This window comes from Strigops habroptila, chromosome Z, assembly GCF_004027225.2.
Source record: "Strigops habroptila isolate Jane chromosome Z, bStrHab1.2.pri, whole genome shotgun sequence".
In the NCBI taxonomy this organism is placed as follows: Eukaryota; Metazoa; Chordata; class Aves; order Psittaciformes; family Psittacidae; genus Strigops; species Strigops habroptila.
This window is the reverse complement of record NC_044302.2, coordinates 19,839,302-19,896,724: the sequence shown is the minus strand read 5'-3', so window position 1 is coordinate 19,896,724 and position 57,423 is coordinate 19,839,302. Positions and strand designations below refer to the sequence as shown.

Genomic DNA, 57,423 nt, shown 5'->3' with positions numbered 1-57,423 from the left:
TGGTTAAAAGTGACTGCTGGGGTATCCTTCATGTCCTTTTAAATAGGTGGGATATGCAAGATTTTTAGATAGGTATTTGTTCTCTTAAGTGCATGCCTCATGGATATCGTGCTATATATATATACACATGTATATAAATACATGCTGTAGTCGGAGCGCCGCAGGTGGCTCATGATGAAAGATCAGCCCATGCTCCTGGGAGAGGAAAGGCTGCTTTCTCTTTTTGAGCCATCAAGGATGTGTCAGAGGGCTGGGAGGAAGGGGAAAAGTTGGCAGCACCTCTGTGCTTTTCAGCATATTGAGATGTCACCGTGCTCGGATTTAAAAAAGGACATGAATAACAAATAGAGCAACGTGCAGCTGGCTTCAAGGGAAGCTGATTTCCCCAGGGCTCGCCCCACGCTGCACACATTGAAATCTCGCCTGCTTCAACAGCTCTGTCACCTGAACAGAGGTGCTGAGAAACGCAGTGTTTAGACCAGAGCCTGGCCGAGGTCCTGCTCCCAGATGGGACTGGGATTTCTTTCTTAACGCTTTGGTTCCCCCTGACAGTGATGCCCATGGGAAGTGGAAAACCTAGCTGAAATTTTCTGGTACTAAATATCAGAAACCCACAGTTCTGCGGTAAACTGCGTGAAAGGTTTTTCTTAACCGGTGTTTTCTGTCTCACTGCAGCATATTCCATGGGATGGATAGTCTGTGTGATGGTCCTGGCCTGCTGCAGACCTCCACTGGGATGTGGTGGGCACGTGGGATGCAGCCAGGCCAGGACTGAGCATCACCACCCCAAGGGATGCAGCAGAGGAGAGCAGACAGCAGAGAGGTATCACACAAAGATAAGCTTTTCTTCAACCACACTCAAATAAATGTGGAGAAAAGGTCTGATCCCCACTCAACCTGCCAACAGAAGGAATTACAGCCACTTCCAAACCCTCTGGACCCTCTTCACTTTCCAGCCCTACTTCAGTGGATGCTCACATCCCAAAGGCAAGTCTTGCCTTTTCTCGCTTACTTTTAATTCTCTTCTTATATTGGGCAACACTTGGCCTGGTGCCATTCATCTTGGGTCAAGTTGCTGCTGTGAAATGGGTGATGGTCTGACGTGGGGTGTCCAGGGTTGCATCAGTATCTCCATGTTTTGGGAGAGCTTTATTATCCTCGTTAGCTGTGTGGATGCTGCCGGCTTGCACGTGGTGTCTTCTGGGTCTGAGTAAAGCAGGTTCATGTGTGGTGACCACCACCCCAGGGGAAACATGGGTTTCTCTACGGACAAAGCACTGGGGTCGCAGTACCACTGTTCTCTCAAATAGCATTGCAAAGCCAATGACCTCCTTACGACTTTCTTCCTCACTGAGTCATTCCTGAGCTTGTTCTGGTAACTTTGCTCGTGTCACTGACTAATTTCTCCTTAGCTCTTTTTAACTCCACCCTGGCCTTTCAACTGGAAAAACTGGATGCAACTGGGTTGGTTTGGGTTTGGTGGTTTGTTTTAGGGTATTTTTTTTTTTTCTTTTAATCCTGAGTTTATGGTGGCGGGCTGTGGCACGATGTAATTAGGGCTGGTGGTGTAGCTCTGGCCGCAAGGACAGGGGGCGGCAGTGGGGCTGCACCCAGGACAGGCCTAAGTCTCCCTGGGCGGGACTCGAACCGCCAGCCTCCCCTTCTCCAAGCCGACACCTTCTCCTCCTCAACCACGGCCGGTGGGCGGAGCGTACCCTCTCTTGGCCACGCCCCCTCCCCGCCCCACGCGCGGGCTCGCCTGACGACAGCTGCAAAGCAGATTTTCAGCAGCCGCAAGTGAGGTGAGCCGCGGCCCCGCAGCGCGGTGGGGGGGGGTGGGTGGGTTGTACCCCGCACTCCCCTCGGCCGGCCCCGCCGGGGCGGGCGGCGGGACGGGGGGGGGTAGCGGTTCCGTTCCGCGGCGGGGCGGGCGGGGGCCGCGGCTCCTTCCCCCGGGGGGGCGGCGGCTGCCCGCGCGCGGTGCCCGGCCGAGCGGAGCCGTAAGGCGGTGTGTGGGGGGGTGGTGCTGGTGGCTGTGGCAGCCGTGCCCGCGCTCCCCGCTCCGCCCGGCGCCGGGGGCTCCGCTGTGTGCTCGGCGCTGCCCCCCGGGTGTCCGTCGGGGTCGGGGCACGGGCTGCCATCGAGCTTCGTTCCGTCCCGCTTCCTCAGAGGTCCGGCGCCGCGACCGGGTGACGTGCCGTGCCAGCCCGCGGCCTCCGCGCTACCTGAGCCAATGCTAGATCTGGAGGTGGTGCCCGAGCGGTCTCTGGGGAACGAGCAATGGGAGTTCACCTTGGGTAAGTGTGTGCCCCCACGTCCCCTGGGCATGAGCCGGTGGTTCGGGTCCCCCCGTGACCTCTGGGGTTTCTCCCAGCGCTGTCAGGGAGTTGCGGGAGTGAAAGGGAGGGAGAGAGTTAAAGCTCACCTTTTTCCGTCACTAAAAACACTAATTTATAAGCCCTGAGGATTTTAAGTCTCATTCTCAGGTTTTGCACGGTGTGCTGTGCTTTGTTCATCACCCTGTGTGCTCTCTTCTTTGTTTTCTTCTTTGTTTACCTTGTTTTGTCTTGCCTTGCTATCTTGGACTAGCAATGTTTTAAATGACTGCTAAAAGAGGAGGCACGTGTGTGCTGACTGTCACCTGAATATGTCAGGTGATTCCAGGCATCTTCAGCTGTGCTAATGTTTAACATAAATGCTGTGCTTTTTCTACACAAACCCTTCATAAATGAGTCGAGTTTCACAATTTCTTTCTGTCGTTGCTGAATTGCATCATTACAGTGGGCAGAGTAAACTCTAGAGAGCTTTTCTCTAGGTTAGATAACCAGTATTTCTCCCCACCAGTATTTTGTGTTTTTCACAGCTGCAAGAGGTCCTTCCCTACCAGTCATTGCTCTGTTTACTGCGGTGAGAAGGAACTTTTCCCCAGCTGTTGGAAATCTGTCTGGTGCTCAGCCCAGGGCACTTAAATGTGCAGTTGAAACTCAGTGTAGATTCATCAGATAACCTGTGTTTTTAAGCTGATACTGGTAGCCCTTAGCACTCTAGAAAATACTGTAGCTGTGACATTTTCAGAGTGATTGAGATACCAGTGTTGGTCTCTTGGTTTTCCGTCTTTGCTGTTGCTTTGTCTAGAGCACAGTTAATGGTAGTAGTAACAGCTAATGCAAATGGGGCTCTGCGTGGCAGCTGCCTGTATCTGCCAGAACTTGAATTATGCTGCTATTGCTGTTGTCACCTGTGACAGCAGCGGGGACAGAGTGTTCCCTAAAAACACTCTTACACTGCTGCCACAAGGTTGGGTTGCACTGAAGGAAGGGTGATGTGACCTGGAGTTGTTTACATGGAACCCATCGAACACAAAGCGCTGTTTATGCTGCTGTTAATGTTCATGCTGTACTTCAGAGTGAAGTACAACTTGATGGTTTCAGGGAGCATTAGAAATGCTTTTGGAGACTAATTATAGTACCTCATGTCCCACCCTTTGAAATATCGGTGGTCTCCTGATACTGCTAACATGTTACTGTGCTCTTTCAGATCTCTGAGACTTTCTATGGTCCTTTAGTGCCTCTATTACCTGAAAAGAAATGCCATCACAAATTATATGCCCTGACAATCTTCATAATATCATCTTCTCCCCATTCTCCTTATAAAAACCAAAAAAGGGAAGAGAGAAAACGATCTTGGTTTTCCCAGGAACCTCCAAAGAGCCCGTTAGTGCAATCTCATGGTTAAAATTATACACTGTGTCTCTGTCTGTGTGAACACACACAGACACATGCATAGATGTGGAGAGGGAGGAAACTCAGCTGTAATTCTTGGAGTAAACATAGCCACCATGTGATGTGTCTAATATATAATTAGCCTGACCTGCTGGTACAGAGCAGGAGGCTGACTAGGTATTAAGATACTTAACTTTGTCCTGTGATGTTGTATGAAAATTGTCCCTGCTGATAAAGCTGGTTGAGCTGTGTTGGTGGTAATGAGTCTGGAAGTGCTGGTGTAAATGAGGCTGTGGCTGCCAGCCGTATTTCACTCATGGTTTATTTAGGTCTGCTCTTAGCAGAACTAATGGCAGTATTCCTGAACTGCTGCTGACTCTGGCTTCCAGTATTGTGTCCACAATGGAGATGACTGAGGGGAAATGCCAGGAAAATTTTTTACATGAGTTTTTGGATTCTGTTTTTGGCTCTGGTGTTGACTCACTATGTGACCAGAGCATAAAAAATTCAAGCAAGGCTGAGTTTTGTGTTCAATTAGATACCTGTGTCACTGCACCTCTCGGGCTACATTCCTACTGTTTTAAACGAGAACAATTAAATACTTGTACTGTAGTGCCTATAGCTGTATTATTAGTGTTTGAGATGTATGGTTTCTAAAGCATACTTGCATGTTTCTTGCTTTTTATACTTTCTTTTCCTACTAAGTTTCGCTTCTTTTTATTTAATGCATTATGACTCATCTTCTCTTTTATTCTTTATTCACTCCTTTACCCCCATCCCCTTTAAGACGTAGCTTTACTACAGGCTAACACTTTGAGCCTTGTTATTCATGACCAGTGCATGTGAGAGGGGTGTCTTGTGCTGCTTGTATCGCTCCAGCGTTTAGAAAAGGGAAAAGTCTCCAATGAGAGAGTCCTAGCGCTGATCTTTGTGGGTGTTATTTGCCATGGCTCAGTTTGGTTGACTGTCCGATATGCTGGATACTGTTTGCTTCCCTGTTCCCCTGCCTGGTGAGCAGGGGAAAAAGAATTCTTTGTTTTCCTCCTTGACTGCAAAGGCTGATGAATGTTGAGGAAAAGGGGGTGGGGTGTGTATGTGTGTGTGTGTGCGTGAGAAGAGTGGAGAAAAATAACCCAGTTTCTTTACTCTTCCTTTGGCTCTCTGCTGATGGAGGCAAAGAGAGGATACTGGCTCCTCTGCATATGTTTTAGGTTCTGCAAACTGTTCTTGGAGAACTGAAGCTCCTCATTGCAGCTTTGCTGAGCAGCTGCGTGGCAAAATCTGCTCAATTCTCAGTCGTCGAATGCTGAACAAAATCAGTACATGTCCATTTGCTTGCAGCTTGAGAAAGCTCTGAGTGAGAGAGTCACATGAGCCATCTGTTTGCACACTTACCAACCCAAGATTGCATCAGTTTACATCGGACTACAGACTGGACTTCATGTTTGTGTGCACTTTTTTTAACTGCATGCTTTTTTACTGAAGCATTACCTGCTTCTGACACTGGGTCATTCGCTGGCTTTGCTTGAGCCTTTACCACTTGTTTGTTTTTTGAAAGAGCTCATGGTCTCACAAGTCTCCTAGAAATGCTGACTTTGAGAATTATTTTTATCCTTCTAAATAATCTTTACTTTTTTTTTAATCATAGCTTTTACTAGATTAAGAAATGTGAAACTTTTACAACAGCATCTTTGATCTAAGCTTCCTGCTGTTATTTACGTTTCTGTTCCATTTTGAAAATATTATCTAATACATAATAGGTGTCTCTTTAAAACTGAGCTGCTTAGGTTACAAGGCAACTGCTATTTCTTAGATAATACGAAGCAGTGCTGCTTTATTGTGTGTCTTTGTGCATTTTAATTTTATTACTGTTATTAAGCTAATAACTATTCTTTTTGATATTATGTAATCTTCTGGTGTATAATTTCTAGCTGCAAAAAAAAAAAAAAAGAATTGTTTTTCCAGGCTACTGTGACAAACAATCTCACAGAAACAGTTGTATATCGTATTTACAAATTTAATTAGTGTAGCGCTTATCTACAAGCCTGTTTTGCTAAAATTTGATTTCATAACTGCAGAAAAGCTGCAAGGTATAGGTGTGACAGGCTTGTAGTTTAGTGTGACAGTGAAAATATTGGTTTTTTTAGTGTTCTGCTAGAATTGCATTAAAGCAGTACCTACGGTGAGATTGGGGTGGGTATGTGATATATGGAGAGAGATATGGAGTTTTCTCACTTTGGTACTGTAGATAATGTCTAAAAGGTGTTTTGGAACATGATGTACAGTCTGAGTTTGAGAGGTGTAGCTGGTAACTAAAAATTTGAAGGCCTGAATTGTTACCTCAAGAAAAGTGTAAGTCCCATGGTAAATTTTTCCTAATCAAGGCAACTTTCTTGAGGTTTAAAAACTAGAAATAAAGAAGAATGGGGAAAGGAATGTAAATAAAATGTCAGATAACTAATCTAAATTGACTTGCAGTAATTAGTAGGGAAATAAAACTTCACAATTATGAGCTCATAACCTCTCTTTATAAAGGCTTGCTTTGAATCCAGGGACACGCTCACGTTTCATTTGGAAAGGCAACAAAGGGTTTAAGTGTGATAAAGGATGAGATGGTCTGGAGCTATTCTTCCTGCGGAATCAGCTGTTTCATTCCACTTTCAAAAATTTATAGCTGCAAAGATAAGATACACACTGAAGAAAAAAAAATGCAACAAAAAGGAGCCCTTGAAATCGTGTTAGAAAGCGAATGACTATTAAGCCTATTACTTCAACTGAACCAAATGGTTTAGTAAACTGAGAAGATAAAAGTTCCCTCCATGACACAAATGTAGCTGTATCAGCAGCTAATGTGGCCTGTTAGGTTGAAGGGAAATCATTTCCCCGCTTCCCTATTTTTATCTATTCTGCAGGACTGCTGAGTACTTTATCAAGCTTAATAGAGGGTGTGCCATAAAATGTGGTCTGGGAGCCTACTGAATGTGTAACAGAGTGCTCTAGTTGGCTCTAGTGCAGTTTGAAATAGGTTGTTGTATCAGTAACTGGATTGTTGACCCCCAAAAGTAGAAAATTTTGTGCATGGATTGTAGAAAGATCTGTGCTTTTTCTACCTAAACTTTGCTGTTTGATTTTGTTGCTAGAGGTACTTTTATATATGCCTAACAAATTGGGACATAAATAAGGACACTTCTGTTTCAGAAAAACAGGTTTGTGCTGATACTGTGAGTCAAGTAGGCTTATTTGTTGATTGCATACCTTTCTGTTGTAATGTCCTGTTTGCTGATGGCAGCTGTTACCTCATCTGTAACCTTTCTGTTAAAAAGCACTGTTAGCTGGTCTAGAACTGAGAAATCCAACTGTTTTTATTCACAGGAATGCCGTTGGCTCAGGCTGTAGCAATCCTTCAGAAACACTGTCGCATTGTCAAAAACGTCCAGGTTCTCTACAGTGAGCAGGTGAGTAGTGCATGGTCCGGCCGGGTCACTCACCTCCTTGTGTTGCAGAATTAAGGCGTAGGGGTGTATGCTGATATGGTGTCATGCTAACATACATATCATATGAAATGTGGAGCTATGTGAAATTGAATTACCCAATTAGCGCCACCACATCAGAGGTGTAGCTTTTAGAAGTTTCATGTCAAGTGTAATAATCCTCAGCACAGTGCAGTGATTTAACAGGTACCATTTTTGTATATACAGTGGTGGGGTAGTATTGTTTTTCCTTTAAGAAGGAAAATGTTCTGTAACTAGCTGGATAATTTAATTCTAGTCTTTTTATATTACCGTTGTCAAGAATTGCAGTATTTTTGAAGTACTGAAACCCTCACTACTTTACACTTTTGGTTCAGTGGTGATGAATCCCCTGAAAAGGCTTCCATACTTTGGATCTGCAGAAAGTGGATGCAGTAATTTCAACCAGCTATAGATGTGTTGATCTTTCTTCATAACTAGCATTAAGTTCCTAGTGCGTTTGACTTCCAGCAAAAAGGGGACTAGAAGTGAAACCTTTCTGCTAGATCAAATAAAATTAAGGAAGTGGAAGGGAAGAGGAGATTGGGCAAAGGAGGATTGTGACTCTCCAAATGTGTATTATGTGAAATGCATGTTAATCAGAAGATGGTATTCATGTGTCATAGATTATAGATCTTTGCATCAGGAAAAAAGCAAAGTGCTAGAATGTCAGCTTGTATCAAAATACTGATTGAGGCAATCAATGCTGAGTGGCTAAGGAACAAGCTAGACTCTGACGTTTAATGCTGGATGCATAGTTGACATAACCGACTTATCTTTTTTTGTTTCATATTATGTAGATTTATGGGGTTTATGATGACTGAATTGCAAATTGAAAACCTAGCTCCATGTACTTAATGCATGGGAGCATCTGTCTGGCAGCGAACGCATTCCTTGGTATTTGTATGCTTTGGGGTTTTTCTTACCATGGTGCATTCCAGAATTATTTTTTGATTGGCTTAGATAAATGGTGGCATTACTGATTCCTCTCAGGTGTGTAGAATCACAGAAAGATTAGTGGTCCAGTGCTAGAAAGCAATGGCTTTTTAAGCGTCTTGGAAAGCTGCATTGTGCTTGACCATGTACACTGCATTTGTATTCTGTTTGGGGGGTGTTAGAGGTTTTCTTCCCAGACGGTAATAACTGTAATGGTGTTTTGAACATCTGCGTAGTCTAACAAAATAGTAGTTCTCAACTTTGTGGAATAGTTGTGCTGATGACATTTTTTTCCCCTATAATTCCAATTCAGTTTCTGATACTGGTGCAATTTTTTTCCACATGCCACTCCATGTCTGGCTATATCCTCACCTGCATACAGAACATCATGCACTTCATTAGCAGCCAAGCACAAAAAGCTGCTGCTGCAGATTAAAAACGTTAAAAAACTTTGCCATGCACAGCTTTTGTGTAGCTAAGCTAATACCTGAGCAGCTTTCATGTCTTTCATATTTGTATTCTAAAAGAATGTCTTTGAGTGTAGTGATCAAATGTTATTTAATGTTGTTGCATGTAAAGCACTGAATTTCTGATCCTGGAACTCCAGCAGCAAGTACTTCCTTTCAAAACTTTATATGACAATTAAATGCAATTAGATTTGCCCATGGCGCTCTTTTAAACTTGACATAAATGGGATGCCCAAACTGTGCCAAAAAAGCTTGATGAACCCTTTTCTGTGACTAAAGAATTTCAACTCCTTTTTGGTCCGTTTAAGTAGGGTACTTAATTGCCTTTGTATGTTTTCCTAAGCCTCTTCCTCTGGATTTGTGTGATGGGATTGTTCAGTGATAACAGTTTTGCCTGCAGCTTTATGTAGATTAGCAGTGTAACCATGCATCTGTGTTCCTTCCTTCAGGAAGGACTCTCCTGTTGCTTCCTGGCATCATCTTTTGTACTTGAGGTTCTGTTTTGTGTATGAAGTCACACAAACTAAATTTGTGCCCTTGAAACTCTTCTTCTGTTAGAAAATATGCCAGCATAGAACAGAAGCGATTTGCTGTACCAATTACCAAGCTCTTCCTCAGATGGTGGTGGTGATGGGTTTTTTTCCCCACCACTCAAAAGTACTTGTAATGCCCTCATTAATTTTGGAATAACACTAAGAAAGTTCTGCATAGAACCCAATGAAATGCAGAGCATATCCCATATCAGAAGAACTCTGTTGGTGTATTTAAATGCCATATGACACATAGGGTTTTTGCTCTATCTGTAGCCTTTCTAAATTAGATTTATAAGGGATTTAAAAAAAGACCATCAGGATCGACATTAGACCTTTTTATCTCAGGATCATGGCTATATTGCAATGCTGCTTCAATTCCACACAGTATAATAAAGGTTTGCCAGCAGTAGTGAAGTGTCAATGCCACTGTGCAGGGGGCTGTGAAGATTTCATTTAGAAGACAGCCTATATACCAGATCTCTGGTGTTCAGTTCAAGATGAGCTTAAACTGAACTTGCTTCAGGAAAAGCTACTGGGGTGACCAAGGGGAATGGGAAATCTGCATCACAGGGGGTTGAAAGCCCATGGCTTGTTTTGAGCTAGCAGTGTGAGGTCTAGGATCTGATTACTTCAATATATGGTTTGGGAAGGGGCAGAGAATGCATGTGAGAATGCCTAAGAAGTATTCAGGCTAGAAGACAGTGGTCACGTGAGAATAAAGAGGTGAGAGAATGTAGGGTGAAAATTAGACTTCTGACAACCAAAACACAGACATTCTCCCAGTGGAGCAAACGGGAGAATACAGTTTTTAAGATGGCTTATACTTAATTCATAAAAAGGGCTGTATGGTGTGTCTGCCTGCATTAGAAGCCTGTATATGCCCTAGATGTCCCATCCCCATTCTGTCTTTTGCTAGGTAACTGCTAGGCGTGATTCCTTTTCTTTTCTCCGCTGGGAGACAGTCGTGGAGGGTAGAGCTTTTTGAAGGAAATGTGCTTTAGGTGGCACACGATCACATTGCTGAATTAGGGCCAACCGACTGTGTACACGTGGATTGTACTGGTACAGGAGTGAGCAGCTTCCGCAGTGTTGCAGCAGACTGAGATGGTGCAGATGCTATAGAGACACCAGTGAAGCTGGTGGAATGTCTTCTATAGACTCCAGCAGACTGCAAATTAAGCTTTTAGTTGTTATGATTCACAGTAACTAAGGAAACCTGAATTCCCAACAGAAGAGTGTGAAGGCTTCCTTTTGAAAAAGGCTGTGACAGTATTTCAGTTGTGAAGTGGAAAGCCCTCTCACCATCCTTTTGTTAAGTGTATGTTTGGTTCTGCTGTGAGACTTGGTGAGATGGGCTGTTATTTTTGTGCACCAAGAATACAACACTGTCCCTGCATGATGTCTCTGATGCTGAACTTTGAATGCTAATTTTCAAGGTGGGTTTGGTGTTGTCCCCCCTACCTCCAGTTAAAGTAATGGACAACCACCCTTTTGGGAGTTCTTGTGTATCTTATGCAGGCACTTTGTTGTCTTTTCATAAGGGAACTGAGGGGGTGAGAGGTTTGTCCAGATATATTTTTGTTATGCTCATTCATTGAACAGTGGTTGTTTTCTGAGGACATTTTTGTTTTTTCAAAGTAACCAGTTTATACTTCTACAATGATGTATATCTTAACAAAGGAGCCTTGAAATTAAAAGCCTAACAGCTGTTTTTTGTTTGTTTGTTTTACAGTCACCTCTTAGCCATGACCTCATCCTTAACCTGACTCAGGATGGAATCAAACTGCTGTTTGATGCTTTCAATCAGAGACTTAAGGTAATAAAACACCATTCCTGCAAACCAAACAATGCAAGCCAAAACCCTAGGATATGTTGATGCTTAACAGAGCATAAGTATATGGTTCCTTCAGGCATTTAATTTGCTATATATAGTGCTCTCTTGTGTTAATGAACTGCATTTTGTCAGTTTGGAGGTTACATCTTTGTTTATAGGATTAAGATGCTTACATTGTACTGGGGCCTGTAAGTATGCCATAGTCTCACTTGTCCATCTTGTCTGAAGTTGTAGCAGAAGCTGCTTCCTCCTATTCTTAGTTTTCAGTTGAGTTAGGTTCACAGAGTACTCCCGTGGCCGCAAGTGCATGCTTTCTCTCAGAAAGCCCCATTCAGGCCTGTTGTGAGCAACTGCCTCCTGCTCTGACTTTGGTTTGTTCTGGATGAGTTTTTATTCTTGTGATCAAAGTCCTCAGCTCAGCGATTCTGCTTCATAGAATCATAGAATGGTTTGTGTCGGAAAGGACCTTAAGATCATCCAGTTCCAACCCCTTTGTCATGGGCAGGGACACCTCCCACTAGACCAGGTTGCTCAAGGCCTTGTCCAACCTGATCTGCTTCTGTGCTTTTAGGTGACCACATGTTCTGCTTCTCTCTAAGGTGTTTTCTGTAGTTACAATGTAAAATGAAGGGCAGGCTGGTCACTAATCTCGCATGGCATATATGTTGACAAGAAGCTTGTTATGAAAGCGGTATGTTTCGTCCATACAAAATGAGAGACTGACATTTTGAAATAATTTCTTAACTGAAACACTTAAAATACCTATATGTAATATCTTAGTTACTCAGGGTGGTCCCTGAGTAGGACCAGCTGTGCTGAACAATTGTCACTGTGGTTCTCATTGGTGTGCATAAATTACTCTGTGACCAAGGTGTTGATTTGGCTAATTGGGTGAGAGTATCCTGCTCTAACAGCCACACTATTTAACATCTGAAAGCAGAAGTGTGGGGTTGAATGTGATGCTAAAAAATGGAATGCTTACCCTTTGGGTAACTCTGCAATATGGTGCTTGCATCTATACTTCCAAGCTTTGGAACAGTGCTAAGTGTAGCTGTTTTCCCGTTACTCATGTCTCCAATAAAACCAGCAGCAAAATGTCAGCCCTGTGCTTTATCCCCAGAATGACTGTATGAGCGTAGCAGTATGCTATCAGCTGAAACTTGAGCTCTTCCTGTGCTTTAAATGTATCTATAAAATTGTTGAATAGCAACCCAAATGAGTAAATGTTGGAAGTACGTATTTCTCCATTAATAACCTGTAACACTGTGGTATGTTTGTATTTTTCTGTTTCAAAATCTGTTTTATATTAACTATAAAAATATACATTTTTGAAGAAGAAATTTCAGTTCAAATTGAGTTCAGATGGGGGGCAACTGTGTGCTTTTTTACCAGATTTCAGTTTGGAATTGCCTGATGGTAGTTTCTCTTCATTAAGTCATCCTGTAACAATGAGAATTTATTTTTTTTTTTTTATCAGATGGGCTTTATCAGTGTAAGCTACACCTGCTGTACAAAACTTTTCCAAAATATATTTAATTCTTAAGGAAACGGAACTCAAAACTGACATAACACTTCAGGTGCCTGGCTTGCTTACTGGTGATTTTTGAAGTGGTGCAATCTTGTAGTGTTTTTGACATGCTCTAACTAGTGTATGCCATATCTCTTCAGCTCCAGTGCCTGAGGGTTTGACTTTGTCATTTCAATGCCCAGTGTTCTAAGAACTGTGCTAGAGCTTTTCCTTCTCCACAATGTGTTTTAAAATTTGTTTTAAAGAAAGAAAAAACAACTGCTTCTGGTATGTGTTTTTAGGTTTTTTAAAAAACAAAACAACCAAACCAATCTTTCCTGGTATGTTGTGGCTCAGTGGTCTAGTGATACCTCTGTTTAACTATGAGGAGTAAAGCTCTGCAAATGCATACAATGCTATGATAATTTTGTCGTTTTCAGATAACCTTATGGAAGAAATTCTATGGGCTCAGTTCAGAATTGAGCAACAGGACCAGTTAAAGAACAATGTAGCTGTAGAATAAGTAAAATGCCTGTTTTCAAGTTTGTATGACTGTTTTCAGTGTTGCTCTGCAGCACTGGAAAAATCAGGATGCTTTTTTTCTTTGCTTTGTGTGGTGTTTGGTGTTTTTATTTAATACACACTTGCTATTACATTTAGTTGTGAAAAAGAGGTTGAAATACTGGCTACTAAAGTGGGAAATCTTGACAAACCCAAAGAAGCTGGTGCAGGAATAAAACCATAGCAATATTCCTAAAAAGTTTCTGCCCCTTTTTTTCAGGGAGGGAAGGTTTGTGTATAGTCTCTGTACTCCCTTTCAGCAGAGTGCTCACCAGAGCACAGCAGGAGATGTGAGCTAACGGGAAGGAGCAGATCCAGGATCAGGTTCTGAAAACATTGTTATGAATTTTAGCAACAAGGTCTCTCGCGCACATTCCTTCTGGGGTGGAAAAAGAGTTAGACTTCACAGTGTTTGTCTGTTATTGCTCGTTAGTAGTAACCTGAACATTTGTTTATGAGTCTTACGTGGTAGTAATTATCAACACAGAGAGTGTGACAAAGCATCAGGTTTTACTCATTTAAACCACCTGCCTTCTGGCTGTGTAGTAAACCCATTGCTGAATAATCCTTAGTCTTCTCAGGTTTTGTTCCTCTGCCCATAGAATCACATCAACCCTTTTGTCAGTGTAGCTTCTGTAGTTTAAAAGATAAATCCTTTTCTAGTGCTATGTCCCATTGCAATTTCTTCAATACTTCTCACTCCAGTAATGCCCAGGACAGGGATGGGGAATTCTGGGGGCTGGGAGTGGTGTGCACTGTGACTCTATTTTCAAAAACATTTTTGGGGGGGTGGGCGGGAAGATGATGTGCAGGGTCACATAAAAATACAAAATCATTTCTAGCTTTTCATAATAGTAGCCTTTGTTTTTAACAAGCTGTTCAGTAAAGAAAACCTGGACATGTCAAACTGCATTTGTATGAAAATACTGGATAACCATTTTTTTCCAAGAAGCATAATTCAAAGTATATTTATTGAGAAGAAATATTTGTTTGCTGCTTTTTATGTTATGCCAGAATGTTCATTTGTTACTTGCTTTGTACTTTGCTTGTTGCTAATATCCTGAAATATGTGGGCTTCTGAGAAAACAGTGCTTCAGAGAACTCTTCCAACTTTTTATGAGTAAACAGCGTACTGCTAAATGTTGATTTTTTTTTTTTTTTTTTTTTTTTTTTTTTAAGTATATATGGTGGTTTAAACATGGTGAGTTGTTTTATTTAGGGTTACTTGCTGGGCATCTCCCCAGACCAGGACTTCCTTCTTAGCTGGTGATATTTTTAGGCTTTAAAGTCACATTTGGTAGCAAGCTCCCTAGGGAATTCTTTTTATTCTAGCTGAAGAGTGAGTCCTTTCTAAATCTGCCAGTGATCTGTTGGAGGATTATACAAAGCAATAAAAAGTGCTCTACCTTTTCTTTACAGCAGTTACGATGTACTCTTACGTGTCTTCATTTTCCTGCTGACACAGCAACACATATGTAGGGTGGAACAAGTTTGTGTTTAACCACAGTTACTTGCCAAAAATGATCTGCCTAAAGCCCAGTCGAGCCTCAAGATCCAGCAGCAGTCACATGAAAATCATAGGAAATCAATCTCAGATGCATGTTTGCAGTAATGTATTCAGAATGAAGAATCAATATTTAATATCTGCAGAGAGAGGAGCTCCTCAGAATATTCAATAAGGTCTAAAATATTTAATAAATATCGGAACTAGGTATTATGGCTTGCTCTGATTATTTGTGGGTTGCTCCTCTGATTATCTTCCGTAATGCTTGGAGGGATTGTTAGGTACCTCTATATAGTATTCACATGGAATACTACTTAGTTTTGCCATGTTCATCTTTTGCTTCAGAAGGAGTTGAAAGGTTAGAACAGTGCAGTCAGTAATAGGACCTGCCCAGGCGTTCTTCAGGGTAGTAAGAGCAACCCAAGGAATGGCCTACTGATTAACATTCATTAGAGGATTCCCTAATTAACTAACCTTTGCTATTAGCTTCCTTTAAACTTACTTGCAGAAATAAGATGCTAATGCATTAGTGTAGAGATTACTTTGTACAGGTCAGTGCTGATTTACACAGGATCTGGAGGTGCTGTACTGAACCCACAGTTGTTCTTCAGTACTTGTTTCCATTGCTGAGTCAGTTTTTGGAGTTCCAGGTGTCTCAGTGTGATTTATGCTAGCAGAATTCTGTTAAGGATGGGAGTGAGCAGCACTAACTAGTCTTGCCTGTTGACAGGAATTTGCCTCTATAATGATTCGCAGATGTGTGAAATATGGTCATGTTTGTTTGCTGTGTTTCAGGTGATTGAAGTTTATGACTTGACTAAGGTGAAGTTAAAATATTGGTAAGTGATCTAAGACCTCCCTTGGTTACAGTGACTGGTTTCTGTCATTTTATTAATCCTGAATTAATTTTTTCAATCATTCTTGTTAAAAAACAAAAACAAAAAAAAAGCCAAACAAAACCAAACGATGACAAAAAAAAAACAGTCAAAAAGGAACGTAGATAATCATCCTTTCTTGAATGCAGCACTTGGTTAAATCACCACTTTACTTTTCCCTTCTGTCTTGGAGACTTCTTCCAATTTAGATGTGGTTAATTTACTAATTGCCATTAGTAAATGTTTGTAACATCCATTCAGTATTCTTAAGGCAGATTAATTTTGTTTTCTTTTCCAGTGGTGTCCATTTTAACTCTCAGGCAATTGCTCCAACCATAGAACAAATTGATCAGTCGTTTGGAGCAACACATCCAGGAGGTAAGCCAAAGTATTTGAGAAGCTCACCTAGACTGACAGGCTTCTTTCTAGGAAGTCTTTCCTGTATGTCTGCTTAGAGAAATGTGTAGACACTGTTGTCAAATGATGTGAAGTTGTGTTCCAAAATGTTTGTATTCTTATAGCTGGGATATTATGTAATACGTACTGTAAATTTAATTGTGACTTTCTGGAAGTGCAGAAGTGAGGCAGAGAGTCATTGGCACAGAATGGTGTGTTCAGATATCGTTAATGATCTGTTTTGAACTGCCAGTACCAGAAAACATTGAGCTTTGTTGTTGCTGCTGCTGTTTTCCTCCATTCTTATGCATGGTCAGCTCCAAGTGTCCTTAGGGATTAAGGATACCATGGATGTACATTTGCGCTGATCTCTGCTCGGAGTCAGCCAGGGCTCAGGCTCAAAGCTTTGAGAATATGGTTGAACTACTGCTAAGGCAGGATCAAGTCTGAGCCTGTGTATAACTGGCTTGCATTTCCCTGCACCTCCTTCCTGTTACTGGGAGCAGTGGGAAGGTGTGAAGCCAGCCTACGTGCAACATGACCAGCACCAGGACAAGTTTAATTAACCTGACTGAACCCACTCTGACTCTTTCACAGCTACATGGCTGTTCACAAGCTCTGAAGCAGGAAAAAGACTACCTTTAAGCTCCTTGTTTACATACGAAAATGAAAAGTGTATTTCAGGGGTTTATTAGGTGATGAAAATAAGCTAGTGGTGAAACTTTGAAGAGGATAGTTAGAGTTAAAACTACTCAGGAACCCTCAAGAACTGGAGCCACAAACTGGCATAACAAGAAAGAACATTAACTCCATATAGGCAAGATGCCCTTTTTAGAGCATCACTTTCTATTTTTAGCTGAACCCCAAGTCCATTTGCAGTAGTTAGGCTGATGCCAAATAAGCTGGTGTTCTTTGTGATTAATGGTGGCTGCATATCCAGTCTTTGTCCCTGTTCTCTGCAGACAATCTCTTGCACATTACAGAACAGGATTTATTAACTGTGGAGGGTCATGTGGCTGAAGTAATATCATTACATAAAAGCCTGCTGTAGTAGATGAATATCAGATGGAGATAAATGAAGCTTGGAGGATTTCTAGTCATAATATTCCAAGGACCAGACCTGGCCTTTTGAAACTTCACTTCGGTCATTTCCTCTTAGGCAGAAACTCTGAGGTCTGTAGCTAGATCTGTTATGGAACTAGTCCATGCAAGAAAGTATGTAGTATTTAGGAAGGGTGAAAGTGGTTCCATATCCTTGGCAGTTTATAAGCGACGATGGTTTACTTGCAAATATTCACAGGTTAAGTGCTTGCAAAATTGTGATCTTATGAATGATAAAAAGACCTACTCAGCTGTAAGCATTGCTTATGATAGGAATAGCATGGTTTATTACTACATAAAATTGTATATAAGCACTTAAAACATAGATTGGCACCACATGTCCTCATGCTCAATTTGCCAGATTTTGTGTGCCTGTCATACTCAATTAAGAAAACTTGTACACTTTACTTCATCTGATGATAGTTTTTCATAACATCTTTTCATCCAGTGGCATGTAGATATGAAAATGTATTTATTAAAATGTTGCCTCTATTATCACTTCACTAGTGCATTTACCTATTCAGTTTTCTCACTGGAAGTTCAGTATCTTCCATTAGCAGCCTACTTAGCAGAAGTAAATGCTGTGTTTTAAGCTGCCTGTCATAATATGATACAGTTTGGACTGTATCATGCAATGCAAGTTTTTGATAAGTCTTTTTTTTTTCTTTGAGTTTTCTGAAACAGAAAAGGCAGAAAACAGAATGGTTTTCAGCATGTGCAAGGGATGATGGCTGTGCTTTCATGTCCCATAAAAATTTGAGCTAGGGTGAGGATAGAAAGGTGGGAAGAGAAACCTTCCTCTTAATGTGACCGAAGTACCAGATGCCAGGTTTCATGAATGAGAGTATGACATAACCACTCCTTTTCTCCTCTGTACTAATAGTCCTCCAAAACCCCAATGCAAGCTCTGTAAGTTAAAGAGTCTGTTGTTGTTTATCTCTATGTTAACCTCCACTAGAACTTCAAACAAAATGTTGTCTTTCACTTAAACCCGAGGTGGTTGCAGCAGAGCTTTCCTGCAACAGGATACAGTGGGAATTTCAAAATGTATTTCAAAAGGCTAGCAACAATTTTGTGTTGAAACCGACCTTCAATGAGCAGTTTTGGTTTTGCCAAATCAGTGGTTTTAAAAAAGAAGAGTCATCAGGAAAATTGCAACCAGCTTCATTACTTTTTGGCTAATGTTAGTATGAAATGTTGTAGTGTCTTTGTCATGGGCCTGATTGAAATATAACCACTTTGGAGGTCAATAGCATTGTCAAAACCAAGATTTGATCCCACATGTCCATGATTCTCTGACCTGACCTCCTGCTCTTGCCAGAGACGTTTGCTCTTGCCAGTGGTTCTGCTGAAATCACATCCTGCTCTGAGTCCTCGTGGATGTGGCTGTTCGCCAAAGTGCCATTCAGCATAGATGAGGGCTGTGGGATTGAAAGGAAGTCATAAGGTAGAAGAAAAAAGCATCCTTCCCTCCTGCCACAGTGGCTTTGCAAGGATGGGGGAGGGGGGTCCTGTCTTTTAGCTCTGTAACTCTAGGAGACTTCAGAGGTTGCTCAGGCTCCCCTGAGGTGCTGGAAAAGTCTTGCTGGTGTCAGTGGCCTGGAAGGCAAACTCTTTCCCTTTCCCTTACCCAGAGTGCAGCAGCAAAACAGCAGTCTTTCTGCTTCTATCTGCAGAGTACCTGTGTAGAAAATCAATACATTAAAAAATGAATGAAATAAACATGAAAAGGCTTACCTTGTTCAGTCCTATGGTTGTGACATATGGTCCTTAGGGCAACATGAGAGAACTTCCTGAAGATAAAAACATTCCTTGCCCTTTAAGCCTAAGCATCAACAAACATTGCAGGGGATGGGAACTGATGCGATTTGTATAATCAGATATCGCACTTGGCATGACTAGGGGAAAAACACTTCTCCAGCTGGCTGTGGGCTTTGGAAAAGATGCATCATAATTTATCACATGAGATTTGTGTAATTTTCCTGCTGATCAAAACATTTCCCCCTCCCCACAGGGTTTCCTTTGAGTGACAAGCAGGGAAAATGCTCTTAACCAACACAATCTGCAGAAAAGACAAATGATTACTTTTGAAAGCTTAATGCTTATTGCTCAACTATTATTATTCTATCCTGGGTGGTCTGGCATTGTCTAGACATCTTGTGGCATGTCTCTCAAGTTGAACATTTGAAAGGCACTTTGGGATGGGGGAAAAATATATATTTATATGCATTTTTCTCTCTACACTATGTCATCTTAAATATAAAATTGTAAGGGAAAAAGGGAATATTGAACCAATTTCTCGTGGTAAAGTGGAAGAAAGCAGCTTCTCTTGTTGGAGTGTTTTATTGTTCTTTAGCCTCTGCTGTTTTCAAACTGTTTTGCAAATGAACCAGCTTCTGTGTCTTAAAAGAACATTGCGTTCCCTGCAGTGGCTACTGGGCGCAGGTTGAAGTTTGGGAACATCAATCCCAAAACTGTTCCCAAGCTCCCAGTCTGCTGGGATTGTTTTTAAGCTTTCCACAGTCTCACAAAACAGTATGTCTTGTTAGAGTAAGTAGTGGCATGACTTTTATTGCTGTTTATAGTTGATGTTGTGCAGTTTATTGCAGTAAATCAGGAGGTCTTGTGAGGTGATGACATCTGGAAGTCCGTGTGTGTTCTGATTTATTACTGCTCTTTGTAAAAGCTGACCCATCAGCTGCTGTTTCTGGTGACACTGCTTAATTACTGCTGTAAGTGGTCTAGGACCTGTGTGTAGGAAGCATTTCCTTCTTGTGCCATGTTACTTGGGAATGTGAGTAGCTGAGCTGGGACACACAGGCAAGCGCCTCTGCTAGGAAGAGTGGCAGGCAGGTACGTGTGAGCTCCTGCTCAGGAACGTGCTTTCCAGTGGTACGAAATACGGAATTTGTCAGTGCTCTGGGCACATTGGTCTGAAAAGACTTTTCTGGTTAATATTGTCCAAGTGTTTCACATAACAATGAATAGAATTGTTTTGCACTTCTTAGTGTCTGTTTAAACTACTTTAGGAATATTAAGGTGTAATTGATTGTGCGATATTGTATAATTGTATCATTAGGAATAGGCTTGTGCCTACAGGCTTGCCTAGCCAACTCTAATGAATCTAGAGTTTCTCATATTGCCATGTTTCTACTGCAAGAAATTAAAAGCAAAACTATTAATTGTCTGGTGTAATTGTGTTCCTCCTGCATTTTGAGACGTCGTAAATTCATTGGGGTGATGAAAGTGCTATTACATCTGAACTGGAGAATTCTTAGTTTATTTTGGTAACTCTGTGTTTATTTTCTTTTCCCTTTTAGTGTATAATTCAGCTGAGCAGCTCTTTCACCTCAATTTCAGAGGACTCTCATTTTCTTTTCAGTTAGACTCCTGGACTGAAACTCCGAAGTACGAGGTCAGCAATCTTTCTTAGTTAATGGATAGTCTTTTTGCCTCTATGGTACTTGCAGAGTAACACCTACTGCGTGTCTCGCCTGCAAGCAGAAGAAACCAGTAATTTGAAAGGAATTTAACTCCTCAGTTGTGCTCTTATTCATGCTGTGTAATCATTTTGAAGTTAAAAATTTTCTTCCTTTTAGCAGAAAGCATATGCTTAGAGGTTTTGCTTGCATCATGAAGTGGGACTAGCAATTCTGTTATTGAAAGGAGTCTGCTAAAAATACGAGTGCTGTCTATGCAAATACATAAATATTAAGCAGTCAACTGGAAGGCTGTTCTTTTATCAGATATTTTTAAATCTCATCAAAGTGATTATGTAACTGATCTAGGGTAGAGTTCGTAAAATACATTTTCATCTTAAGTGTCCTTCAGCATGAGTGATTTTAGAAAGCCAGATGAATGGGCTTTATTTGTAATGCCTGTTTGCATATTCACCAAATGTTCAGATGAGTTACTGAATAATTGAACATGTTGTTGTGTTCTCTAACATCTTTGGAAATCAATGTCTGTAGTGGAAACAAGATGAGGCCTCTGTGATTTCCACCTATGCTAACAAAAATGTATGTATAACTTTTGTGTGAGGATGGAAAGGTTCTCAGTTGTATTACCTAGTCTTACCAGTTAAAATGAACACATGCTGTATGGTATTAAAATAAAAAGGCACATATAAAGAGCCAAAGCAAAGTGGGAGAAATCAACCAACATGATGACACATGTTTCATGTTACAGCCTGATTCTTCAGTAGTTGTGTGTTGACATGTGAGAGAGCAGGGAGTAGGTAACTGGGGGAAGTTATTATTTAGCAGTTGTGAAGGTCAGCTGGTTTTCAGGAATATTAGAAAGTAAATAGAGACCTAATAAGCCAAACAAAGAATGTCCCATCAAAGAGTAGTTGCCTTTCGTACAAGAGGTCCCAAGGCATTTATGAATTAAATGGCTGAACTGCTAAGAAAGTCAATTGCTATACCAAAGATTTGAAAAGATCATAAAGTATCTCAAGTTGGAAGGTGCCCATAAGGATCATGGAGTCCAACTTTGTGCTCCTTACAGGACTATATGAAAACTAAAAGATGTTAAAATAAAACTGCTAGAATCGCATCTGCATGTGTTGTTTTGGTATGTGGCTCAATTATCTGAGAAAATAGTTAGAGATAGTTATGGAATGCTTGGTGTGATTAAGCCTGGAGAGGAAAATAGTGTGGTTCTTGGGGATGATACAGTTCTTCTGTAAGGAGAAAATTGTCTTGCATTCTCAAATCTTTCATCCAGTTGATCAAATGGGGTTAGTAAAATGTTGTTTGCACAGAGTGAAAGGCAAAATTGTTGCCAGGATTATAAATAGGTAAAAATAGGATAACTTAGAGAAGTGTAGTATGAAACAGTCCACAGGGAAAACGGCTATTTGTGAAGCCTTTCAGGAAGGAACAGTAGGAAAGATTGAAGAGTGAAATGAAATTTGAAGATGTCAGAATCTTGCAAGTTCAGAGAGGATCATACAGGAATTCTAAACTCATTAGCAAAGCAGTGTAACTTCTGCTTGTGGAAATGAAAAAGCTCTGAAGAAAACTTTGCGGGTTTATATAGCTGGTAAGCTGCAGGTGAAAACATGAAAGCCTGCTCACACTGTTTGTGTTAAGAAATAAGGCATATATGGCCCGGGTGCTTCCATGGCTCTAGAGAAGATTTCTCTGTTGCTAAAATGTAAGTATGTTAAAATATAATCTTAAGTCTGACCACTTTAGAAAGCTGTGTTTGAGGTTTTCATGCTGTGGGCAAGTTCGGAAAGAGTATTGAAATCAGGGCATCTCTGGGTTTGTGAAGTAGTGCAGATGCCCTTCTAAACACCTAAGCCAGTGAAAGTCATTGCTCTGGGTTAATTTTTTTCTAAGAATAACATTTTGTGTTTACTTTGTGATGTCCTGCTAAAGTAGACCAGGACAATAGTTTGAATATTGTGCATCTTGGTTTTGTTCACTGTGTGACAAAAGTGATTTTCTGTCCTGTGCCAGCAAAGTATGTTGGTCGTGAAGAAGGTCCTGTCATCTTCAGAGTTGAAGGAAATAATCTCTTAATGTACTAGAAGAATCTGATTTCCTCAGCACACTTTTGATTTGATGAGAGCACTCAAAATCCCTATCAAAACAGTAGATGTAAGAATGTGGTGGTAAGGAGAGCAGAAAATCTATTTAATAAATGAGCCTCTGTTAATGAGATAAAGGCATTTTACAAATCAGCAGAGATGTTAAAAGGCTAAAATTAATGCAGTGGGAGACAAAAAAGAAGTTCTACCTTTAAGATAGCAAATTTCTGAGAACTTAAATACAGTGTATCAGTACAAATACGTTAGTGAAGGTATAGCCAGTGAAGAGACAAAGCAAACTTCAATTCTCGCTGCACACCATGGGTGATTGTCAGACTAGTGCCATCTTTTGGTGGATAAACATAGTGAGCATTTCACCTCAGCTTCAGAATCCGGGAGTGGTGCAATGTGAAGAAACGCCATTGAGAAGGGGTTTTGTTGGTTTTCCCCCTTGTTCTTTGGCTAGAGACTTATCTGAATTGCTAATCATATGCTGTATTTATAATGTAATTAATAACTTTGAACTCAAGTGTGTACTGTGTCACTTAATAAGAATGTTTTGTATGTCCACAGCCTAACTTTGCCCATGGTCTGGCCTCTCTGCAAATTCCACATGGTGCGACTGTGAAACGCATGTACATCTATAGTGGAAACAGTCTGCAGGATACCAAGTAGGTACAGCTGGTTGTGCCATTTTGATTGGTTAGAATACACTCTTTCTTCCTCATTTATTTAGGGTTTTGCAAATGTTAAATACAGTCATACACTTTAGTTCGGTTTTGGTCTTCTGTGAATTTGGCAGTGCGCAGAATGCCTTTAGATACCAAACTTTTTTGAATTTCCATAGGCATTGTCTTCAAACGTTATAATCAAATGTTGGTTTGATTTATGTTGCTATAAAATCATCTTGGCTCTGCGGTCATAGGTAATTCAATTGACCTGAGAATGAATTCATTAAGTAAAGGAGGAAATTAGTGAATCTAGTACGAGGTGTGGTTAGGCTATTCTTTCTCTAGGTTGTGTTTGCATGCTAATGGCCTCTCCCTAGACAAATCAAACTTGATGTAGGCAGTCAGTAATTTTGTAGTGCATTGGCATTATGTCATGGCAGGGTCCTACCAAGGGTCTTAAACTCTCTTGCCGTACAGAAATAATAAAATGTGTATTTTCAGTCTTAAGCCACATGTGTAATCTACCATAAATTAAATATATTTGCAGTTACCTGACTGAACTTCCTGTTCTGAGGAAACTGATCTTCATGCCTTGTTACTAATGGAATAGTTATATTTTAATGTGGTTAATGTTTTCTATTGTGTTGTATTCTCTGATCTTTTAAGTTTTGCTCTTTCTAAAAACATTGTTCCTGGGGTTCCCTACTCAACTGAAAGGACTTCTGTAAATTCTTCCCTTCAGCTTATAAATACCCAAACTGATAAGGTAGCAGCTTTTGCAGAGACAGTTGTGTTTTAATGCCAGGAGTAGATTAACACATGCTTGGGTTACTGTTCAGAAGGGAGGGAACCTTGTTTCTGCAGATGTTGTCTCCTAATTAGAAATAAGTGCACTTCGGGAAAATAATGTTGTCTCTGCCTGTCTGTGGCATGGTGGGTTCAGTGAGAGCACTAATTGTCACATGGGGCTCTGGGATATGTGTGTGTATGAGAGTTCAAAGCCTGACTTTTCCTTCAAGTCATTCACACAGAGGAGAAATTCACATAAGTGGAACTTGTAGAGCATATACAAACTAATATACAAAAAAGAATGCCTTCCATTGAAAATATCTTACTTGGGGCTGTTATTAATTTCTCAAATATTATTGTAATTGAATTAAAACATAACTTTCCCAGTAAAGTAGCACAATTGTATGTAGTGTAACTGCACAAGCTGGTTTCATGTTCTGGGCTATGGAGTACCTTCCCGAGAGCATCACAGAGAAGGCTCTTCTGCTGCATTTGGGTGATGTGCCTAGTTCAAGGAGTAGGTATCCTTAAAAACCATACAACTTCCATTTTCCCCAAGAGAAGTACGAGATGACACATCCTTATAGGAGGCCTAGATGCAGTTTCTTTAATTCCCAGAATCTTTGAAACCTGCTGTTTGTTTCATTACCAGTAAAGATCCTGTATGTGAGTGGTGTCTCGTTTCCCTTCCTTTTACCGCAGACTTTCTGATCCTTGTGTTTGATACAACTTTCAGTCTTGAACCTGAGCTAAATGCGGCTTTGTCAAAATTAATGTGCTCTGTTCCAGTGAACTGATACTGGCTTGTTGATAGGAAATTTGAAGATTAAGCAAATCCTATGCACGTTTTATATGATTGCTTACAGGGCTCCCTTGATGCCTCTCAGCTGTTTCCTTGGTAATGTGTATGCTGAGAACGTTGATGTTCTGAGAGATGGAACTGGACCCTCAGGTTTACGGCTTCGCCTACTCACTGCAGGTATTGGTTACACTCAGAACATGGAATTGGTTGCTTTCCTCAGGAAAAGAGGGATAAACTTGTATAAATTATTTGTAATGATTTTACAAGTGATTTCAAAGTGTTCTTGTACCTTATTTTGACCTATTGAAACAAAATATTTTGAACTATTGAAACAAAACTCAATGAAACTCCTGTGAAGGTGAATCTGCCTGCTGCTATGTTTCCCTGGCCCTGGAGAAATCACAGAGGACTGTAGCCCTGTCCTCAATAGTTCCAAGTCCTTACAGTCTCTGCAGAAACGAATTTGTCTCCAGGTGTATGTGTAGAATAAAATAGATGCAAGTACATCACTGAAAAAAACAGGAGAAATCAATAAACCTTAGGTACATGTGCATTTTCTGAGGTTCTGTGAGCTGTATGATGATGTTATTTTTGTGTTTAATTCTGGAAGGCTTTTACAAATATCAACAAGAGACTACATCAATGCTGCAGCCTTAGACTGCACCTTAAATTCAATTCTGTTTTCATTTGTTGTGAGAGACAGCAGTGGAAGTGACAGAAGCTTATGAGTACCTTCTCCTTGTGTGTGCAGTCAGAGCTGGGGGGTGCTCAGAAGTCAGGGAAAGACACGACCTCAAAGGAGCCACGTTCAGTCACCAGAGCTTGAGTCTTGACAACGTTTTTAAGAAAAAATGGGATGTCTTTACCAATTTTCATTAGCACACTCAGCTTTTGATCTGTATTTTTTAGCTTTTGCAATATGCAAAAGTTAAAAATGAGAAAATTTAAGATAAAGAATAACAAAATATGAATTACAATGGAGTAGATGTGTTCAAGTTGCTTTGCTTCTGTCTTTACAGAGGAAGATAATGGAGAGCTGCCTAGGACAGGGAACATATATCCTCTTGTGCTAGGGAAGGAGTTAGCTATAACATCACATTAATATAAATGATTTTGAGAAATTGGACATTTCTAAGGTAGAGTGTCAAGTTCAGTTAATATATATGCAGCTTAAAGGAAATGTCAATAAAATAATTATAAAAATATATCACTAATGTTCATACTAAAGCTTGCAGAGGGGTAGTCTGGACACATCTTGCTAAAATTGCAGAAACTCCTTTGTAAAATGTATTATACACCTGTTCAAGCAGAAGTTTCTCTGCAAGTATACTAATTTTTAATATCTCTTCCTTAAGAAATAAAGGATGACTTAATTGGATTTTTCTGATTTATTTTATTGGGTAACTAGCTACATAAATAATGCATAGTTTGAAAAGCTCAGTGTGTGTTTAGACCCTGTCCTGTATTTTGCAGTAACTGCTGCATACGTGTACGTGCATTCTCGTAAATGTAAGATGCTGCATTCTTGAAAGCAAATGGGATTACAAACTACAAGATCTTTCCATTTCTGGTAACATAATTCAGCAATTCATCTATGTGATGGGTACTCAGTAAGATCCCTTTTCAGCATTGTTTGCTTAGGAGCATACTTGCAATTGATTCAGTAAGCTATGGGAATCCTGAGTAAAGGATGTATGTTTTCCAATACAGTTAACATGGATGAGGAATTTCACTTTATAGGCTTTACTTTTTTTGCTGGAGATAGATCTCTAGCTGCTGAAGTAGAATATTTTAGGGATAGAAACAATTCCAGGAACTTACTGCTAATAACCAGCCGATCAAATTGAGATGGGCTAGGAAAACAAGTGATGTTCATGTGAATGGCAAGGAAGGCAAGATAGTACTGCTGAAGCTGGAGCTTAAGATGGGGATCTGTCCAACAGTCGAGACATCATTTTGATAAATGTTTAACCTGATGAAAAATGAAGGGTTAAATGTAGCTTGGCATTGTTTCTGAAGAATGCAGCTGTTTGGCTTGTGATAAATAGAGGAATGCTCAAGGTTTTGGTATTGATTTGCTGCTGATTCTCTGATCAGGAAGGATGAATTTTGAGTTGTTTTCCATTCCTCAGGCTGTGGCCCGGGTGTTTTAGCTGATGCCAAGATGCGGGTATTTGAGCGTTGTGTATACTTCGGTGATTCATGCCAGGACGTGCTGAGCACCTTGGGGTCTCCCCACAAAGTCTTCTACAAGTCTGAAGATAAGGTGAGGGAAGTCATTCAGGTGCAGAACTTTGTCTCTGTTCAGCCCTGTCTCAGTTTAATCGCAGGGCCTGTGTTTTGCAAGACCAGTGAAATTAAACTGCCATGCAGCACAATTGAGTGCTTCATTTGACATATGATAGACAGGGATGAACAGTTATATAACTTGTTTATTTAAAAGCTTTCTAAAGCTAATTTAACGCAAACCTGTTTAAATTAAAAAACAAACAAACCAAAAAACAAACCCCAACCAAAAAAAAAAAAAACAACCCAAAAAAACCAAAACAAAACCACTCCACACACGATTTTAACTGGTTTAAAAATTGGAGCACTTTTGAATCCACCTGTACCTTAGCAAGTGTGTACTGCTTAATTTTTTAATTATGTTTTATGTAACAACTTCAACATATAATTTGATCCTTTCCTAATGTTTATACAGAGCATTATGTTGAGTAACTCTTTTACTTCAGATAAAGAGGAAAGCTCATGTATCATTGTGCCACTGCAAGCAACTGATGACTTCTCATGAAGCACAGTATCTTACATATTAGAACAAGGGCTTCAAATGAGATTGTGGCATTTTGTTTGACTGTAGGGATGTTGTTAATGGCATTCATCTTTGTAAGAGCTGTTAAATATATGAGAGGTATTAAATACATCTGAAAAATGTGTTTCTTGCAGATGAAAATCCACTCACCCTCGCCCCATAAGCAGGTCCCATCAAAGTGCAATGACTACTTCTTCAATTATTTCACACTTGGACTGGTGAGTGGGAAGCTTCCCTAAACACATTCATTTAAAGTTTTGCTTTAGTTACATGGCAATCTTTTCAGAAGGCTAAAGGCTGTGGGAAATGAGAGGCTGCAATCTCTTGATTGCTGGCTTAGAAGTCTCTGGATATGAAAAACTTTTCTCTAGCACTTGCAAATTCAAAAATAATATTTTATCATCTCCACTGGTGAATGGAGGTCTCTTTGTTTGCCTTTTGCATTCTCTTAGGTTTTCTCCTGCTGCCATGCCTAATGCATAGATATACTAGTTGTTTCTGAAACCCATGCCTCTGTCCCTTAGAACTGAGATAGGTAGCTGAGAACACCAGTGTGGAAGTTAGCTAAGCTGTGGGTGCAGTTCAACCTTCATGTCCCTTCTTATGTTTTGCTTTAGTCCATGTTACTGTGAAGAATATGCAGAACAAGACCTCCCTAGGAAATTTGCCAACATTAGCAAATGAAACTGCAGTTTGATTGAGTGCTGGAGGAGATGTGTATTTATTTGAATTTACCAATAGTCTTGTTTTCAAATACTACTTTTCATAGTGCATTCAGTTCCAATGAGATAGATACATACCACTGTATACAGGTACTGTTGTAACTGATCTCAGGTTAGTTTGGGAAAAGCCACCTTCCTCTATCCAAATTGTTTCATGTATGTTTGTTTTTTCTTCAACAGGATATTCTCTTTGATGCAAACACTCACAAGGTGAAGAAATTTGTCCTGCATACAAATTATCCTGGTCATTACAACTTTAACATGTGAGTGGAAAGAATTGATCACTTAAAGAGTATTTTTAAAACACTCAAAAAAGAAATTTTATGTTACCTTTATAGAATTGCAGTATTTTTTCCCAAGTGTCTTCGGCGTATCTGGTAACTCTTCGAGGTGCCCGCCATCATTAGCACTTTTTATTTTATTTTAGATTTTATTTTTACTTTTAAATGCCTTTATATTGTCAAGTGTGTCTTAAAGCACTAAACAAGGTAAGGTAGTTCTTGGTTCAGCTATAACATGCAAACTCTCTTGCTAGAGGCAAACTTTGAATTAGGAAGAGTGTCCATTTATTGGTAGGTAAGCTGCTGGTTTTTTCCTGACATTTTTTTCAGTTAGTCATTAAAAAAAATTAAATTTCTCTCAAGCTTCAGAACATATTTTCAATACTTTTTAAATGTAGACTCTTCAGAGGAGGAATATGAGTTGAAAAAATAAGTGATTGTCTGTCTGATTTAAGCAGTTAGTGGCAGAAATACATTAGTACTGTTTCTAAGCTGAGTATTTCTCCATCCGCTCTGTCTAAAAGCAGAGTAATTTGTGCTGAAGGACGTTTTGTGTGCTTTAGAAAATTGTTGGGACGTTCGCAGGCTGGTGCCTTTTTGATATAGAAAATAAAAATGAGAATTAATCTGTTAGCATTGAGACTCTCATTTTCATTTTATTCTTCATGTGACTTTTGTGCATTAAACTGGTTAAGAGCTCTAAGTTTGTGGTATGCAGTTTATGTTGGGTTTTCTGTTTTCTAATAGCTTTACAATTTGTACTTTCTAGTTACCATCGCTGTGAATTCAAGATTCCACTAGTCATTAAGCGAGGTGAGTAGTTCATCTGTTGTCCTGCTTCAGGGGGCATGTGCCACAACATGCTCAAAGGGAGGTATGATCAGTTTTCATTTCTAATGCATCCTTCATTGTCAGAGGATGCTAACAGTGCAAGTCATTGAGATGGAGGAGAAATTTTGGGGTTAGGTTTCTATTTAAGTGAAAAAGATACTTCAGGACAGGTTAGCATTTCTCTGATTTTACGTACAGCACCTTGTTTACTTACTTGGATCATCCGAATATTTAGCTGCAACATCACTAACTTTCTGTAATGCTGCCACTCTGCTAAAATCAGTTACCTTGTACCTGGAGGCTCAGAATCTGTAAGACAGTGTTAGTCAGAGCTAGTCTGTCCAATCCACAGGTGAACTTTCTAATGCTGAGCTTGCTCTTGAAAGGCTCAGCATTATTATATTCATGATAGTGAATATAAACTGGTTTAGCTGGGAATGAGAACAAACATCCAGAATATGCTGGCTCTGTGTGCTATAGACAAAGTATGTCTGTTGTCTTCACTTGAAAACCTCTACTTGAAAAAGTACGTATATAATCAGTACTGCTAATTCCACAAGATCCTAAGATGTGCCCAGCTGCCTGCATGTAAGTGATCTCAACAAAGCATGAGGAACCTCATTTGAAGGTTGTAGTGATCAAGGTAGACTTCCTTCCTTGTAAGAGTTAACAGGTGTGCTGGGGAAAGTGAGTATTTTGATTATCCAGGTAATACTGGATGCTGGGTAGGTTTGGGCCAGGGATGGTTTCCTCATTCTGACTGGTATTCACTGAAAGCACTTCCCTGTGTAAAGTGCAATTTTCCTGTGGCTGTCAATAGCAGTTTGAGCATGTAGAGGGAAAAAGCCTGGAAAAACAATGTCTCTATATACAAGCTTATATATAAGTTGATTTGTACGTCAGCCAAGAGAATAAACATGAAAGTTCTGGCTTTTTATATTATTTTCCCTTAGGTCATTTTGCAGCACTTCAAAGGCATTAATTTCTGCCTTTTTTTATTCACCTCAAGTGGTACCATGAATCTCTTCTGAATGCGTCTGGTTTTGGGTTATGTTTTTTTGTTTGGTTTTTTGTTTTGTTTTTTTTAACCCACCTTTCTGGTCTCAACCTTATGTTCAGGCCATGTAACAGGTTGTAAACAGAAGAGCCCATCTTCTTCCTTCTGGTGGCAGTGCCTGATGCAGCTTTATGGTTAATTCCCTTCTGTGTAGTTCAACCAGAGTTTTTGAAAGAGTGGTGCTTTAGCTGTTTTCAGGCCTGCCAGCTCCTGAGTCTCCAGCTGTCAGTTTTAGCCAGCTTCCATTCCAAGTGCAGTGGAGTGTTTTGTCTTGATGAGTGGCTGTGCTGGGCATGTTAACTTAGTACAAAGAGATGTATTTTTCAGTCCCAAGAACAACTACAGGTTGGGTGGATAATGGATTGAGAGCAGCGCTGAGGAGAAGGACTTGGGGGTGTTGGGTGATGAGAAGCTCCCCATGACCTGGCTTCAATGTGCGCTTGAGCCCAGAACCCCCCTGCACGCTGGGCTGCATCCCCAGAGCATGAGCAGCAGGTCGAGGGAGGGGATTCTCCCCCTTCTCTCTCGGGAGACCCCCCTGCAGTCCTGCATCCATCTCTGGGGCAACAACACAAGAGGGACGTGGAGCTGTTGGAGCAAGTCCAGAGCAGGCCATGGAGATGCTGTGAGGGCTGAAGCACCTCTGCTTGGAGACAGGCTGAGAGAGCTGGGCTTGTTCAGCCTGGAGAAGAGAAGGCTCTGGGGAGACCCTAGAGCAGCTCCAGTGCCTAAAGGGGCTACAAGAAACCCAGAGAGGGGCTTTTGAACAGGACCTGTAGGGGCAGGACAAGGGGGAATGGCTTTAAACTGACAGAGGGGAGATTTAGATAAGACATTAGGAAGTTCTTCCCTGCGGGGGTGCTGAGGCGCTGGCACAGGTTGCCCAGAGAAGCTGTGGCTGCCCCATCCCTGGCAGTGTTCAAGGCCAGCTTGGACACAGGGGCTTGGAGCAACCTGCTCTAGTGGAAGGTGTCCCTGCCCGTGACAGGGGATTGGAACTGGATGAGCTTTAAGGTCCCTTCAAACCCAAACCATTCTATGACATTTTCTTTTACAATGACATTCTTCTATGTAAGATTACAGCTTAAACATATAAAGTGTTAGAATTTGGAGCTTGCTTATAAATAGGCAGGTTTGTATAATCACCTTAACGAGCATTTAGTCAATGTTGTTGACAATTCTGATTGCTAGTAAATGCTGGTTAATTTCAGTATATGAACTGATCTGATGCTTTTATGTCTTCAGCTATCTGAACTAATCTCCCAAAATAAACGATTATACAGGAGACTGTTCAAGCACAAGCTATAAAGGTTTTTCTTGTTTTTCATTCATAGATAGTGCTGATTCACAGACAGAAATATGTACGACATACAGCAAGGTAAGTTTGTGCAGAACTGAGTGCTTTCCTTCTTAAACCATCTACATGATCTATGCTGCATTTAAAATGCGCTTTGAAGAAATAATAGTGGTTGTATCTTGTTGTTTTAAAATAGAAAAGTTGAAGGCCAAAAGTTAATGTATGTTTTGTAGTTTAAACATCTTGTTAAGGATTGAAGGCATTTGTAATAGCACGCTCCAGGTAAACTAAGTTACTGCATTATCGGATGCTTTGCATTGTAAGCTAGCTGCAGGTAGAAATAAAACAGTAAAATAAATGATATGGGAAAGCAGTAGCAGTGCTGGCTGAATGTTGGCTGGAAAAGATATTTCTGAACAGAATTTTCGCAGAGCTTTTCTATTTAATGTAGTTCTTGAAGACATGTAGTGTTTAATAAGAGAGTCCAGTGCCCTTCCACTTTCTTCTGAAGGGTGCCAGTAATGGGATATTTCTCAGGCAGCAGCAGGCCTTACAGAAATGTCACTGCAGGTGTGACACCTCCTGATGACAGTGGAATCCTTGAAGACTGTTCGGCTTTACCACCTAAATGAACATTCCCAGTTGGCAGTTGCTGCTGCATCTTTGAGACCTGCGTCAAATAGAAAAACTTCTCAAAAACTGTGTTAGGCAGAGTCTCTGCAGTTAATATTCAACCAGGGTCAGTGTTGCTTTCCTGGCTCCTGGGGCACCAAATGAAGGCTTTCCTTGGGGAATTTTGGGTCCCACACTGAGAAGAAAAAATTGGAGTCAGCAACCTGGAAGCTGCCATTCTTTGCTTTTTGATTTGAATTATGTACACCTTTCAGTGCTTTCACTTATTTCAGTCTTGTGTGTGAAACTGCAGCTTCTTATTAAGTCTGATTGGAGTCACGAAAACTGCACATTAAATAGCGCAGCTTTTCTCTTCTTTTCCAAACTTGTCACTTAAATCAAGGAAAGACTTTCGGGAGATGTAGCAGCGGTCCTACTTTTCCTCTGCAAAGGTATATGAGAGGATATTTTCTTGAAGTTTCCCACAGCTGCTTTGTTCTCCGAGATGTCCCTGAAATGCTACAAGACTACATTTTACCCATAAGACACATAGATTTTTTTTTTTTCTTAAATTAATAATTCTAATTCAAAGCTGTTTTGAGATGAAAACAAGAATAAACCCTGAGAGGATTTTCTAGCTCTCCCTAGTAATGGATAGTTTCCGCTACTGAGTATGGCTCCAGTCGCAAAATACTTGTGTAAATAAAACCTCTGTGTTATTTGACAAATGAGGATGCCACAGACAAACATGTATGACACTTTTCCTGGATCAAGAGTTTTTTATGTGCCTCATTTTAACACAAAGTTTTTCATGTATTTACAGTGGGACAGTATTCAGGATCTTCTGGGGCACCCTGTAGAGAAGCCAGTGGTACTTCACAGGTAAAGATCTCTGTTTTGCTTGACAGGGATTGAGCTGGTAACAGAGGATGAGTTTAAGCAGAGGAAGAGTGTTTATTGCACTAGTTACTTTTGCACTGCTTTGCTGTTAAAGGTTTCAGGCTTTTTGGCTGCTAACAAGGATAGATAGCTGCTCTCATTGGAAATAGCGACATGCAGAATGAAAACATTTCCAGCATTCCTTGAACTGTAAAATCCAGAGAAGAGCTAAGCAGCATATAAAGTAGTCTCTCTCTTTTTGTGTAATAAATAGGTTGTTTGTTTTTTTTTTTTTTAACACTAGTCACATGCATTTGAACAACGTGACACCCTGCAACAGTGTGTAGTATATGTGAGAGCAGTCTGTCTGAAGGAGCTTTGCTTTTGTGAACATACATGGTTATTCTACAATTCTTTTGGGCTGGCTGAAGATGTCCTTACCTTTGCTGTGTTTCTACAGAGATTGAGCTGGGGCTTTGGTTAAATAGACATTATCTGTTTGTAGAGTTACCATTTTATTCTTTTTTCACCTAAATCATTGTGCCCTTTTTTCTCCTTTATTCCTGTTTTATGCCAGCGAGTTTGTAAAAGCAGAAGCCATGTGAAGTACAGCTGAGGTGAAATAGTGATTATCTGGAGCCTTTCTGGTTTTCATCTGTTGTGTAGAGAGTAGTTCAATCAGAGTTTGTTTTCCTGAGCACATCTCAGATGTCTCAGACATGCAGTCTGAGGAATTGGCCAGTTACAAGAAAGGGCAAAAGATAAATATTTCCTAGGAGCTTTTTTGGCTATAATCTAAAATCATTGCAGTCAGCGGGAGTCTGCCATTGTCATATCTGTATATATATATATTTATATATACATATATATACGTCAAAAAGTATCAGAAATAACTGAAGGGCAAGTGATAAATTAACCATGAAAAATACTGTTTAATAAAATTTTGGTTGTTCTATTTCCGAATCCTCCAGGGTAATTTAACATGATAAAACCAGTGGGTTAGTAGACAGCATATAGTGAATACATATGGTAAAGGCTAAGACAAAGTAGATTTAAGAGTGGCAAAGGACAAAATTATTTATAGTAAGTTACATGGTGCTTCTCTCTTCCTATGGATCTGTTTATTTTCAGGGTTCTTCAGGTTCAAGTTAAATGAGAGTTTTCCTGTAGAGGTTGTTAGTAACTTGTTGGTTACTTTTGGCTCTGTGACATGAAGCAGAGGTATCCGCTGGCTCACTTGGGAGTCTAGCAGTGGTGTTGCATAATGTGGATTTATTTTCTTTTGATAAAAGCCGTGATAAAGATGCTGTAATTTACCTTGTATCACTGAGTGGTTATTCGTCCCTAAAGAGTTCCTGATCCTCGTACATCCATCTTTATTTTCCGCCCCCCCCTCTCTTCTGTTCAGGTCGTCATCTCCGAACAACACTAACCCATTTGGGTCAACCTTTTGCTTTGGACTGCAACGGATGATCTTTGAGGTTAGGAGAAAAACTTTCATATTTGCTTGAGCACGAGAAGATGAGGGGTTCACTGTGCTTATGATTGGCTTCGTATTTCTCATTTCAATAAAAGCCAGTGCTGGGGAGTGGCTATATTTTTTAGAGCTCTGAGGTTGTATATTTGCATGTTAAAGCTGGAACTTCAAGTTTGTTGCCTAGAACTCATACTAGCAGTAGATGCATGCGCTCTACTCCGAGGAGTGGTGGAGCATGCTTAGATGTGTCATGGAAATCTAGAGACCGTTTTTAGGAACTAGCCAAGAGCTTGCTGCTTTCTTTTGTTGTTGGAATTTCTTCTTTTTCAGGCAGATCAGTTCTATATTCACCATTTTGCTGTTTGGTGTACAGTTCTTTTGATTTCCCTTTTTCCCTGCTGTCCTTTTGCAGGTGATGCAGAATAATCACATAGCTTCTGTTACTCTGTATGGCCCAACGAGGCCCAGCAGCCAGTTGAGAACATCGGACCTTCCCCAGTGAGCATCCCCTGCAAAGTCGGCTAATCTCAATGCTACGAAATTAGTACAGCGTGCCTTGATTTGCTGCCACTTATAATATGGAAAGCACGTTATGATTTAGTTTTTTTCAATAAGCCTTTCCACCTAGGAACAGTGTGGAGGGGAAATTTTCTCAACCCTTCATCATGGGGCATGGAACTGTTGATGGAGGAAAGCAGCTTAGGTGCCTGTGCCGTCGTTTATTCCTCTCTGTTGCCCTCATCCTATGCAGCACAGACCTGAAGAGACTGTCCCCCCTTCTCAGCTAGCAGAAAGGGGAAATGGAAGAGGGGCACGTAATGACTGCGAGAGTTAGAAGCACAAACTTTCTGAGCCTTGGAGCATCTGGAAGCAGGTATTGATTTTAGTCTGTTTGTGTTACTATATTGATGTGGTGGTCACATTTTAAGAAAACGTGTGTGTGTATATATAGATATAAACACATTGGTATTTCTGTGGCTTAGGACATTGTACCAAGTGACAAGGATGTATATATGTCCATGATTTCAGGCACCACATCTTTGTGTAACTTTAAACCAAGCAAGTAGCATGTGCATAATACTTGGTTGTAACATTTGCACTACATACACTTTAATTACTTGATAAACGTTTTATCTTCACTGAGGAGCATCTGTGTACTGGGTGTGAGTGGGGTGTGATGGTTATTTAATGTACGCTGCACATAAAGCTTATTTATACAAGGTGGATCAAATTTATTCACCTTCCTGCACTAATATGTACTTGATATGCTGAAAGAATTTTTTTCTGCCGTGGCTGGTGTACTAATTTTTTTTTTTTTCTTTTTTTTTCATATGCCGTTTCAAAAACAATAATAATAAATTCTGGAAGAGGTTATTTCTATGATTGAATTATGTTTTAGTGAAAAGATTTGGTACAATTTTTCATACTAGGGAAAAATTTGATGAAGGAATAGTGTTGCCTGTTCCAAAATCCTTTATTCCTACTCTGTTTCGTTAGAGAAAGAACAGCTGTATATAATGGTATCTCAGAAGGAAATTCCTGAGCTCTGCCATCACCAGGAAAACCTTTTCTGTAACTTTTGTTGTATGACTTTAATTTATGCCAAAGGTTTAGCCAAAGACATCCTTATTGTAGTTTCACCATTTCTGTACATATATGCTAACTGCACACCCCACCCCAGCAGACAGGATATAGGCTTCTTTCTAGTTGGGAGATGCTGCTCGCGACATTTTATCCCAGGAGGATACTTTAGGTTTCTAGTTCTCTTACCAGTCTTATTTGGGGGAAATAGATGGTCTGTCTTTGAAATATTGAACCCTTTTTAAAAATGGACAAGAGAAATGTATAATTTTATCCCATTTTTAATATTTTGGTGTCGCAACTTGTGATACATAGATGACGATTTTGTGAGTTTTACTATGTGTACAGATTTTGTAAATATGACATTTTTGTAATTTTAACTCCATGTACAGTGTAATCCTGTATAGTTTATCAATGAATGAGAGATAGGAAATCGAATGTTAACTGTAGGAAATCGAACATTAACTGAAGTTTTGGATCCTGTAGCAGGGACAAATGTGGTGTGCGTGTGTGTGTGTATGAGACATTCTTTGCCATTTAGTCTTCCTGTATACTGTGATACTCTAAACTGTTTTGCTAAAACAAACAAAAAAGTCCCATGGAGAATCTAATGGATAAGGAAAAAGTTACTGTTTACCTTTATCCCTAGGTGTCACTCCTGTTGAATCCCTGTTCAATCTGTGCTGTCTCCTGTGATCATTGCTTGCTAAGAAAATTCTATGCCTCAACCTCACTTTTGTTTCCTCTCTAATTTTAATTTCACTTTACATAGCCCTTCTGTAAATTAAATGGAATAATAATGAGCATGTACACTGAAAGAAAAATAAAAGAGACTCTCAGTTACTGTTTTTGTGTTAAATACAGTTGCTGGGTGTTTTTGTAATAAAATCATGGATGGTCTTGCTTTTTTGTTATCAATTTGTTCTTTTTATTTTACTGTCTTTGCCATATCATATTTGAAGTACCTGACTAGTCTTCCTCCTTTACAGCCCATACAGTATGTTCTCCAAAGAAAGAGTGTAAAAAACAATATAACTTGCAGTCTCTTTCCTAGTAGATATGTGAGAGTGTATTATTATTTTATGCCCTGAAGTGAAGAAGGAAAGTCTTTAAACAGTGATAAATAACACTGGCTTCTGTATTGGGTTCAAAAAATGCAATTGCTATACTCATGTCAGCCTTTGGGTTAGCATGAAAATTGATCAAGCTTCCAAGACTTTGAATGTTTCACAGGAGAATGAAAGACAGGCCTGCAGTAAAAGGAGCAAACATGAATTCTCACAGTGCTTTCTTATGCCCTAAGGTACTTCAACAGCAAAGCATTGAAGTCTGCTTACCCTGAAGTAGCTTAGAGGTTAACACACGGCATACAGGATGGGATTCCTGTTTCCATTCGTGTTTCTCCAGTAGTGGCTGTGTAATGCAGGGCGGAACACTCAGCTCTCCCTCCTTTAGCATCCTTCAGTTTTGGAATGTAAAATGACCTTGCATAGTGCTTGGCTCAGTGTGCTCTGGGAGAATTTGATGATCCGTGATTTGAGATGGTGTGTGTGCTTATGCTTGTTACTAAAATACGACAGCAATCCTGCTAATAATTTCAATTAGTTTTTAATGAATCCTTTTCTAACAAAGGCTCCAGGTTAGCTGCAGGAGGAAAGAAATTCTTGATGGGATGATTTGAGTAATGGCTGCACAGATGCTATCACTATCCTGCTCTCAAGCACGTTCAGTTGAAATTCTTCAGAAGAATGAGGTCAGGACTGCTGCTGAAGTATGCACCTCAAGACTTAGGGCAGGATGTCCAAAGGTATTTAACAACTGCAGTGACTCACATCTTCACTTATAATGCTGTGGCAAGTCAAAGTGGCTAAAACGATGTAGATAATGAAATGTGCTCTCTTAACAGTACAGATAGTTCGCTGGGTCAGTCCCTTCATTGTGAAAAGTTCCTCTGTAACACAAAAATTAAAGGCAACTTTGTATGTTGGCTGTTGCTGCTGGGCTGAGCACAAAGCGTGTGACTTTTGGGAGAGGCAGAGCTGAAGAAGGGCGCAGGGAGATAATGTGGAGCAGCTCTTCTTGGTGTCATAACCCTTCTTTTTGTGATTGCTGCTGTTCCTAACTTGCTTCTCTGAGATGTTTTAATTTGTTTGCTGCTATTTGGATGAAGCCAAGCTGTTCCTGTGCTGATGCATCAGGGGAGCTGCTGTGGAGCCTTAAGGACTTACTGGCATGAAAAGTTTAGGATTTGTGGGTGGGGGCTTATGGCAGTTTGCAATTGCCAGAATAAAGAGAGGAAGGAATAGGGAATAGAGGAGCTCTGGGGAAGAAGGTAAGGATGGCAGTATGGCAGGAAGAGGGGCTGGGACAAGGCTGTTGGCACATTTTGATCTTTGCCTTTTTCCTTTGTGTGGAAATTAAGAGTTTGGGGGGGTGTGTGTGTGTCTGCTTACCTTGAATATTGCCATATTTTCTGCAGTATATCATTGGTTTACACCGAATAAAACCGATTGTTGTGCCCCTCTTTGGGAGATGAAGCTGACATTTCATCCTGTATTCCTTAGGCTTGCAAGCAGTCCCTGGGCTCCTGTGAAGTTTACAGGCAGTACTACACAGATCAGTGCTGTGTAACAGTAGAACCCTGTGTTCCTCCTGTCAACCCAGTTTTCTGTTGCCAGGACCCATCACACTTCTAATTCTAAACAGATTTTTTTTTTTGCTGAAATGATAATCAGGTGGTGCGTGAGAACCGATTCATACACTCATGATCATTCAAATTCCAGAACTCCCATCAGATCTGTTTAAAACAACATCTTCCCTAAGGCTCGGTTGCAGCAAGATGGTGATTCATCAGTACCAGGGGCTGGCTGGAGGTTAGGTGCCAGCTGGTGTTTTCCAAAGGGAAAACCAAGGGTATTGGTGCCCACTTCACAGTGACTTTCTCCATGTTGTTAGAGCCTGTGAGTCACTTCTAGGCACTTATGAACCCTGCTGAGCTGAATTTGTGTTAGGTTTTGTTTGACAGCTCCAAATGGATATGAGAGTAAATCTTAGAGAGAAATGGGATGTCCAAGCCACAGCAATTTACTTCCTTCAGAGTATTTGAACAAGAACCAGGGTGTTCTTAACTGTATCTCCTTTATCTTGATTACCCCAACACAAAGCACTCTCCTCTCTGGCTGACCCTGTCTGACATAACCTGACACTCATGTGTAGCCAAATAAATCCATCACTGTGTGTGTTTAAAGAATTAAAATACAAATTAGTTCTGGTTGGTTCTTTTTAGAAATGGAGCTTACTAAAGATGTGACTCTTAAGCATTAGAGTAGGATGAGGAGTTAATGAAGCAGGGGACTTTGTTCAAGGATGGGATATAACCAGTCATCGAGTGAAAACCCCACCTAAGAAGGGATTTGTTGCAGGGAGCGTATGTGTTACTTGGAGGGTTCAGGTGGAACTTAAATACCATATTCTCTGTCTTTGTGAATTTTAGATGTAATTAATAAGGTCACTGTTTAAATGTTTAATCTGCCAAACCTTACATCTGAGGATCTTGTTTTGTTTGTGGGGATGTTTGTGATGATTTTTCGATCAGGCAAAAACATTCGCTCTCATGGTCTGAGAGTGCTGACTGCTTGAAACAGCAGGAAAGGTAAGCTGGAGTTTGCAGAGTAGCTCATTAGTGGAGTTTAGGTACGATTATAGCAGTAATTTTTGTTCTGGATTAGACTGTAGTGATTTAACATAACCTTTTCTCTTTCATACCATAATTAATTCCCCTTTAAATGTTACTAGTTTGGTCATTTTAAAGTACTGCCTGTTGCAATTTCAGAAGCTGTTTTTTAAGTGCCTTAATGTTTCACACCTACGCTACATATTCCATTTAGTGCCTAAGTTTCATTCCAGTATCAATATCTTTCAGAGAAACGTTTAGTTTAAATACCAGTCACAAAAAAACCCCTCTTGCATGATTATGCAATGTGCTGTCTAAGCAACTCAGTAATCAAAACAGCCTGAATCACGGCATTCCCTTTTCACCTCTGCTTGTCTCTCTTAGACAAACTGAAGCCCTAAAATCCTGAGTTTACCCTGGTCCTCTCTGCGGAGCTCTGTTGCATCCACAAGTATGGACATTACTAGGAAAATTTCACGCTTTTCTTTTGCTACTGTGGCTGTAGAGAGTGTTTGCCTTAATATCATGCCTTTACTTTTGCCCTGCTCAGTCAGCCCCCCTGGCGACAAGGCAGTCACTGAAGGCCTGTGGTACTTTATTTTTCTCTGGTCTCAGCACTGGGATTGTCAGTGAATGGGCTGGGACATGGAAGGAAAGAGAGAAGATCAGTGAGAAGTGGGGTTTGGATGAGTTGCAGAGCGAGCATTGGGCTGGTCAGGACTGGTGGGGGAGCTGTTTGTTGCTCTTGGAGGCGTTTGATGCACTCATCCCTCAAGAGTTCAGTTCCATCTCATTTCTCAGTATGGTTTTCTTGCTGACCACAAGCCTAGAAAATAATGAAAAGTTGGTTTTAAGAGTTTTACTGGGTTTGACAAACATCAGTGCTAGTAGCATCGTTAGGGACACATGGTGGGCTAATTTTCAGGGCTGTCGAGACCTGACTGCAGCTGAAAGGTACAACTCGGGGGCTCAGACTTTTTCAAATTGGGCTTTGGGGTAGACTTCCCCCCACTCACACATCTCACGGTCCTGCAGCACTCTCCAGGGATGTTCTCAGTGCTAATACTCAGTGAGGATTCTCCGAGCTGTTTATTTTGTACTGTTTGATTTTGCTGGGGTTTGCTTCCGAGAACCTGCTGTAGGAAGATGAATAATTAAACTGCAGACAGGAAGCACAACATTTTAACGCTCAATTGCTTCAGAGACATCTTTGGTTTTTGTTTTTTATGATGTCTTAGTCAGCAGTGGCCTGACTGATGGATCTTAGCATTCGCTACCAGTTTATGTGTTCAGAGGTGCATTTGGAGGTGCTGAATGTGAGGTTCAAGCCAGCTCTGCTCATTATAGTGACCAAATCTGGCTACTCATGTACAGTAGGAACAAAATTTGACTGTGTGTGGATCCCTGGGACTCAATAAAACCTACTGTGCTGTATTAGCTTCAGATGTTTATGTCTGCTTGCTTTCCTTGCTACTGGTAGCACCTACTTAGGATACTTTTATGTTTTCTTTCCTCATCTTGGGCTAGTCATGAAAAAAATTGCCAACAAGGCTTTGTAGCAAAACGTTGACTGGTGTATTGGATTAGGCAGTTAATAAAAGCTGCTGAGAATGTCATTCTGAAACAGATGGGTTTGGTTTTCTGAGATGCACCAGAAAGGTTGGTAGAGGGTCCTTCCTGATAGTTCTCATACATACCTAGGGCTGTAGGATTTCCTGAAAAGAACCCTAACTTCTAGGAAACAATCTCCGGCTTGGGTGAAGTCAAATACTTTTTGGCTGCTGTAGCAGTAAACAGAACTGAGTAAACTGCAGGGGCTGCAGTGCTGCCCTCCAGCATTTCCGCAGTGCGTTATGCTCACGTATGGTGTCTGTGAACTTCCAGCTCAACCCCAGAAGCAAATGGAAACTTAAAACCAGGTCAAACAGGCCACGCGGCAGGGCTGGATAACAAAAGCAGTTGTATCTTTCATTAATAAATAGTAGCTTTGGTATTCACTGGATAAAAGAAATGAGCTATTCCATAGACTAAGACAATGGAGTAAATAGGTAGCTCTAGTTCTGTTTCTGCCAGCTATCAGGGTATGTGCTGGCGCAGGTGAGTGTTGAACAACAACTTTGATCTGGGACAAAACGCACTCATTAATGCTGTGTTGTGGGTAGATTGCAGATCTGAAGATATTATAGAGGGAGGAGTCAATCTCTGTGCATCTCCAAGCTTAAAAGGAAGACCTTAATAAGGACTGTTGAACCTGACTAGATCCTTGAGGGAAATCGTAAGGTAAGCTGTGTTTATTTTTCTGTCATTACCATTAAATTAAGTCCAGCATAAGGAAAGACTTACTAAGTTATCCAAAATAATGAGCAATGTATTTTTCATGTTGCTGTCTGCATGAAAAATACCCATGGTGTTAGTCTTACAACGTGTGTGCAGGTGTACTTGACAGACTCACTCTGACAACTAGAGGCACGTCTGCATGCTGTCTTTTAATTATGGTATAAATAATTTCCCAAACTGTAAAATAATCACAGATAATACTTTTCTGTACAAGCTCATCAATAATAACTATCACATGTTAGCAGACAGGGGCATCGCTGGCCTTCTCCCACCAGCAAGGCTCTGGCTTATTTCCACACCCTACAGACCTCCTTGCAAAGCTTAAAGGAGTATTTTGTATTTCAGGATTGTATCCTCAAAATATCTCAAATCAACATATGGTGTTTTGACTTCTATATAGGTGAGCTTTTCTTGGAAATATATTATAAACCTTAAACTTTTATGATGAAGATAGTATGTAAGACTGTTTTTAGTAGTCTAACGATAGAGAATACTAACTTGCTTTCCTCTGTGCTCTGCATAGGTAATACAAGTACTGAGCTAGGATTACTGCTGGGTGGAAGGAAGGTGATACCCAGATATGAAATGCAGCTGCGCTGCAGGCTCTGTTCAAGGGAAGGCAACTTCCTGGACATTTGTGACTGATTGTAATTTTGTTTGAAGCTGGGTGTATGTGCCCACCTGAAGAGGGGTGGCATCGTAGAATCTCGGATGGATAGGAATTTTGTCCAGGGGAAAAAATTGCAAAGGAATCAACAAACACAGTATCAGAGGTGAATTCAGGCTCTTTGCCCCATGAATTTTATCACTTTTTAACCCTGATTTATAGGAATTTTCTTCCTCTTTGGCATCCAAGAAAAGTATGTTCCTTTAAGGTAAACTGCTGCTGGGAAAAAAAAAAAAAAGTGCTTCAAAGTATTGACTATTCTTCGAAAAATTAAGCAATCCGGTGTTCTTGTCCAATGCTTAAAATACAAAGTTACAGACTGACTGACCTTGGAAAGCCTAACAGAAAGGTTGCTGTGTATTTTTGCTTTCTTGCAATGAATTCAGAAAGGCTTTTATTCTGAAGCCCTTTTGTCTGAAGCCTACTTTCTCCCTTCATGTGACACCCACAGAAATATGCAAAGTCTTGGCTGCTCTTTGCAATTGACTATATGCCAAGCAAGAGCACCAAGGTTTATAGAAACCAGATCAGTCCATTGACAAGTTTCCCTTTGGTTTGAAGAAGCTCCCAAATGTGATGCAAGCAGCATCTCTGTGTGGTTTTACCTTCACAAGCACAGGCCAAAGGATCTCTCCAGATGCAAACCTTCTGAAGATCTCTGAGATCACATACTGTTGTATTACTTTGAGTTTTCACTGTCAGTCAGCGTAGGGTAGAGAGCCTGAGCTCATGGAATTGCCAAAAACTGGTCCCCTGAGTCCTGAGCCTGTCATGGAGCAGATACTTGAACTGAGGAGTTGATGTGAATAATGAAAAATCAAGACTCAGAGGGATCAACTCAATGTTCTTCTTGTCCTTTCTTTAAAGGCTCTTTGGAAGTCTGCCCCTTCCCAGTTATCTACTTACCTATCCTTGCTCAACCAGCCAAGCCAGCCTCAGGATCCAGATTGTTTTCTTATAGTCCATCTTACCTGCAATGTACAGGACCCCATTTCAATAGCTGCTAGTTGCTTTCTTCTTATGAGGCCTGCAGAAAGCCAACCAGTCAGCAGCGATTTGATCTGAGCACGCACTAAGGTGACTTGATTTCTTTTACTCTAATTACTGTGTAGTTCAGTCATTTCTCAATGAGTCCAAGTCAAGGTAACAAGTTGACAACAGACTCTGTGCAACTTGGTGTCAACTCCTACCCTCTATCTTTTTTCCTTCCTCACGTTTCTAACGATGCTGAAAAATCTCCAAGGACTGTGTTTTGCAATGTGCTTTTACACACTGGCCCACTAAGTACTACTGTAATTCTAATAAATAATAATAAATTAAAGATGCTGTTATTATTTGGACTCACTAATGGAGAAGGACCTATGGTATGTGTATGTGTGCAAATATGGAATCTTTTCAAATTCCTGCAATAGTTTCTCATCTTACCATTGTAAATAAGATGTGCTAAAATTACTCTACTTCTAAAGTTAGTTCATCTGGTTGCAATAGTTCCAGGCACCGTTTCTCAGCTGGTCTGCTATGTGTTTCTGCTCCAGTCTGCCTGCATTACCTGGGGGGTGATACCTGTGTTGTTGTTTGAGCTTTCTTTTTCCATTGGAAGGGCTTCTTCACTTGCTTCTTCTGAGTGCAGGAAAGATGTGGATTGTGGAGCAGGTTCCACATTAGCCAGATCTCAGCAACTTTCAGACTGTGGACTACCATGAGATCTTTGTAAAAACAGGGGTCAAATGTCTGTAGGTGTGGGGCAGCAGAGGGCTTGACAATGCCAAAGGTCTTGAATCCTTCATGCAAGGTGGGTTTGAGGTTGATTCTCTGTAAGCACATGCCCAAAAAGACATCATCAATGGGGAAGAGTTCCACTTCTTTACAAGCCCTAGAAAGCTTCCTCATGGTGTGGCTGGACAGCAAAAACCCTCCTCCCCCTGCATAGGCTGGATAGATGCTTAGCCCATACATCGTTTCTGGGATGTAATATTTGCTCTTTCGGACACGGATAGGGCGGGCATTGTAGATGATGTCTCCAACAAAGAGGTCCTCAGTGGGGTCATGTCTCTCAAGGAAGTCAACAATGTTCTCAACATTGACAAAAACATCGGCATCACCTTTAAAAATAAACTTCACGTTATGGCAGAACTCAGCAGCCCAGTTCAGGAAGTGGATCTCCTTCAGGGTCAGATTGAAGAAAGTGTCCATGAAGTCCCAGAGTAAAATGTCCCGGTACGACTGGCTCTCCTGCTGGATCAGGGTCTCCCACGTGGCCAGCACTGTCTTATTCTTTGGTGTTCCTAGGAGGAACACCCGCTGGATCTGCTCCCCATTCACCAGACCCTCCCTGCCCCAAGTTTTCCGGACAATCTCGCGTCTGTCGAAGTCTTCAACTACTGATTTGATAGCAATGAGCAGAAAGGGACCTCCAGGTGTTCTCCTGCATTTCTTGGGCTGGTTAATGAGGAGATTGAAGTTCCTATTATCCTTGTTTAGGAGATAGCGCTTGAAGTTGAAGGCAGAATCACTCAACGGGGATGGAGTTGTTGTTTGGACCCTTTTGTTGGCCACTTCTCTTTGTCTAAGGACAGGAGTTACTTGGAGCCTGGGTTCCGTTGCCTCTGCTGGCATCGGTCTCCAGGGTGCTCTGGAGTCAGAGAATGTTTTTGGTGTTGCTGAAGGCTTCTTCTGTGTCAGCTGCTTGTTTCCTACGGGGACTAAATGTTCCAGCTGGGAGTAGAGTAAAGAGCAAAGCGCTACCAGCAGGAAGAGGGTACAGATCGCATCCCCTTTGAGACGAACTCTCATTGTCTCTGCAGTGTTTCTGGGACTGTTAAAAGCTGTGTTTGAGCTGCCTGGCACCAATGTCCATCTGTAAAGAAGCATGCAGTGTGTCAGCAATGAGGATTCGGCAGCTTTGAGGCATGCAGGCAAATCTAACTGAAACACCATTTAAAAACTAGCACTAAAGTGCATTTTATGGAGCACTGAGACTTGTTAAAGAACTTGCCAAAGGGCACACAGGTTGCAAACCTAATGCTGATCTTAGTGCTCTGGCTCTGTGACCTGGTTAGTTAAGTCACCAAGCAGTCATCCAGCATCCTGCAAACCATTCCCTAAGCATAATGTGAAATCGGCCCTTTCTCCCACATCCCTCTCTGCCTAACACCAATGGTCTGCCATTTTGGAGATTTCACTGCTTTGGGAAAAACAAGGTGGAAAATGATGAACAATGCCATTCTTCCAGAAATCATTAGGGTTTTTTTCCTTTTCTTATTTCTTTTTCTCTCCCACTTCCCCCCAACTTGGTAACTCTTTCTTGCTGCTTTTACTCTGTTTGAGTCAGACAGGGAGGAGTAGAGCTGGCTGCTGAAGGGCAGACTTTTCAGTTGCAGCATGTCCCTGGCATTTCCCTGCACACAGAGCCAGCTCTTACAACCCAACTGTGATTTGTGCCTTCAAAATGAATACATTATGCATGCTCTTGAATGTATATAGAGCCTTTTTGCTGCCAGTAATCTGTATAAAATATTAAAGCATTATAAATAACTTCTATTAATAAGGTTAGAAGGAGCCACGGGTGTTTTGTCTTTGCCAAATGACCCTAACTGGTAAGCAAGAGATGGGCAAATAAATCCCAATACGCAGAAGCAAGGCAGAGCCTGGTGTTAGGAATGTTTAACTCATGTGATAGGAGAAGCTGCCTTTTGAAATACAAGATTTGATTCCTCACTTACACTTTTCCTGGAGATCTTCTGCCTCATTTGATCCGTTCTTCAACTGCAAACACAACAAACCAGAAAGTTATGGAACAGTGGTAAGAAGGCAGAAAGTAGCATGTAGTTCAGGAAAACACTGCTATATGAGTAAGAGCCACTTCTGAAGGTATTACAGGTGTCTGTCTGTCTGGAATCAGCTGAGATCATATCCAAAAACTTCTTGAGTGAAAGCTGTGGGCTTGTATGGCAGTCTGCCTTCAGTTAGGGTGCCCTCCTTACTGAGGGCTGAAAAGCACGGGGGAGTCAGGACTTGCGGCTTCCTACACAATTTATTTCTGCAGGTCTCTATTTTCAGCATTGTTTGCCTGCAGACCAAACATACGGGTGCTGAGCCTCCAGTCGAGCCCTGTAGTCACCTTCCTGACTCAAACACCCAATGGGACAGCCAAGTGCCTGGTAAAAGAGTACTGTTATTCAGTGTGATTCTAACCTGAAAGGCATCAATTTTCAGCAAACCTCTTTTTGCTATCATGAATTGTATCACCTGCATCAGCCGTAATTGTATCATCAGCATCAGTTATCGTTTCAAAGCTCTAAATTAGACTAGCGAGTCTGTAATTGTGAAATGTTAAAACAGTGACGCAGCATTAGCTCCAGACCCTGTGAGATCTAGGCAATGTTTCAAGACTTATGAGAAAGAAAAACTAATAAACCAGTTGATTTCTTGGCCAGCCCCTTTAGAATTCTCAGGTGCACATTATTCGGACCTCAAAATTTTAAACTATTTTGCTTTTTCACTACTGGTTAACTGCTTCTCCAAGTTACTGTTGAAATGGAGCCTATTTCATCATCATATGGTATAAACTATCTTTTTCCCAAGTGCAGCTACAAAATATTAACTGACTTCATTGTCTTTGTCTCCATTGTTTCTGAAAACTTCATTTTAGCAAATGGCTTGTGTGTGCTTTTCTGTAAGGCTGTTTGCATTCCCAGAGGATTTAAAATCTTGTCTTCCTTGTCCTTATGACCATGCTTTTTTCCTCAGGCCTTTTTTCTTGCCATTTTCTGTCCTCTAATAGAGATTGCTGCATTTTTCTCCATTTATTGGCTTTTTTTACTGTACCTTTCACTCTCTCCTGGGCTAGGCAAGTGTTCTAACCGGTGTAGCTTTGGTATTAACAGCAGGATTGCATTGCCTTCTCTACTCTCTCATAAATTGTTGTTAAAATGCTTATAATAATCAGAAGCTGCTTTCTCTTTATGTTCTTTCTGCCACATGACTTGGCTTGTAACTATTTTCAGCCTCGTGAAACAGTCCTTTCTAGCACATATAGGATGTTCATTTGCATTCTGTGTCTGTCGTGTGTGAATTACCCTTGGCAAGTCCTGATTGCGGTGCTCTGCAGCAACCTGCTGAGCTTTAGTTCTGTGCTAAACCACCCTTTAGCTGTCACAACGTGGTTCCCAGCAGGCTTTGTCTCATGTCACCTTCAATAATAACCTTTTCCAGAGGCTCCAGGGATATGAAGGGATGGTCCTGCTACATGTGGTCCCCAGGACATGCCACTGATCTGGATCCGCTCAGAAGAAAGAGTCTGTCCCGTTCTGCCCATCACAAGGAAGAATTTCTGCTGGGTGCTATTGAGAAACCTATAACAGGGAGCCCATCTCAAAAAGAAATAAAGTTGAGCCATTTTTGCTCCTGCTGATGTGATGGGATAAGCTCTATATGCAGCTATGTTTATGTAGTCTCCTGAAGTGAGCGGGAGCTGCACAGCCCGTGTCAGGATGGATCCGGGTAGTGTTGGGATGTTCGTGTGTCCCCACTCAAGCTCTTTGTAAAGTCTCCTCTCTTTCCCCACTGTAATAGCTTTTTTTTTTTCCTTTTCTGTGCAGAAGTTTGGTCTTATTTCAGCTGCCAGGCTCCAGCTGGTAATTAAGGAGCTGGATGAAAGTCCTGGCTCTTTCCTGTGTTTAATTTTATCAGCGAGGGTTTGGAGGGTGTGTGTCATGAAACTCCTCATTTCCATGGCTTACAGATTTATCCTGCCAGCATCTCAGAGTCTGGCAATAAGTGCCCTTGGAAAAGCCAAGAAAAACCCTGAATTGTTACAAGCCTGCCTGGGCTGATAGCCTCGATTTTATTCTGTGTTTTCATTTATTGAAAGAAAAGAATCTGAAATAGCAAAGAATCTGAAATAGCAGTTTCCATGCTGAAATAAAACAGTTCAGTGCTGAATATAGACATCTCCTTTTCAAACAAAGTTGACAGCCCTGAAAGTGATTCCTTGATTGAGTTATATGGATTTTCCAGTCTTTGTTAGATATTTCCTTCTTTTTAAGGAAATAACCTTGATTATTACACATGGGAGAGCTCTATCCATGGATGTCAGTGTAGGAAAAGCTGTGCTGTTCTTGAATTCAGAGGAATTGGTGATTCGGGCAGGCACTAGGGTATGTTCTAAAGCCAAAGCATTCATCCACCTTGACACTAGGGGAAAAAAATAGAGCTATCAAAGCGAGCAGAGAATATTGGATGCCAAACAAAAGAGATGTGAGCACGGCAGAACGTTTCTCAGCACAGCATCTCACTGCGTGTCTGCATCCAAGCTAGACACACCTCTGCTTCGTACACCACTCAGGGGGATCTCCATCCAGCGTATGGCTGGAGATGTAAAGCTGCTGCATCACTTGATGCCTCAGGGAATTGGAGGGCCCAGCTGCCAGGGCTGCCTCTCATGTCCTCCAAGCTTGGAAAAGCAGGCAGTTGTCCCTCTTTCTGCTGGCTGCAGGAAGGATGTTGAGTCTGGCTCGGAATGGGATGGTGCAGTTTGCCCCAGTAGTGGGACTAGGCATGTCCTAGGGAAGGCTGGGAATGTTCTGTGCTGGGCTGCAAGCGCCAGCAGCATTAGAGCACTGAGGTACCTGTAGGAAGAGGCTGAGAGGTCCCATATCTGTTAGTTGGCAACGTGGGGAGCCCCTACAGAGGGAACGCGCTGGAAGGACCAAGGGGGCCACAGTCTGCAGGGCCTGAGAGGCACAAAATGCTCTAAGCTGGAAGTGACCAGAGGTGGACACAGCCCCCTGGTGAGCATCCAGGCAGGGAACCTGACCTGTGCTGGTGCACACTTGGGCAGAGGGCCCAGATCTGTGCCTGGTTTTCATTTATTTGAGAGGAGGACTCTGAAATATGGCCAAGGAGTGCTGCAATAAAAGCAGTTAAATGGTGGGTTTTAAAATAAAAAGTTTTTCATTCCCAGCTGAATGACGTGAAGCCTTGAGCTCATCCTGGAAATGTCGTTCTTTTGCAACAGCCATCATATCTCCATCACTTGGCACTTCTGCTCATGTGGGCCTCAGTGGGAAAGAGTCTCTGGATCCTGTCCCTGAATTCAGTCAGGAAGCCTTGGTGGTTTTGGCACATTGCTTTGTGCCTTGAAGTGTGGTTATTCAACCCACTCAACCTTGGGAAAAGCAGCTGCAATAGAGAGGCAAACTGAAAAACACGGTACACCAAGCAAGAGGGTACAAAACAGCCATGAGTTGTGGCACACTCATCCCAGCCTGGCTCACAGGAGCGTCCATCCCCACCAAGCATGGCTGTGGGTTGTCCCCAGATCAACTTGCTGCTCTACTGAATGAGAGGTGTTTCTGGCTCCCTCCTGCTCCCCCCCTCACTCATGAAGCTGGAGCTGCCACTGGTAAGTTTGTGCAATGAAGGGGCCACATATGTTGTGGTTGCTGATGGAGATGTCTTTGTTCCTCTGTAAAATAGGCTGAGAAAAGTGTTGGGAATCCAGCCCTGATGGGTTCAATGAAGGTTTGTTTTTTGTTTGGCTTTTTTTTTTTTGCAGTCTTCAGGGCAACTTGGAAAATTCTGTTGGTAGGGGTGTTTTGAAGCAATGTTTTGGGTACTTGTTTTCAATTCATGTTGATCAAACCCATTTCGTGAGAACAGAGTAAAGTTGTAACACCCAGTGCTGGAAGCAGAGGCCCAGGCTCTGGCCTGTAGCAGGGAGGTCTGCCCACGTGTCCCTCTCCCACCTCTTTTCCAGCAGTTTTTGCCATCAGTTTTCCAGTTTTTCCATCCACTCAGCAAGAGCCAATCAAGCTCCCGGGCCCCTCCTCACCTTGTGCTGCTGCTCCTCTGCCGCTGCCTCCTGGTGCTGTTCAAGAACCCACCAGCGACAACAACATCACATCCTGTGCCCACCCTGCAGCTGGGACTGTGTAGAACAGACGTGCAGAGATGAGCTCCATCCTGCCAGACCAGGATGCTGACAGCAGGAAATCTGCACCGCCCAAAGCTCTGATGACTACATCTTCCTACTGACTCTCACGTGGTCCCATCGTCTGAGCCCCTGAGGCTCAGTAGAGTATTTAACTCTGTGTCTGCACCAGTTTAGCTTAAATGCATTGCTGGACGTGCAGACACAAGTAGCACTGTGTCTTGCATGGGGATCACTTTTGCCCTCTTTCGGCCACGTTGGGCTGCTGTCCTTCTCTTACCCTTGTACAGAAACCTGAAAGGAAGTGCTTAAGGCAAAGGATTCAAACTCCCAGCTGAGTTATCTTGGTATGGGTCTTTTGTAGGCAAATTCTTGTCTTCGTTTTGCATTGCATGGGTGTCTGGGATCCTCAGGATACTCACAGGGAAACATGTCTGCTTCCAGCGCTGGGTTAGTTCTGCCCCACATAGAAAAACATGAGTCAAACAACTTAGGTTTTACAGTTCAAGCTTGCTTTGGAGTGTTTAAAGGGAGAAAAAAAGCTCTCTATTTGGAGCAGGAAGCGCCCTTTCATTTCTGTTTGGATGTCATGTAACAAGTTTTATTCCTGTGTGGTTTCTTGTTTTGGTTTTGTTTGGTTAGATTTTGATTTGGTTCCTCCCCCCCCTCCAGGCAAAGTCAAGAATCTCATCAAAGTTGATGCTGCAAGTAGCTTTGGTGCTGGAGAACTCCTCTCTGTTTTATGGGGTGTTTGTGAAGAGGTCTTGTTTGGAGCTATAGGATTACAAAGCAATGCTGAATGATTTGATCTTTTTGATCTTTTTGACTAGAAGACAGGACAACACAAGAGATGCCCTTTGGCACATTGGTTAGGGCAGAGCCCTAGAAAAATGAAGTAACCAGAACAAACACTAACTGCCTTAACTGGAAAAAAAAGCCCATCTCGCTCAGCTGCTTACAAGTTTTAAAGTCTGTAATCACAGAGATAATGGGCTGTAGGATTTAATTAGCTGAATGTCTTAAGAGAGCTGTCTAAGGGGTGCAGAGGGGCAGAGGCTCACGTTGGTCAGCCGCACACCATGGTGCTGCTTTTGCCATCACAGCAGTGCTCCAGGCCTGTGCGCAGTGTCACTGTTGCCATTACTTGTGTAGCAGCACCTGGAAGCAGGAGCTCTGTTGGCTGAAACATGGTGCAAGCAGGTAATAAAAATGCAGGTCCCACTCCAGAGACCGTTTCTAATTCTCCTGTTGGAGCCGCTTTTCAGGCCAGCGCAAATGAATGGATGAAATCCATGTTACAGGACAGGGAGTTGGGCTTGTTCAGCCTGGAGAAGAGAAGGCTCTGGGAGACCTTAGAGCAGCTCCAGTGTCTAAAGGAGCTTCAAGAAACCTGGAGAGAGGCTTTGGACAAGGGCCTATAGGGACAGGACAAGGGGGAATGGCTTTAAACTGACAGAGGGGAGATTGAGATGAGATCTTAGGCAGAAGTTCTTCCCTGTGAGGGTGGTGAGGCCCTGGCACAGGTTGCTCAGAGAAGCTGTGGCTGCCCCATCCCTGGCAGTGTTCAAGGCGACCTGGTCTAGTGGAAGGTGTCCCTGCCCATGTGCGGGGGTTGGAACTGAATGAGCTTTAAGGTCCTCTCTAACCCAAACCAGTCTATGATTCTACGATTTATCTCTCTGCTTGCCCCGGTGCTGCAATATGTTGTTTCATCAGCTTCCCAGCTGGCTGGTCCCATTTTATTATAGTCTCTTGTTTTGGCAATGCCAGTCACACGTTAGATAACTGCTTGCAAATGGCTGCTGTGATTATGTCTTTTTAGCTTTCATCCCAGTCAGTGAAGTTTTATGAAGTATACAACCTTAAATGCAGGGAATCTGCAGAGCTGCTGTGCACAGGCTGGAGATGGATGCTAAGATGTCTGCTCGCACATAGCGGGGTCCCAGAAGGGAACTTGTGCCATCCCTGGTGGGGAATCGTGTGGTGATATTGCAGAAGGCAGCAGCAGATGTGCACAGATATGCCCTGATGACACTGGGCAGTGCTGCCTGGCTGCAAGACTCATCTTCCGCAGGCCTGGCAGCCTCAGGAGGTGGTTCCCTAAACCCAGATGCAGTCCTGCATGTAAGTGGTCTGATTTTCAGAATTACAGAGCACTCAGCAGCAAAAATCACACCCCAAGTCCTTCGGAGAGACAGGTCCGTCCTGGAGCAGCCAAGTGCAGGGCAAGGAGCCTGCCCTCCATTTCCGCTGGCCCCAGGAGGAGGATAAAGCCTTGCAGGCTTGTGAAAGGGTACGACAGAGCCCCCCCAAAACAACTGTCCTCCTTTCCCAGCTCTCTCAGCACCCACTGCTTCTTCAACTCCCCAACACCCTTCTGATCCAATAAATAACTAGCCTGATGTGCCCCAAACCCAGCAGTTACAGTTACAGCATTAACATGGATGGGTTGTCATACCCAGGCATGAACAGGACAGGGACTACATGCTGGCTTGCCCCACTGGTTTCAAGATGACACCCAACACAGAATTTTATCAGAATCTGCCCAAAAGCTGTTAAAAATGTGACCACTAACTGCCCATTTCACTGGGACTGAATTTTTCTCTTTTTCTGTGACGCTAGAGAGCTTGAGAGTTCCCGTGTTTTACTTAGAGCGTACAATAGTGTAACACAGGGAAAGTTCATGTCCTCTTAGTGCTGAGGAATGCTTGTAAGTGTAACGTGCCACCTCTAGAACATGTTTGCAGCTGGGAAGAAACCCCATCTTGGAGCACTGGAGACATTGTCTAAAGAAGACAGAATTTCTCCTGTAAAAACAAACTAAAACACCCAGAGAAAACTCTTTGCAAAGTAAAGTGTAAAGCAGAAATAGCAAGGCGGGAGGCTGTGTGTTCAGAGCCTGTAGCTGACCCCGCTCCATGTTAACTATCTCAGTTCGGGTTGCTGCACGTAGCAACTGCAACAGCAAGAAGGCAAAGAGAAAACTGATGGAAGAAAAGCAAAGCAGTAAGGACAGTCTCTAGTTCACACTGCTTGCTGCAGAACTCCCCAGCCCACCCCGATCAAACATACATAACCGACACTTACATCCTATTTGATAGCGCTGATCCGGCGTCCCCTCGGTAACGTCTCAGCAGTGGGCTGCCAAGTCGACACATCTGGATGTGGTTAGTGTTAGACATTCCTCAGCCGTCCAGCGAAACCGAGGAAATCCTCACGAAGCAAAGCAGTGCTCCGTCTCCTGCTCCCCAGGCTGTTCGCATGCTGAAACACAGTACAGTTCTCCCACTGCCGGCAGGGATGGGCGTGTGTGCCAGCAGGGCCAAGACGTGAGGCCGGGCTCCCTCCTTGCACTCGCTGTAGTGGTGGAAGCAGCAACCGCACCAGAGGAAGGAGATGGGGTGGCTTCCAAGAGCTGACACGTGATGGGCAGGCTGGGAGCGCGGATGGGCTCCAGCGCCGCACAGCCCCACGCCAGCACCTCCCCGGCTCCTTCTGCGCATGGTTCTCCGTGGACAGGGACGGGGTGTCGAGGGATTGAATGCAGAGCCGGGATGGGGACTGCCACCACTTCTGCTGTTTGACCTGTTACAAATAACAACCACAAAAAAGGCTATTTTTTTTACTGTAACTTTTTTCATTAAGAAATTTACAGATTTTTCCACATTTTGCCTCTTTTCTTACTTTTGCCTTTTTTCTTAATCCTTTTGTGATTATTGACTTTGCCACTGCAAAGGCTCAAAAATAAAAAAATGAGGTTCGGTCCAGAAGGAAAATCCACTTGGGGGTGGGTTTCTTTTTCTCTTGTAGGGAAATGATGGGAGGAGGAGGGAGCTGAGCAGCACAGAGGCTGAAGACAGATGTGACAATCCCTCCCAAACCTCAAGAAAACCCTAAACCACACTTTTTTCCCCCATTTAATGTTAATTACTTCAAAACAAAATGTTTATTTAGAGTCAGATCTAGATTGCCAATGCTACTGACCTGCCAGCTGACTGCAGCCATAGTGTTTCCTTATCTCTGTGGCTGTTTCTTTGTCTCTTCAATGAGAACAACAACCGTTATTCCTCTAACGGAGGCCAAGGGTCTGGGGAGTGGCCCTGTTAGAATGCAAAATTTTTCATTTTCAGTGAACTTGTCAGAAAAGCAGATTTTGATCCACTCTGTTGTTTTCACAAACACCCAACTATTTTATAAACATAATGTAAAAATGTTTACTTCTACTTTTTTAAACATAATGTAAAAATTTTGCTTTAGTGAACAAAATGTCCCTGCCAAAAGCTGTCATATGGATGCGTTCCTGATGAGCAACCCTCAGGCCCTGTGTTCCAGTGCTCCAGGCTGGGAAAGCCTTTTTCTTGTGATCTGCAGCTGTCTGAAACACAGCAGTTCCTTGCTGAATCGTGCAGCTGATTGGAAACCTTGGCCATAAACTCTACTCACACTTTCCCTGTACCAAGCCAAGGTACCTTTATCCTTCTTCTCCACACCAGCTGTGCCAGGCTGTTTTTCATCCCTCCTCCACAAGGAGGCAGGTGATGGTCACGGAGGCGAAGAGCAGACTAGTGTCCACCTCTGCTCGAAGGGGCTGGCTGTGGAGCGAGGGGGGCTGCTCTCTGAATCCATCAGGGACTCACAGCAGGTATTGCCACTGCATTCCCCCACCCAGCTTTTGGGACCTACTACACATTTTGGTTGCTCCCATGGAGTGAGAGTGAAAGCAGAGGCTCTCGTTGCTGTGCAGTGCCTTTGTGGCTGCCATGGCTTGGAGAGCCATGCCTGGAGCTTGGGAGGTGAAGGAGTTTTCTCCTTGGATGTTTCTATTTGGTTGCTGTCTCACCTGTATCTTGTTCCCTGGGCACTAGTGCACGGCTGATCCATTCTTCTCACTGCCAGCAGAGGTGCCTTTGGTCTGTCCCATAGCATGTCACTCTGTCTTAGAAGATTGGGTCATCTTGTTGACCCTCATCAGTACGTCAGCCCTGTTGACCCCAGGTTGGTGCACTTTAAGCCGTGTGCCCAATGTCCTTCACGCTCTATAGGGTAGAGTCCTGCTCCCAGTCACTGTATTCCTGCAGGCACCAAGCCACGCGGTTGGAATACAGCTTTATGGTGAATGAAGAAGGGCTGATCTTGTGATTTCCAAGGACTGTCTGAGATTTAAATGACTCAGGGTGAAATACTGCTCTGCTCGAGTTCAGGGCAAAAGGAATTTCCCCGGGTTCAGCAGCAAGGTCAGCCAGTGGCTTCCTGTGCAAAGCCGCTGGAGAAGACTTCACGTCCGAACTCCATGGCTCCCCACCTACGGGGCAGGCAGCTTGTGGGAAAGCTCAGGAACAGGGAGGCACTTTGGGATTACAGCGATGCTGTGGCCTTGGAGAAGTCCCAGATATATAATAGCACTGAAAGAACCATTTGGGACAAACCTCCCCTTCTGGCCATGTTTGCTAAGAACAGGCTCATCAAAGCAGCAGCTGGAAATGGAACAAACATGGTGGCTTACCTTGGGTTTGACTTGAAATCAGAGCTGTGAACTTCAGGTGGAGCACCGGCCTTGGTGTGTTGGTAGAAAGTATGACTTGGGGCAGGACCCTTTTGTGCATCCAGACACTTTGGCTGGATGCTCCTCTGAGAGCTGGTGATAGCCAGCGTGGCCAGAACTTCAGTGAACCCCCTTTGTACTACTGCATTAAGTGTTTAATGAAAGTCTCTGAGGCAACTATCATCAAAAATATTTATTTATACAAAAGTATAGAGGAAAAAATAGACCAAAGTAATTTCTACTATGAAAGACAATTCCTTGGAGGTTGAATGTCCTAGACCTGAGTATCCATGGCACTGCAGTCCATAGCTGTAGATGGCTGATGAACATCAGATGCTGAATATTACAGAAATTTGGAATGAGAAAGTCAGCAAGGGATTTTTCCACTGATGACTAAGGGACTTAACCACACACCTCCTACAAATTTCAGTTAGAGATGTATTGCCAAATCCCTCCAGTGGCTTTAAAATTCAAACCAGAGAAGAAAATTTTTGACTCTAGAAAATTTTTGAGGACTTAAATTGCCTCAGTGTTTGAGCCCACCTCTGTACAAAAGACGAATGGCCAGATACTGATTTACATCAGACAAGTGTTATCATCTCACCAATTTTACTTACACAGTCCACTATGTGGGTTAGACTGAAGAAACCCTCTTGAGCCCTACCCTACTGTCTCTTTAATGTGTACAATACTAGGCTATACCAGTATTTTCAGTTAAACCAAACCAGCAATTTAACTGGATGTGAGTCTCTTTATTGCTGTACATGCTCACTCGTGGTTTCGGAGCCTGTGAAAGGCTACCAGGGTGTGACTCAGAGGTGGCTCTAAGGTACCTTAGAGGGGAGGCAACACGGTGACCCAGTCAGCAGGACAGCTTCTCAGTGCTGCGCTGGATTTTGAAATGAATGGCAAAATTAACAGGTAAGGAAAAAACCCCACAATTTCCTCACACTGGGAAAATACATTTGTCTGGAGCAGT

At 42.0% G+C, this 57,423-nt stretch overlaps 2 protein-coding genes across 7 annotated transcripts; one reads left to right on the top strand and one right to left on the bottom strand.

Moving 5' to 3' along the window:
• Positions 1 to 1,767: 1,767 nt before the first annotated feature.
• On the top strand, positions 1,768 to 37,180 carry LOC115619676 (UPF0183 protein C16orf70 homolog). Of its 5 annotated transcripts, XM_030512351.1 has the most exons (18): positions 1,768 to 1,802; positions 2,170 to 2,297; positions 7,095 to 7,177; positions 10,900 to 10,983; positions 15,369 to 15,412; positions 15,747 to 15,826; positions 20,266 to 20,360; positions 23,058 to 23,155; positions 24,811 to 24,923; positions 26,879 to 27,012; positions 27,690 to 27,773; positions 28,458 to 28,540; positions 29,328 to 29,371; positions 31,781 to 31,824; positions 33,179 to 33,237; positions 34,643 to 34,715; positions 35,124 to 35,585; positions 36,942 to 37,151. In XM_030512351.1, the coding sequence occupies exons 2-17, from the start codon at positions 2,234 to 2,236 to the stop codon at positions 35,211 to 35,213; spliced, it is 1,272 nt and encodes a 423-aa protein (XP_030368211.1). In that variant the 5' UTR covers positions 1,768 to 1,802; positions 2,170 to 2,233; the 3' UTR covers positions 35,214 to 35,585; positions 36,942 to 37,151. The 5 variants fall into 5 exon arrangements, with proteins under 5 accessions (XP_030368211.1, XP_030368212.1, XP_030368215.1 ...); XM_030512352.1 differs by lacking the exon at positions 1,768 to 1,802 and having other exon boundaries at positions 2,018 to 2,297; positions 35,463 to 35,585; positions 36,942 to 37,180; XM_030512354.1 differs by lacking the exons at positions 1,768 to 1,802; positions 2,170 to 2,297 and adding an exon at positions 4,498 to 6,074.
• Positions 37,181 to 40,543: 3,363 nt separating this feature from the next.
• B3GNT9 (UDP-GlcNAc:betaGal beta-1,3-N-acetylglucosaminyltransferase 9) lies at positions 40,544 to 55,001 on the bottom strand. Of its 2 annotated transcripts, XM_030512349.1 has the most exons (5): positions 54,887 to 55,001; positions 53,990 to 54,487; positions 46,692 to 46,734; positions 44,519 to 45,826; positions 40,544 to 40,791 (listed from the first exon to the last, which is right to left on the bottom strand). In XM_030512349.1, the coding sequence occupies exons 4-5, from the start codon at positions 45,760 to 45,762 to the stop codon at positions 40,737 to 40,739; spliced, it is 1,299 nt and encodes a 432-aa protein (XP_030368209.1). In that variant the 5' UTR covers positions 45,763 to 45,826; positions 46,692 to 46,734; positions 53,990 to 54,487; positions 54,887 to 55,001; the 3' UTR covers positions 40,544 to 40,736. The 2 variants fall into 2 exon arrangements, with proteins under 2 accessions (XP_030368209.1, XP_030368210.1); XM_030512350.1 differs by lacking the exons at positions 53,990 to 54,487; positions 54,887 to 55,001 and having other exon boundaries at positions 46,692 to 46,855.
• Positions 55,002 to 57,423: the final 2,422 nt, after the last annotated feature.

Coding starts and splice junctions, on each gene's coding strand:
- LOC115619676 (XM_030512351.1), top strand. CDS start 2,234: ATGCTAGATCTGGAGGTGGTGCCCGAGCGGTCTCTGGGGAACGAGCAA. Junction 2,298..7,094: donor GCAATGGGAGTTCACCTTGG/GTAAGTGTGTGC, acceptor TTTTATTCACAG/GAATGCCGTTGGCTCAGGCT. Junction 7,178..10,899: donor AGGTTCTCTACAGTGAGCAG/GTGAGTAGTGCA, acceptor TTTGTTTTACAG/TCACCTCTTAGCCATGACCT.
- B3GNT9 (XM_030512349.1), bottom strand. CDS start 45,762: ATGAGAGTTCGTCTCAAAGGGGATGCGATCTGTACCCTCTTCCTGCTG. Junction 40,792..44,518: donor ACACAGGTATCACCCCCCAG/GTAATGCAGGCA, acceptor ATTATTTTCTAG/GCTTGTGGTCAGCAAGAAAA.